The 72,089-nt window shown below is 39.8% G+C and overlaps 3 protein-coding genes across 3 annotated transcripts; all 3 read left to right on the top strand.

The window, feature by feature from the left end:
- The first annotated feature begins 18,820 nt into the window (after positions 1–18,820).
- LOC138609445 (general transcription factor II-I repeat domain-containing protein 2-like) lies at positions 18,821–20,509 on the top strand. The gene has a single exon (XM_069682084.1). The coding sequence runs from the start codon at positions 18,821–18,823 to the stop codon at positions 20,507–20,509; it is 1,689 nt and encodes a 562-aa protein (XP_069538185.1).
- A 6,878-nt stretch (positions 20,510–27,387) lies between these two features.
- LOC138609444 (CMP-N-acetylneuraminate-beta-galactosamide-alpha-2,3-sialyltransferase 1-like) lies at positions 27,388–44,036 on the top strand. The gene is made up of 7 exons (XM_069682083.1): positions 27,388–27,452; positions 30,396–30,687; positions 33,119–33,315; positions 33,507–33,674; positions 40,335–40,371; positions 40,510–40,629; positions 43,869–44,036. Exons 1-7 carry the CDS (start codon positions 27,388–27,390, stop codon positions 44,034–44,036), a joined length of 1,047 nt encoding a protein of 348 aa, XP_069538184.1.
- Positions 44,037–59,648: 15,612 nt separating this feature from the next.
- Positions 59,649–70,234, top strand: LOC138609442 (CMP-N-acetylneuraminate-beta-galactosamide-alpha-2,3-sialyltransferase 1-like). The gene is made up of 7 exons (XM_069682082.1): positions 59,649–59,654; positions 59,686–59,817; positions 61,419–61,615; positions 61,807–61,974; positions 62,873–62,909; positions 63,048–63,167; positions 70,067–70,234. The coding sequence occupies exons 1-7, from the start codon at positions 59,649–59,651 to the stop codon at positions 70,232–70,234; spliced, it is 828 nt and encodes a 275-aa protein (XP_069538183.1).
- Positions 70,235–72,089: the final 1,855 nt, after the last annotated feature.

The raw sequence follows: 72,089 nt of genomic DNA, 5'->3' as shown, positions 1-72,089 counted from the left end.
TGCACATCAATCAGTTGCATCTGGAGCGGGTTGCACCAACTACTCTTTACTAAGCCTAGTCCTAACTGCTAAATCGGTCTTTGTTAAGACCATTCTTTAGAATGGACTTTACCTCAGTTGCACCAATTGGACTTAAGCCTGGTCTTAACTACGCCCAGTCTTAGCGATGCGCATTCATGTGAATGCCCACGTTAGCGTCCGCTGCTAGGATACACTATTAACTTTGTCCACTATTTTGCTAATTTGTTGGTAATAGCTCATCATTTTCTGTGATGGAGGATCAGAGAAAAAAATTTGAATTAATTAATTTTTACTGACATTGAAATTAGAAAATTAGTAGTACAGTAATAGTAATAGTAATTGTACAGCCGCCACAAAAATGTAAACTGCCAAGCAGTCAAATATTGTTACCAACAAGAAGAAACAATTGACATGGAAGGGAATAACTGATGCTATTGTGTTCCCCGCGACCAGCCCTCTCGGCCCAGGAGACTCCGCTGTACACCCGTCGAGTGCAGTTCCGTCGGTCCAGCTCACCAGCCCACTCTTCTTTGTTAGTTCAGGTTTTTAAAAGGTGTATAAAAATAACAGTGTGTGGGTGTCAAAGTCTATTTTCTCAGTCATGGGTTTTTAAGAGATGTTTTGCCTTCGGCGTCTTCCTCGTTCTCCGTCGAAATCATGCCAGCAACTCAGTCATACCAGGTGCGACTGATATCGGCTAATGAGCCAAAGCCACCACCCCCCATCTGTGACGACCGTTCTGACCCTGCCTCCTACCTACCTAAACCACACCTATATAGAAGACCTCATCCATTACAGCTTATCATACCACATCATTGTGGACATTTTTGGAGAGGATTCCCCTGCCTCCACTGGTTTGGTTTGGGTGGAGAGAGTGTCTCTGCAGAGGTGGATGTTTACATCACAAGCGAGGACAGTAACATTTCTGTGAATTGCGAAGGTGTGTATTCCACATTAACTACACATTTAATTTGATGAGATGAGTGCTATCACTCTGCTTCAGCTTTTCCACCTATTCCTGTTCTATTTCATATAGGCTTTGCCCTTTAAGGCTATCGCTAGCGGGTTTATCCCTCGTGCTTGCGCAGCACTGAAAAAACTTTAGTCCGCCTGCGTGATGGGCCTCACTCACGGCCTCATTCTGACTATATTGCCGTGAGACCATACAATCGGTTCCCAGTTTTTCTTTGGTGATATTGACAGCATTGAGAAACTACCTTCTAATATTATCATGGCTACTTCCGGAACCATCAGGATCTGTTCTGAGCGTCAGACCGGTTACATCATGAGCTTCGACCTGCACACCTGCGGTGAGGCTTGTCTCAGCCCAGAGCACGCCGGTCTGGCGCTCACACCTCAGGCTAAGTGCCCTTACTGCAAGCACCTACCTCTGGAAGAGAAGCAGCGTCGAGTTGATGCCTTCACTATCGCTGCTGAGGATGTAAGTAAGTAAGTAAATAAGTAAAGCTTTATTTATAGAGCACTTTTTAAAACACCAGGTTACAAAGTGCTTCACAAACACAGGAACAAAAACAAATAAAAGGCAAAATCACAAAACCAAACAAGGCAAAAAACAAATAAGCCAAACAAGAACAAACTTAAACACAAGAAAGGGATGGGGAGAGACAAGAAATCTTGTCTATACAAATGGGTTTTTAGATGATTCCAGAGAGTCGGGGCTACAACAGCAAATGCATTGTTACCTTTTGTTTTGTTATTATAATAATAATAATACATTTTATTTATAGAGCGCTTTTCAGGGCTCGAAGACGCTTAGAATGTGGGATTGATAGGCCGAGATTCGAAGAGCGGAGAGGACGAGAAGTAGAATATGGGACTAGAAGGTCTGAAATGTAACTGGGGGCGAAGTCATGTAGTGCTTTATATGTAATTAACAGGATCTTGTAATTTATTCTGAACTTTACAGGAAGCCCATTGAGGGCTGCAAGAACAGGGGAGATATCGGACCAACAACTGGTTCTAGTTAATAATCTGGCAGCTGCATTTTGAACTAACTGTAAACGGTTGAGAGATGATTTGCTGAGGCATGTGTAAAAGGAATTACAATAATCCAGGCGGGAGAAAATAAAGGTGTGAATTAATAGCTTGAGATCAGAAGAGGAGAGTATTGATCTGATTTTTGCAATATTTCTTAGCTACAGGAACCAGGACTGGATGAGCTTAGTGATGTGAAGGTCAAAAGACATACACTGATAAAATATGATTCTGAGATTCTTAGCTGTAGGTTTGATATTTGATTGAAGTGGATGGTGAAGTTATCTGGTCCACTAAAAAGTATTTCAGTCTTATCAGGATTTAAACGAAGAAAATTTAGAAACATCCACTCTTGGATAGCGGCCAAACAATTGTGAAAAGAAAGTTGGTTCAGGTTATTTGGATTTGCAGAGAAGAAGATTTGTGTATCATCGGCATAACATGGGTAAGATATATCATGAAATTGGCTAAAGAAATTACTGAGAGGAAGCACGTATCGTGAAAACAGAATTGATCCAAGGACCCAACCCCGTGGAACTCCACACAGGAGAGGAGCAGAGGAGGACACAAGGTTATTGATGCAGACTTTAAAGTATCTGTTACTCAAGTATGACTGAAACCATTTTAAAGCTGTGTAAGCAATGCCGATGCAGTTTTGTAGTCTATTAGTCTATAGTAAAATGGCATGGTCGATGGTGTCGAAGGCAGCGGTCAGGTCCAGAAGGATAGCTATGGAGTGTTCACCTTTGTCTGCATGCATGAGAATGTCATTAGTGATCTTTAGTAATGCTGTCTCAGTGCTGTGTTTGTTGCGAAAGCCAGATTGGAATGTATCAAAGATATTGTTACCCTCAACAAACTTTAGCAGTTGGTCTGCGACAACTTTTTTGAGGAATTTGGACAAAAATGGAAGCTTTGGGATTGGTCTGTAATTTTTTAGCTGATTTGGGTCTAGAGAGGCAAGCGAGTAATTGATAATAGAGAGGAGGCTGGGGCCTACAACAGGCAGAACAGATTTCAGAAATTTTGTGGGAGTTATGTCACAGGAGCTAAAAGAGGGTCACATATGAGCTGCTGTGTTAAATAGGGTCTGCAATGAGATGGGAGCAAAATACGGACAGTGAAATAGGACAGGTAAATGGGGCAGGGGGTAAAATGGACAAGGTGAAATTCGACCTCAGACCATCGATGAAGCAGGAAAGGCAGGAGGAGATGAACTTAGAAGTTGGTTAATTGTATTAAAAAGGAACCTAGGATTGTGTTTATTATCACAGATCAACCCAGAGCAGTAGGCAGCTCGAGCATCTTTTATAATTTTGTTCAAATTAAACAATAGCTCCTTCATCAGGAGGTGGTGAACTTCAAGTTTTGATTTTTTTCCAGTCGCGTTCTGCCTTCCTTTTTTTTTTTTTTTACTATGCTGCGCTGTCGTTGCAGGGGATCCTGTGTTGCGTCATTGCTCGTGTCTCTGTGGCTGGGCATGGTGAGTTATGGATTTGTTAATTGAAATAGCTGTGTTTGTGCTTGTGGTACGGAACGGACCCAGTGAGGCACGGACTACATCCTGCTTCGCCTTTAACCCACTAGTGATAGACTTAAAGGGCGAAGCCTCTACAAAATAGAAAGTTAGTTACGTATCTTAACTCCAGATTCTATGAGTATAGGCGCAGCCCTTTAAGCTATGGGCCTCATTTGTTCCTTTAAATGGCTGAAGAAAAAGCTGTTTTATTTTTGGGAGCCGATTGTATGGTCTCACGGCAATATATAGTCAGGATGAGACCGTGAGTGACGGCCATCACGCAGGCGGGTGTGAACTAAAGGTTGCCAGTGCCGTGCAGTCATGCAAGGGATAAACCCACTAGCGATAGCCTTAAAGGGCTGTGCCTATACTCATAGAAGCTCATAGAATATATTCAGCTCCCAGTTGCTTACTGATGTTAACCTTGTTTGTGCCACAAGCACAGCAGGCCTGTTTGCGTGCTCTCCCTCCTCGACAGCTGCTCCAGACAACGCTGCTGTTTATGGGCGCTTAAACAGACTGATTTGTATGGAATTAGATTTGTGCCAAAATAATCAAACAAAACTTTTTAAATATCAAACAAAAATACGAATTTGAAAGAGAATAAAACTCACCCAAGCAAAAAAAAAGTAATCTCAAAATTAAAACTTATCACTTGCAAACAAATTATCTGGGTAATTGTGTAAAGTATTGGTCTTTTACTCTTTTCATAACATATCATTTTGTTTACAGTTGACTTTATTTCTTTCTCACTGCTGGCTTTACGTTTGCGCTCCCTGATTTTTTGTTTGGAGTTTTGGCACAAACCTCTCGGGTGGGCGGGTTCTTTAAGGGGTGCATCCCCATTGGCTAATGAGTTTTTGAGTGACAGCTCCATAGCTGGATAGCTCACTGAGTGCGCCGGAAGTTGTTCAGCAGCGCACCAAGTTTTGGCCCAACGGAGACACGTAAACGAACCAACGACATATATGTTGTCTGTGTCTTACTAGACGTTTTGTTGTTTTGTTCTGTTGTGGTTAGTAAGTTTTTATTGAATTAACGTTAGCTAACGTTAGCTATTGCTATCAATAACGATTGCTAGCTAGCTAACCACACACACACATACACACTAGTACTAACTTTACAGAAAATCGGGCAGTGAAGGTAGGATTTTAAATGCAGGATTTTATTTGTAATTAAGTATTTTTACATGTGGCATTGATACCTTTGCTTAGGTAATCTGAGTACTTCGGGCCACAGAATCTGCTGGTTAACCAAATACCGAGTAACACCGGCCTGTTTTCTTTTCTGGTTAACTTAGATATGTTAGTGCATGTGATTTTTTTTTTTTTTTAAAAAGCATGTTAATTTGCTATGACAATCACTGGAGGCTGAATGTATCTTGACTGTCATCTTCACTTTGTAGAACAATGTAACATTGTGTAACAGAGCAGGACCTACACAACAATGCAATCCCAGGTAGGTCAATACATGGTGTATTATAACAGATTATGATCCAGCTAATACATCGCAATGTCACTTCAAAGCCCTGCTAGATGGTTCTCTGGACAAGACAAAAGTTATTTGTTTTTACTGTCGATGTGAACTGAGTTACCACCGGCAGTGTTTCTGCTACATACATTTTGCCGGTTGTTCGCCCGCTCTCCTTGTTGAGGAAGAGCACTGAAACAGTGACAGGAGTCCCAGGACATCAGGACGTTCTCTGTCCGCACACAATCATATGCAGTTCTGTAATGCAATGTAAACATTCCTACTGTGTATCTCTGTATGTCCCTATTGTAAATGCATTGTTTGTTGCTGTTTATAAAGCTTATAAAAGGTGCAGATGTCATTCGGTAACGATCGATCGTTTTGATCGCTACGTAATTCATAAAGTCCCTCGTGCACACGCTGCTCACGTGCTGTGAGAACTGAATTGCGAGAGAAAATATTTAACTTTTTTGACTTAATTAAAAAGACTGCCGATGAAGACAGTCAACACAGCAGACAGAGAGACAGACAGAAAGAGGGGGCGGGGCCAGAAGCTATGCAGAGGTGCAGGTGTGTTGGGGGGACTGAAGCGAAACAAAGAGATCAGATTAAAGTAGGTTGTGAATTAAAACGTGAATTAAGGTGAAGAAGAGAGTACAATTAAACTGTGGAAGGAAGAAATAAGCATCTAGAAAGAGGGTAATCCAGACTGAGTAAGTCTACATGTGATGTGCTTCTCACAGAAATCATTGATGCGATGATCGCCATGTTATGCTTTCAGCATATTTTTTGAGCATGCAGTACCTTTGAGGTTATTCTGTAGAATATTCTGGACAGTATTTGTCATTGTTTTGGAATGTTGCAATAATAATAAACATTTGCATAAAGGAAGCATATTTGTCCATTCCCATGTTAAGAGTATTAAAAACTTTAAAAAATATCTCTAAGGTAGATTTACAACAGGTAAAAAATGTGCGATTAATTTGCGATTAATCACGAGTTAACTATGGACAACCATGCGATTAATTGCGATTATATATTTTGATCGATTGACCGCCCTAGTTTAGTTCCATTGCCTTCATTTCCATGAGTGTGTTTATTTGCATTAGTTAATTGTGTGCCTTTAGTTTATTTACATTAGTTTTATGTATTTATTTGCATTACTTTATTTGTTTGCGCATTTTTGACTTATTTTCAGTAGTTTGGTTGTCTTGCATCTTCTTTGGGTTTTGGTTTTGTTGTGTTTATTATTTTGTGATTTTAAAGTAGAAATAGTAAAGTAGTTGTTTTAACGTTGTTTAATAAACATTGGTCTTATAAATGTAACCAGTCTCTTGACCAGTGGTATCACAACCTTGTGTGACCTTCTATCTTAAAACTTGCTGACTCCACTTTTACGCCCTACTCCTGCCACAGTTACATGTTTTGAAATTAATTAGTTATTCATTATTAATCCTTTAAATCGCTACAGGTGAATAGAACTGTCTACAGCCGGTATCTAAACTCAAAAGTTTTAACTTACATGACATTCTCATTAATCCAAAGTAAGTGTGAAATAAATTAAAAAATCTGTCCAGAGTCCAATGCTATACAGGCATTGATTGATTGATTGTGTGCCCTGCCCTGATTGTTTTCACCTGCCCTTGATTGTCTCACCTGTGTCTGATTAGCCTCACCTCCTAAGTTTATTTAGTCTTTGTGCTCCCCTGTCTCTGTGCTGGTACATTGTCTTTGTCTCTGTATGTGATAACCGTATGCAAGTCTTCTTGTGTTTGCTGATGTCTCGTTTTGGATTTTTGGAATTTTGGATTTTGGATTACCCGGCTCCTTGTGGTTTTGCCTGTTTTTGTTGACTCTTCAGTTGGATTTTTGTTTTATTAAATCATTTATATCTGCATCTGGGTCCTCAACTTTTTGGGAACATCGAACCCTGACAGTGTTTCTCTATTGCTCTTTTTGTTCTGTTTGATGCTAATGATTATTTAGCATGGCAAAAAGGGCAAATGTTCAAACGACACAAATTATTTATATTGGTAGGAACTGGAAGTTGAAAATAAATCCAAAACAAATGTGATGACGTAAACATGCAAATGAAAAGCCGTGCAGCGAAAAGCCATTGATGAACATCTTTTGGACTTTCTTATGTGTTTTTGAATTTGCAGCCTGTTTCTCCTATAAAAAATCGCTAAATAGCTTTGACAGACAACATTTAAGTTATGTTTAGTAGGCAGGCTATTTTTTACCCCCTATCTGCGCGATGGGAAGAGTAACAGCTCCATCAATGATGTGGATTATATCATAAAATAACCATTAATTTTAGACAAGCATATCTTTCATATACGTAATGAGTGAAGTCACCGTCTCCTGTATGTCTGCTTAGCGTTAGGCAAGAATACAGAAGTGCAGATTTGGGGTAGTCGCTAGTTAGTCGCTTGTTGCCGAGTCAGGTGATAAGCGACGCAGACAGACGAAGCGCAGCTGTACTTCTCCGAACTTGATCTGTAGAAAGAGTGTGTTTAATACAATAACAGATACACATCTTGCCTCCCAGAATATTGTGATGTGTAGAAGGAAAATCTGGTGGACTTAATAAATGTTTTTTTTCTTTTTCCTTTTCATTGTCGTTTTTACCGTCTGGAGCTGAGGGTTAAAGAGGAACAGGAGCCGCTGCAGCCACTGGATCTTTTTCCTTGTTTCAGATTGATTGTCAACACAGCCTGTCATGTACATGATGTAGGCTACAGTCCTTTATGTCCGTTTAGATTGCACAGATTCTTCTTGTTTTGTGTGTATTTTCTTGAACATAATAAAAGACCAAAATAGAGACAATAAAGTATATGTTATTGGTTATAAACACATTTATGCACACTGGCATGTTGTAAACAGAGTCCAATGAAAGAGATCCAAGCAGCCACGTATGAAACTGTTTCTGTGAATTTAAAGTCCGACTGATGCAGTAAATGAAACTTGAAAATGTAATAGACTTATCGCTCTTAATGACTAAATATATTCTTTAAATATGAATAATGACGGAAGAGGGCTTAAAAACAATATAATAAAAGAGACAGTACTTTATTGATCCCCAGAGGGGAAATTCGGATGTTGCAACAGCACAAAGACAAGTAGCAAGAAGGCAAATACAAATAGAAATAGATCAAATAAAAATAAAATATAATAAGAGGTATACAACTGGTATACATAAGTGACAATCTAAAGTGACATGGTATGGGATAAAATTACATATTTGGGTAATAGCAGAAACATTTAGCAATATGAAATGGTACATTACAAAGTAAGATATAGTGCAACTTTATATCGTGCAAGTCAAATGTGGAAACTTTGTGTAAACCACACCCCTCCTTTATCAAAGGATGTGCCAATCCTACTCTCGGGAAAGTATGCATATGTGGCCATGTAGATGTTTATCGTGACCCTCCGACACTCTTACGAGGACACTTAGCCTGTAGGACTATATGATTGCTTACGAGTTGCGTACGTAACTGGACAAAAACAAATTTACTCTGATCAGGTAAGACAGATTTAAAATGCATCTGCTAATGTACTATGACAACAGGAAACTACAGGAAATGATGATAATAAGCTGTACCAGCAATAGGATGTAGGGGAGTCCGGGGCATCTTGTCACACAGGCAAGTTGTCACATTGTTAATATTTTCACCATAGGAGGTCGCTACTTAAAATTCGAATACTAGTTTTGTGCATCTACATGGTCTGATGTCATATCCTGTCTGTGACAAGCAAAACACACTGAGGTGGGGACTTCTTAACCATTTTTCACATTCTAAACTAAAACTAAAGAAATTAACTTGACATTTTTTGTTATAATCTTCTTCTAGTGAAAAATCTTCACAATTATATATTTTTACTTGGTAGAGGACAGAATAAAGTGTCTTGTTATACTTTTGCTAATGACCTGCTTTAGGCTAGCTTTAAGATATAGCAAACAATAGCCAACATGGTGGTTTGGGGCAACTTGTCTCAGTGATTTTGGGGCAAGTTATCACGTGACAACTTGCCCCAAAAATCACTATGACAAGTTGCCAGTATACATAGACAGAGAGTCTGCTTGTCAACTGTTGTCATATGTAATTTTGATTTTGGGAATGTGTTTTTAAAGAAAGGAAGGAAGGAAGGAAGGAAGAAGGGAAGGAAGAAAGGAAGGGAGAAGAGATGGTCAGGAATTATATATTACACCAGTGAAGGGGGCACTTCTTGCCTGCCTTGCCTGTGCCTGCCTTTTACCTTTTTATTTCACTTTTCGCTATTTATTTGCCTATAACTCTGTACTGAAATAAGATATGAAAATGAAATGAATACATGATATACTGTATGCCTGAGACTTTGTTCTTTCATTTGGTATGCAGTTTCAACACTTTAACACATAACCCAAGATATATGGAAAAGTGCGACAAGATGCCCAGGTCTCCCCTACATGACATGAAGACTGGCAACTGTACGCCTGATACAAGATTTGTTTATAAATTCAAGCTCTTGACTGCGTGTCAGTTTTATTTGCTTTTGATTATTACATCTTTAAACAAACAATATGGCATGTTTTTTATTCTATATGTAAATTTTGCCACTTATGCCACAGGTTTACACACACACGCACACACACACACACACACACACGCACAAGATGAATTCAAAAGTGAAGATGCTCAGTGTCCTGCTGTGTGTGACCATCACTTGTGTGTTTTTTAAGAGGAAACTTGTTGCAGTGCAGCCCTTTTCAGTATCTAAGCACCTGTGCCTGTGAGAAATGTGTTGTGGAAGACAATAAGTGTTTAACGGAGCGTTTCAACAAATCTGTGGAACCATTTTTGTCTGCAAAATACAAACTGTCAGAAAGTAATTTTAACTGGTGGAAGGTAAGTGGTCACTTTGCAAAGCAATATCTTTGAATTTGCATTATCTGCTCATTTGTATTTGCTTGTGTTCATGTAAGTTAACTGGTCTAACAGCTATCTATGGTATGTTTTTCAGCGTTTACAGGGTGAAAAGGGCAGCTTCAGTGTTTACAATAAAACAGTGGAAGGATTGTTTCAGATATTTCCACGCAGTCCAGATCTTATAGAATCCAGCCCTGACCGCTGCAGGACCTGTGCTGTGGTGGGGAATTCTGGTAATTTGAAGGGATCACGATATGGATCTCTGATAAATTTCCATGATGTCACCATAAGCACCTTTTATGCTTAGAATTAAGTAGGCTATAAACAAAACTAAGATGTAATGGTAGGTCAGCTGTGGCTTGTGTTGTGGGGTAATCAAGTCAAAATCATCATGATCCTGTCACGCAATAAGTGACTGCCGACGGGTATGATGGGACAGACAGCCACATGTCAGGTCAGTGAGGATGATTGAGTCAGACGCGCAGTTACACAAGTCAGCTGTTCAGTGAATGTGTTCCTGGTATTAGCGGAACCTTGTCACGGTGCTGTTTAACGCTGTGGCCACATAAACGGAGCAGAGGTGTCACTGTAAGCGACTTCACCTCCTGCGCACACGCATCATGAAGTTGTGTGTGCCGACAGGCGGTAGGATGCATAAGCTTTAGGTTCCTAAAGTTACCCTCACCAGGGATTAAACATACATTTGTGGTAGATGACAGCTTGTCATGTTGCAGCCCACAAGTCTATTTGTAGTCGCTAAACCAAGTGTGGTAAAAGTGGGAGGGGGTTTTTGTTTTGTAAAATAGAAAATAGACTTTAAAGTCCTAAAAAATATTAAGTATAATTGTTTATATGTACATGAAAACAGTGCATTTATCTGGTATATTTTTTTATATTGCAATAAATATCACAGAACAAAGTTAATGCAATATCAGTGTTTTTCCAATATGGTGCATCCCTACTATCAGGGGAGGAATATGTCACATCTCCTCTGTGAAGCCAGTCCTCCATCTGCTAAATTCAGATGTCTTGATGCCATTAGAGGACAAAACATGCCTGAGTGAGGATATTAAAGGGAAAGTCTTAGATTACTTCCCCAAATATTATTTAGACCCAGGTTGCTCAGTTCACTCACAGCTTGAAACAGGGCAGGTGATTCCTCCCAAAACACAAGACGCAGGCCTTTACCTCATCTTCATTCCTATTGTGCACCAATGAACACATTCGTTTCTTTAAAAATTTTTTTTCCTCTGCTAAGATGTAAGATCCTTACATTGACCATGGAGCAAAAAGAGCTACAATCATGTTTTGATTAGAGTACCCCTTTTCATTTTGTAATACCGCGATATAATACTGATACTGCAAAAAAGAAAAAAAAATACTGTGATACAAATTTGACGTCACATGGCCACCCCATGTTGAGTTATGTTTCATGTTCAAGAACTTTGCTTTCAGAATTTAAAATAAGCATTTTTGAGGAAAATGCTGCATCTATTGCGTTAATTGATGTAGAGTAGTGTCACTGTTTACCTTTTATTATCATTTTCTGTAGTTTTTCACAAATCTAGTCTATTTCCCTCTTAAAGTGTGCCAGATTGTTGCATCTCCCTGGATCATCTTAAAGGGTTTGGAATCCCCCCATCGTAGTTTGACAAGAAAGGGGCCCCAAAACAGCATCTTGCATTGGGCTCCCCAAAACCTGGGAACGCCCCTGACATACATTTATACTTCAGACTGAGTGTGCCATGTATAGACTGTATGAAAGTGTTAACACATTAAAACTATCGTTCACAAATATATAAAACATGGCTTCACAGAGGAGGTGACATATTCCTCCCCTGATAGTAGGGATGCACCATATTGGAAAAACACTGACATTGTGATAACTTTTTGTTCTGTGATATTTATTGCATTATAAAAAAGTTTACCAGATAAAGTTTTCATGTACATATAAACAATTCTCAATTATACCTAATATTATTTCAGTGAGATAATATCTTAAACCCTCTATTCAGCAGAGGATGTACTTCCTGCAGCAGCTGAAGAAGTGTAACCTGCCAAAGACAATGATAGTGCACTTCTACACCACCATCGTTGAGTCCATCCTCATCTGCTCCATCGCCGTACGCTGCTGCCACTGCCAGGGACAAGGGCAGGCTGCAGCATATCATCTGCTCAGCAGAGAGGGTGATTGTCTATAATCCGCCATCTCTCGAGGACCTGTACACCTCCAGGACCCTGAAGCGTGCAGGTAAGATTGTGGCCGACCCCTCTCATCCCAGTCACAGTCTCTTTGAGACCCTTCCCTCTGGCAAGAGGTTGCGCTCCATCAGGACCAAAACCTCCCGACACAGCAACAGTTTATTCCCCTCTGCTGCCAGCCTTGTCAACAAGGCCCCAACCACCTCCCACCCCCCCCACGTGACATGGCCTCTCATCCAGCCCCTCAGTCACTCAACATTCCACAAATGTTTAAGACTCTAATTCAGACTCTATGCATTACATTAATGCACACTGAACTTTATACTACATCTGTACAGTTTTTAATTCACAACTGTTATACATAATTTGTATTGTATGTATTGCTTTTTATATTTTAATTCTTATTGCCTGTTTTTTATCTAATTCTATTTAAGTCTTTTACTTATTTTTATTCTAGTTCTGTGTTAACTGTTCTGCATCAAAACCACCAAAACAAATTCCTTGTATTTGTAAACCTGCTGATTCTGATTCGGAGCCTGCAGGTGGATGCTGGGGTGGTGGTGGGGCTGAAAGTAAGAGCGCAGTACTGGTTGCAGCGATGGCAATGACAGAGCAGAAGGAGAGACAGGAATTCTTGCAGCCAAATAGACCGCTAATTGGGAGGAAGTGTTGTCCGGTGATGTGGAAGTGACATATATACATTATTAAATCAGTGCAGCTCAAGTTGTCTCCTCATTTCAGTCAGACAACTCACGTTGTTGTAGTTGTATTGTAGTGAAATATTTATTGCAGCAGCAAAACATAGCTTGTGTTTGGCGCTTAGGCTCCGACCTCATCATTCCTCGCTGATTTATTTTACATGCAGAAATTGAGGAGTGATGAGATAATATCGTAAACCCCCCAAAACTGCACATATGCAGAGCCTGACACTAAGGCTATGAGGGTCTTCTATGTGTAGGCCTAGGCACCTGCCTTGTGGCCATTCCCCATATGCACCGCGGCAACATGGAGGAATATACTTCCTAGTGAACTACTATGTGCTGGCCTAGGCACCCCGCTTTGTGGTCATTCCCCATAAGCACCACGGCTACATGAGGAATATACTGCCTAGTGAACTGCTATGTGCTGGCCTAGGCACCCCGCTTTGTGGCCATTCCCCATAAGCACCACGGCTACATGAGGAATATACTGCCTAGTGAACTGCTATTTGTGGGCCTCGGCACCAGCCGCCTTGTGGCCACTCCCCATGAGTACGGCGCCTACGTATGTATACTACCTAGTGAAACTGCTAAGTGTGGGCCTCGGACCCCACCTAGTGGCAATTCTCATGAGCACCGCGCTGCATGATAAATACATTTCCTAGAGAAAATCGTTGTCCTACCCGCATATTGCACTTGTTAGCTAATATATGACTGCTCTAAATCCAGCAAACCACCTGTTATGCAATGATTGAATGCAGCAAAGCGGTTACATACATTAGTCAAGCATCAAGGACTGTAGGAACTTTGGGCAGCCAAGATCTCCTTCTTGGGGCAGGCCACAGCTCAGGTATAGATCGCACAGCTTTCAGGGGAACCAGGATCTCGTCGTTTGTAACCATCAATGAAGAAGGGGGTAGCCAACAAATGGGTCAGGGAGCGGTGACATGGGAATTTCATCATGGAAGAGAAGGTCAGAAAGAGGGGTTAGTATAAGCAATGATTATTTGAGTGCCTTGTCAAGTTCAAACTTAAGAGTGTTTCAGGAGTATCTAAGTGCGGTGAGATCATGCTGAGGATTGAAAGAAAGATCTGGTAGTATATTCACCACACCTGAGAAACCCATAGAATGCCATGCCAAAGAAGTGCTTCCAACTAGTATTACTAATACTAATATATAATATATAATATGTATAGAGTAATGTATAGAGTAAAAAAATCCTGCCTTAACCTTGAAATAACTGATGCACCAGTGGTAGTGAAAAGTAGTCTTTAACACTGCGTAGAGGATGCACCTTAAGGCAGGATGTTATTTAAAACAGAACAGAGAACCAAGTTAAACACATAAGACTATTCATTAGTGGTATTTTTGAGAGGCCTTTAATGATTATCTCTGTAGAGTTGTCGTAGGACAACAGACTTTGTTTCCTGGTCCATCTTGCGCCCTAAAGCAGGTAAGCAACAACATTTGGTTGGGAACATAGACCACTGTGGAATTTTAACAAAAACCTAATCTCAGAAGGCGTTTTATCTGCAAGCCACTTATTATTGTAAAACCCCCAAAAAACCAACAGAAAGGCTACATCAGTAAAAACTAGAGTGAATCTGAAGATTCCATAAGTCATCAGAGTAGAAAGGAATGACATCCTATTTATCAAATAGCATTAACCAGGGGTCTGTTTCAGAAAGCAGGTTTAGTGAAAACCCCGGGTTTGTTAACTCGAAATGTGGGAAACCTCGGGTTTGCCGTTTCAGAAAGAGAGGTAACTTTAACTCTGAGTTGGTTACTATGGTAACTGTGTCTTTGAACCTAACCTGGTCGGGAGCAGGTTTTCTTCAGGAAACTCAGAGTTTCGCTCTGTCTCCTCCCTCTAGAATAGAAAACCCTGGCTGCTTCCCAAGTCTCTTAAATTGCATCCATGTTTCCTTCACTTGCGTCTTTCACTTGCATCTTAGTCCCTCCCACCAGAGATGCATGGAGAGACGCGAGGAAACCAAGAGAGGAGAGAGAAAACGAGGGAATGTTTTTTAAGAGACATGAGATGTCCTTTCCGATGAAGCGTCATGTGCTGCGACGTCTGTTTGTGACGACAGCGTCAGCTGATCACCGCTGGATCAGCTGTCAGTCTGCTTTAACAGCTGTTTGTGTCTGTACACATGTGAACTGTATTAATTCTAATAAAACACACAGTGACAGTGATTTCTCTCTGTATCATGTTACCTGTGTAACAAACACCTGCACATGAAGAACAGGCTGCAGTCTGTGTTCCTGCTGCTTAGAGCCATACGGACATTTCTTACCAGCACTGTGTGTTTATATTATTTGTTCATTATTTACATTTTTGATCACAGATAATCTGATCAGAATTAATTATGTAATAAGCCCAAATACTGTCTGTTCATGAACTATGGAAATGATTTATTAGGCTAAAAGTTTCAGGATAAATAGAAATCACGTCACGCTGATCAAACCCGACCTCATTGATGATCATTCTCACACGTAAAAAGTGTTACCTGCTGACAGACAGACTCTCCTGATCCCTCTGAATTCATTCATTCATCCGTAATAAAAGTTAGCAGGGGAATAACTGATCATGACAAGAGGTATATTTTTTAGATTAAATTTAATAGAAATTAATCTGTTTTTGCTACTTTTGATTTTTAGACAATTAACTTATTTTTACTCAGATGTTGACTCAGAAAACAAACCGAATCTGCAGTTAGTCACTGCATTTTATATATTTTACGACAAGTTATGATCAATATTTCGTTCTAAACGATCACAGCTTGTCAAATACCAACTCATTATATCGACGTTGTTTATAATCAGTTTCAAGGCGCTCTGTAAAGTGTGTTTTAAGGTACGCTTCTTCCTCTCTGCGATATGAAACTCCGGTGATGTTTCACATCAGTCCAATCTGCTGCAGCGTCCAATCACGAACTGATATCTAATAAGGGGGCGTGTCGGCCAGTAAAACACTTCCGTGGAGGCTGTTCTCGTGTATCCTCGCTTATCCCTCCTCGGAACTCCCTCCTCTCTCCTCTCTCCTCGCTCCTCCGAGCAGCGATAAGAGCTTTGAGACGGTCCTCAATATGGCGGCTCCGGAACTACTTCCGGTTCGGACGAGGAGCGAGGAGCTATCAAATAAGAGACTTGGGAAGCAGCCCCTCATTCGACTTCCTCTTTCATTCAGCCAGTCTCACGCGTGTGTCTGAGCGTTGTGTCTCTGTGGTGCTCTGACCCCTTTGCAAAAGTCTTTTATGATTATGATAAAAAAAATCAAAAGACAAATCTGTGTCAAAGTCATCATTTTTAGATTTTCCACCACCACTGACGATAGCACTCAAATAAGACGGCGTAAGTTATTGGATTTTTTTTTTTTTTTACTAACACAATTTAGTTGAATCAACATAAATTATAATGTATGTGAAGTCAGCATCATGTTAGGGATAAAGCACATTAAAACAGCCACTGAATGATATTTCATTAGTTTAATATTTAAAATTTGATTGAAGTGAGGTTCAGCCATGAGCCTGTTCTGCCTGAGCCGCACCTTTGAATGATGTTCTGGTATTTTATTTTTAACTGCTTCCATGTACGTATGTTTTTCTCCCGCTGGATTGCTCCTAAATTAATATAATTTTTAGCTTTCGGTCGTGATTAAGTATTAAATAAATAGGCCAGTTCAAACTTGCGAATTTACTCGAGCAGCAGTTTCTTCCCACGCCGCTTCTCTCTCTTTTGCAGCTGCAGCCGTGATACTTTATTTTTCTAAAAACATGCTCGTATTCGCTGAATTTGGAGCTCCACTGGTGTGACGTAGGAGGACCTCTTTTTGTGTATCCATTGCCATGGCGAATCGTGGTATCGGGGCTCCATTAATGCTGGCTTTTTATAGTCAGTGTGCACGCACTTAACTCCGGCTGAACCTACTCAGAGTTGATTGAACTAACTCTGATCAGCTGTTCTGAAACCAATAAGTCAGCAAATTTTAACTCAAACCACAGTCCGGGGTTAGACTGAGGGTTTGTTGAACCTCCTTTCTGAAATGGACCCCAGATCCGTACATCTGAGCGACAGCTCTCATTGAAGACAACAATCTTAACATTTTTTGCAGTTAGCCAAACAGCAAGCGTGATTCAAACGAAAGACAGAGGGATAATATGCATAGCAAATTATTTATTTATGCAATTTATTTGTTTATATACAATTATTTTATTGTAATTTTAATGTATTAATATTTAAATGATGATGATTATTATAATTTGTAAAGTGGATTTATTTTATTTAATGGCAGCTACAGAGCAAGATTTGATAACTTCTGAAGCGAGACAGCTTGTCTTTAGGCAGGGATGTTGTTGCGCAAAGAAATGCTAAACGTGCATAATTCTAATTGTTATGGCTGACTAGTGAACCCAGGTGCAGAAGCAGAGGCTGGAGGCAGAGATTAGGGCAAGGATGTTACTTTATTCAGTAAGCCTGAGTATGAGCTGCAGGGGTCCAGTGCTTAGGACGAGGGCAGCAGGAGGTCTGGAGATAGATGCAGGTGTCGGCTGGAGAAAACTGCAGAGACAGGAAACAGGAGTTAGGGTATGGAATATACTGGCAGAAGAGTATATTATCAAGTGGCTTGAAGGTGACTAACTGCATAAACAGAGTGTACAATCTGGCAGGTTGGAGGAGTCAGGACTGGATCTTTATAGCAGGCTGATTGTGATGGTTTGCAGCTGACAGCCTGGCTCCCGCACACCTGCTTCCACTCCTGCAATTACCCACACAGGAGGGGGAGGGAAAGAGAGCCTGCAGGCTAGGTAGGAGACCATGATAGGCTTTAAGTAAGAAGAAGCTAAGAGCTGGTAAACTGAAGTTAAGTCAACTACTAAAATCACTCACAAAGAATTCAGCAAAGGCTTCTGACAAGGTGTCAAAGGATTACTTCTTCATCCAAATATCCATTTAACAGAAAAGTATAACAGTACAGGCCATTTACACTGAAAAGATTCCATTGCAATGAGTAAGTGGCATGACTCTGAAGGCATCTGTAAAATCTCCCTTTCCCCAACCATAGCTGTTGCCTTAATCATCTGCACAGCATAAACGACAAAGCACGGAATAAGGAATAGGAGCTCCTGAGGAATTAAGCCGTTTACACTTACCCTTTTAGAACCTCTTGCTAGGAACTCATTTACGACTTCTAGGTCTTTAGACTGCAGGTTTGACAGCATAGACCTGCTAAAAAATCCTTACTCTAAACTAGTGATGATGAATTGATAAAGCATCTATTAGAGTGATTTGACAATGCTTTGAGAGCTGGCACATTCACTGAATTTGAAAGATGTTTCATGTGTTGAAAAAAATCTTTGCCTGGAGGATGCATTTGTCATGAGTGATACTAATCGTCTTGATGATCACTTAAAATTGTTGGTATGGGACTTTTCAGTCGCACAGGAGGGAAATGTTTGAAAAAAAAATTGAAACTTAATAATCAAATGTTTTAAAATTTAAAGTTCTTATAATCAAATGTCTTAAAGTTAAAGCTTTATAGTCAAATGTCTTAAAAGTTTAAGTTTTTATGGTCAAAATCTCTTAAAGTTAAAGCTTTATAGTCAAATGTCTTAAAAGTTTAAGTTTTTATGGTCAAAATCTCTTAAAGTTAACGTTTCTATAGCCTAATGCCTTAAAGCAGGGGTCCTCAAACTACAGCCCCCGGGCCACTTCCGGCCCGCCTAAACAATTTGAGTGGCCCACTTCACGATCCCAAACAATCCCTTTAAACATGGTATATTTTTTAAAATTGCATTTTCCTATTATCAAATATCTGCATTTAATGATTAAGGTTGGCATTCTAGTTAAAATGTACCTTAGTTATGAACTATTTACAGTAGTAGCTAATTTTCACCCCTCACACAATGGTATATTCCGACGTGACTTTGCTCGTGATCAAGCGTCAAGTGTGCGCGGGCGAGGCGGCGAGGCGAGCTAACGGAAGAAAGCTAACAAAATGTCGAAACTGTTGGGGAAACGGAAAATAGATTCAGAGTGCAGAGTTTTTAAACAGCGGTGGACAGATGACTATTTTTTTGTCCAGTGCAAGGAAAAGGCAGTTTGTTTAATCTGCAAAGAAACAGTGGCGGTGTTCAAAGAATTTAACATTCGCCGACACTATGAAACCCGCCATGGAGGGCAATATGCCAGCTTCCTGGGCCAAGTGAGGAGAGACAAGGTGAACAGGCTAAAAAGTGGATTTGCTGCCCAGCAGAGTACAATGTTACGCCAAACACAGATGAACCTGTCATCCGTTCGGGCCAGCTTCAAGGTAGCTAAACTGATAGCAAGCTGGGGAAAGTCGTTCAGTGATGGGGAGTTTGTTAAGAAGTGTTTGAACGCTGTTGCGGAGGAAGTGTGTCCTGACAAAAAAGATGCCCTGAACTCGGTGAATCTGTCCGCATCTACAGTCACCAGGCAAATTGAAGAAATGGGGAATAATGTACATGTCCATCTGAAAGAGAAAGCTAAAGATTTTGAGTGTTTTGCATTGGCAATGGATGAGAGTAATGACGTGCAGGACACAGCACAACTGCTGATTTTTATTCGTGGAGTTAATTCAATTTTTGAAGTGTCCGAGGAGCTGGCAGCTCTACAAAGTCTCACGAATACTACGACAGGAGAGGATATTTTTTGTAAAGTACGCCAAATGATGGAAGAGTTGGATTTAGACTGGTCTAAGCTGGCTAGCATCACAACGGACGGTGCTCCGAGTATGATTGGTGCGTCGAGGGGCCTAGCGGGGCGCATAAAAAGCGAAATGGAGGGACGAAGTCTCACCCCCCCGATACAAGTCCACTGCCTGATTCATCAGCAAGCACTGTGCTGCAAAATTCTGAAATGGGAATCTGTCATGAAGGTGGTTGTGTCCTGCATAAACTTCATCAGAGCAAACAGACTTAAACACAGGCAGTTCCAAGCTTTTCTATCCGAGCTGGAGTCTGCCCATGGAGACGTGCTTTACCACACTGAAGTCCAATGGTTAAGCTGGGGCAGAGTTTTGAAGCGTTTTTACGAGCTGCTACCCGAAATCAATGTCTTTCTCCTGACAAAGGGAAAAACTGTCCCAGAGCTGATCGACACAGAATGGAAATGGGACCTCGCCTTTTTAACAGATGTGACAGAAATTTTAAACGGCCTCAATTTACAGCTCCAAGGCAAGGAAAAAGTAATCTGTGACGTGTATTCCCACGTCAAAGCATTTGAGGTTAAACTGGCGCTGCTTGTTGGACAAGTGCAAAAACAAGATTTCACCCATCTCCCTGCTACACGAAGCCTCTCAGCTGAGAAACCAGCGGTCACGTTCCCAACCAGTGTGCGGTTCCGTGAGCTTCATGTCCACGCTAAAGACATTCGCATATTTCAGAACCCTTTTGCTGCTGACATAAATGACACCCTGCCTTCTCTTCAATTTGAACTGGCTGAGTTGCAGACCTGTGATGTGCTGAAAGACACATTCAACTCCAACTGTCTCATAGAGTTCTATGCTTCCCTCCCAAACCAGACCTACCCCAACATAAGAAAGCACGCAATAAAGATGTCCACAGTTTTTGGGAGCACATATATCTGTGAGCAAACTTTTTCACGCGTGAAGCTGATAAAAAATCAGATGAGATCAAGACTCTCAGATCAACACCTGCATTAGTCTTTGAGACTGGCTGTAACTGGAATGGAACCTGACATCAATCTCCTCACCAGTCAGAACCAAGCCCACAGCTCACACTGATATGGTAAGCCTGCTGATTTCAATAACTATGAATTTATATTGTGAATTTATACAGTAATGCTCTTTTTATAGACAACATGTTTCTTGAACAGTGATGTCACAGACAAAATGAGACTGCAGCATGTCATCTGCTGATTGGCTGTTTGTGTTTTTTATCTGCCATTCCTGAAGGGCCTGCATGCTTCCAGGACCACAGTGAAGTGAGGAGGAGAGATTGTGGTTGACCGCTCCCACCCTGGAGCCAGGATCCTCATCATCACAGCACAAAAACCTCATCTAACAGTCATGTAAATACAAAATCAGATCACCTTATATACCCGTTTATTACACTTGTTCTGTATTTATGTTATTTCACTGTAGCCTTAGTAAACAAATATACCTGTGTAGACAACATACTTTTTAACTCACCTTTATCTGAAAATACAAAATCAGCTCACCAAGATAAGACTACCTGATTGTTACCATTATTCTGTATTAATATTATTTCACTACCTGTAAAGACAAAATACCTACCAATTGTTAACTCACCTGTACCTGTTACAAAATCACATCACCTCATTGTTACCTGGCATCAGCTTGTGTTTTTATTTTCTATAAAATAAAAGGAGTATCTGTGGTACTTCAAATAAACACGTGAAGACTTTGTATTACTTTTTTTGCAAACCAACAGGTGGTGCCAAGGCCAAGCAAAGGGCAGCTGCAACAAATGATCATTATATTTCCACAATAATCAGGTTGTCACTTTGGTCCATATTATTTCCTGTTATAGACTGACTCCGGCCCCCATCACAGAAAGGAAAGTTGATGTGGCCCCCACCGAAAAAAGTTTGGTGACCCCTGCCTTAAAGTTTTACAGTCAAATGTTTTATAGTTAAGGTTCTACAGTCAAAGGTTTTATAGTTAAGGTTTTACAGTCAAATGTTTTAAAGTAAGGTCTTATAATCCAATGCTTTAAAGCTCTAAAATAGAATCCTAAGCTGAGAAAGTCGCTGGGCTCATTATAAAAGCTAGGTGCAAATCAAAGGCCACCTTATCGGATTTAGAAAAAAAACAGGTGTCCCCTGCCAACGAGCCCCTCCCTTATCTGTTGTACAGTGCATGGGCGTGCCTAATTGGCCGGAGTGAGGAAGAGTCCTGCGGAAAAGTTGGAAATGGGTCAGACGAAACTGAAGGGACACAAGCTGAGGGCAGAGAGCCAGAGTTGGGGGAAGGGGGGCTCCTGAACTTTTTTGCCACAATACATGTTCATTTCCCCAATTTTTATTGTTATTATATTTTATATTTATTGTAGGACAGAGACTCCTAGGACACTCAGAGTGATGGTGGCTGTCTGCACACCAACTACACACGTGCATAAATTACATTTAGCAAAAGTAGAAACAGTCTCTTTGAAAACAACGCAGATAGAAGACTAACACACTGAGGGGAATTGTACCTGTCGCTTGAAGGTTGGCTTGAGAACAAAGGACAGGTACACTACAAATCGTACCAACCACTGATTTCATTTTCATTTCCTCATTATCATCATATCATTGTTATTTAAATTCAGTCTAACTATTGGTATGTATTTATTTTAAATACATTGCAGCTTTGTCAGATAAGGATCTATTGAATAAAAGAAGGCCATCATCGGGCATGGTCTGAGATAATTGCCAATAATTTGAAAAGCTCCTGCATTATGGAAACAAAAATTCACAGTCTTTCATCGGCAGAGTCAGAACAGAATCTTTGCCAGATATACTGTATGTCATGGCCAGTCAAAATGAGAGCACATTATTTGTCTTTATTTAATTATATAATTTTTAATCATTTTATTCATTACAAATCACATATTTTCATTGATACTTCATTTGTTTATCTTAATACATTAGATAATATAGTTCCTTGAATTTGTCAAATTTGCAGACAATTTAAATATTTCACTTTTAAAATGTATTTATATTAAGACTTGTATGAAGAGAACACTTCACTTTGGAGGAGAGATAATGATGGGCACTGACACCTCAGCTGTATGCAGTCTAGGATGACTGTAGTGTCTGCATAGTCCTTGAAATCCGCTGGCGAGTATTCCCTTGTTTTCTCCTCTGGTATCCAGATCCTCACTGAACCAAGCAAAGTGTACAGAGTTGCTCCATGTTGTAATAATCCGACTGACTGCAGGCTGCAGGGAGCGAGTCTGTTAAAAACAAATGAAGAATTTAATTATAATTCTCTAGTTGGATAGTATGGTCCGAGAAAATTATTATAATACATTATTAAAGTAATAGTATAGTAATAGAGTACTTACTGCATTCAAACTTGACTCAGTGAAGGTTCCTTTCTGAGCTTGCCTCTGACTGACCATAGATGGAACCGAGGGCTCATTTAAGGCCCAGAAGCCCATGAGGAGGTCATAGGATGCAAACCTGAAGAAATAATGTTCAGATGTCAGATTTAAAACTTGCATCAGTTTTTTTAATGAACTTACTTGGAAGCAGCGGTGGAAGTAACTAAATACACCTCACTCAAATTGATGTCATTAAGTCAATTTTTGGGTACCTATACTTTTATGAGTTTTTATCTTCTGTAATTCTGCAATTCTGTAATTTCAGTCATACTTAAGTATGCATTACACTTTGTAATTTACTTAGTTACTTTTCACATCATAATTAGGAACAAAGAATGATGAATGAATTGATGTCTAAATCTTTCATATGAATTTTTGCAGTCACTAACGCTGTCTCATCACAAATGTGCCAGTGAAAGCCCTGACATACACTATAAACAATGCAGCAGGTTTGCAGAGATGACCATGACCACTGAGCAGAACAGAAAATGTATTTGGAATAATTTAGACTGAAGTTTTGGAGAAACAGAAACCTCTTTTATTGAATGTCTGCTATTGATGATGCATTAAACATCAACTGTAAAAAGTTACTAATTCTCTAAGTAGTGTTTATGAAGAATACTTTGTACTTTGACTTAAAACTATTACTTTAATACCATTGATTGATATTTCAATAATCTAACTTTACTCATACTTCAATACAGATTTTCAGTATCTTTTCAGTATTAGTATCTCTAATTAATCTTAAACACTCCGTCTCTCTCTCTCCCTCACACACACAGACACACACACACACACACACACACACACACACACACATACACACACACACACACACACACACACACACACACACACACAATAGTATATCTGCTGATCTACCAAAGTACTACAATCAGGATTAACATCTTTAGAAAGAACAACAAAGAAATAGACTGAGGGCTAATATCATCAAATAGTCTTTAAACTGTAATCAGGACAGGTGAGCATGTCTGTTAGTTTGATGCATTTTAATGCATCTTATAATTCTTTTAAACTGAGCCTGCTAGCAGACATCTTACCTTGTGAAGAACCGGATGTCTCTGTCTGAGGCAGCAAAACAATGAATGCCGAATCTCTGCTTCATTGTAAGGCTCTGCTTCATCTGTTGCCTCAGCTGGTAGGCCTCTTCGGAGAGGCATATTTTCATCAAGAGCTAAGTCCATAACTGTGAGATCAGGACCCACAGCGTGGTTGTGGTCCATGGGGATAGTTTCATCCTCCTGACCTGTCGCGTCATCGTCCATGACATCCTCCAGCGGCGGTCGCTCTCTCTTCTCCCAACCCCCGGTCTTGGAGGTGTACGTGAGAAATTGTTCCGCTCAAACAATGCTGGAACAGCTCCCTTCTTTAACAGTCGCCGTCCTGTCTCTGAAACTGGCTCACGGACATCTTCTTGTTTAAAATGCCGGCTACAAATTGGGTATGAGGAGTAATATTGAACTTGTCCCTGCAGATGGCGACAATCCATTTTTCGCCTGGTTTCCACATCAGTGGGAAATGTATGAAAACTCTACTTTGTTGTACTTACTGGAGGCTTGGCATAAAGTCACACAGCAATGTTCAGCTGTTATGCTACAGGTTCGCTGATATTTAAAGTTATTTTTCTGAGACATAGTCGCCGTTTGACAGAAATCATTGCGGCAAAGTACCTAGCTGAAGTGCTCCCTCAAAATAGCAGAAGTGATCAAGCTGGCGGCGCTGTAACCAGAACAACACCAGAGTGTGCATATCCCCTATTGCAAGGAATTTAGAGATTTCAGGAGAATCTGGAGAAATCTCTGCACATAAGGGGCAAGGCCGAAACCCAACATTGAATGTGGAAATGAGATAAAGTGAGTCTCAAGTTGTTCGTCAAAACTTTTTTCATTAGAATCAAGAAAAAAGTAGCCTGTTTGTCCGACAGCCGGCGCTTACGGAAATCCCTGATTATTACTTGCCCATTAGGGCTCAATTTACCCTCTGGCTATATAGTTAAGCCAGATCACTTTGATCCCTTTTAACCATACTCCTTGCAATTGGAAGCAAACATCCTGAAATGTGGGTAGATGTATTAGATTCTTTTTTTTCCCCAAGCCGAGACATGCGAGAAGGGGGGGCAGCAATTTTATCTGGGGGAGAATTCACAGAATTCTAACTATGTGGTTTGGATGGTTTGGAGCCTTCTACTAATGTAAACCCCAAGAACCATCCTGAAGGGCATCTTGTGCCTGACACCAGGGACACAAGGGAGGCGGACGTGCAGCGAAGTGCTGCCCGACCCTTTCTGGTGCCATTGTTAACCAATTGGTCTGTTCGTTGAGAGAGCGCCTGGGCTCAGGTTATTTATCAGAATGTTTGTAGGGTTGATTTACCCATAATGGCTGTTAGAATTAGTCTTCAGGCAGATACTTGAAAGTAACTAGAAATTAGCATGTAATCAGAATCAGAAATACTTCGGAGGGGAATTCAGGAATAATGCAAAATATTTTTTCTCTTGTTGTCAGGTTTTCTCTGTTCTCAACTTTTTTACCCCTTACCTGTTTGCATCCCTGACAACAACATCTTCAGGCCTCAATTATTTAGAGGCCTTAACGCCCAACCACTTGGTGCTATTCAAGGTCAAACCAGCAAGAAAATCTGTATAAATATATATTTCTTACTAATGTTTGTATTTGTTATTTCTAACCTGGCATATAGTTACACAATGTAGTGTTTTAATGTGTTGAAAGCTCAGATTTAAAATGGAAAAACTGTTTCCTCAAACTCACCAGTTAATGTAAATTACTTTGTTAATTCTATGCTTTTTGTCTGGAGTGACACTTTTGACATTACGTTCATCTACTGTTAGCAGTTACATGACAAGGACACAATTAAAATGGGAAATGCTATTACTTTGTAACCTAATATTATTCGTATAATATTAATAACATCATAATATTTGGAGGTTCTTTGCTTAGATGAGTAAGCTAAATATTTTGTCTTTAAAGCTTAAAACACCTCTGAATATCCTCCCTGTTGTCTCACACTGTACTTTACATAACATTCAACTTGTAGACTGTTAATGTTCCGTTTAACCAAACAGAAGTCTCTCATTTCGTATGTATACTCTGTAAAATCATTTGTATGAGCATAATATGACACCTGAGACTCAGTCTTGAAAGCCAACAGAAACACGATGTTCTTTAAGAAAACTAAAAGAGGTATTCATGCAGCTATGTAGATAACATCCCTGACTGGAAAAGTAAATATTGTTCAGTATTCAGTGCACAGTTAAAAATAAATGTCTGAATATCAGACAGTCAGAGGGAGGAGTTGTAAAGTTTGATGACTACAGGCAGGAATGATTCCTGTAGTGTTCTGTGGTGCAACTCGGGGGAATGTGTCTTTCGCTGAATGGGCTCCTGTGCTCAACTGCTCTCATGATTATGAAACAGACTGAAATTAATACTGACGCATCTACAATATATGACCTACAGACGCAAGCAAGACCATTAGTGACACAAAGACACAAAATGAAAGTTCCCCATAGTAGTAATCAATCAATCAAATCAAATTTTATTTGGATAGCACCAAATCATAACAAAAGTTATCTCAAGATGCTTTACAAAAAGAGCAGGTCACGACCAACTTTTTTTTATGTTATTTAGAGAGAGACTCAACATGAATCCACCATAAGTAGCACTACAACATTTGGCACAGTGGCACGGAAAAACCTTTTAACAGGCAGAAACCTCGAGCAGAACCAGACTCGTGTTGAACAGCCATCTGCCTCGACTGGATGGGCCGAAAATGGGATAGAAGGAGATGCAGGATAGAGACAGGCAACATATGTTGTTGTTGTTCCATCATCATCATCATCATCATCATCATCATCATCATCATCATCATCAACAACAACAACAAAAACAACAACAACAACAACAACAACAGATAATACATTACAATGCCAATAATACAGTACAAATGTGTAAAAATAATCAAGAACAGCATAGTAATGATGAAAGGCTGATAATAATAATTGTAACAGTTGAAGTCAACAGGTCTAATATTAGCAGTAGAAACTTTAATAATGATTCTATTAGGAAGACTGATATAGTTGTTGCAGTCTGTGTCGAGCAGGTCCACAGCAGCAGGTGGTCTGCAGCAACAATCCCCAGGAACCTACAAGACAAGGGAGCTCAAAAACTCCCGGGAAGATATATGGTTAGTAATGTCAAGATACATAGTTAATATGACGCATTAACATAAATGCATACAGAGAAAGTGGGAGAGAGGGAGAGAGAGACAGGAGATCATTGTGTCAGATCCCCCGGCAGTCTAAGCCTATAGCAGCATAACTGGGGGCTGGTCCAAGCCAGAGCCAGCTTATATAAGCTTTATCAAAGAGGAAAGTTTTAAGTCTACTCTTAAAAGTAGAGAGGGTGTCTGCCTCCCAGACCCTGACTGGTAGATGATACCAGAGGAGGGGGGCCTGATAATTGGAGGCTCTACCTCACGTACTCTTAAAGACTTTAGGTACCACAAGCAGGCCTGCATTCTGAGAGCAGGATGTTCTAGAGGGGTAATATGGCACTATGAGCACTTTAAGATATGATGGTGCATGACCATTAAAAGCTTTGTAAGTAAGAAGAAGGATTTTAAATTCAATTCTAGATTTTACAGGAAGCCAGTGCAGAGAGGCTAATACAGGAGAGATGTGATCTCTTTTCCTAGTTCTTGTCAGTACGTGTTTCCACATGAAATTACCCAGAGGAAGCCCAAGTGAAAAGAATCGGTTCCAAGCACAGAACCTTGTGGATCTCCATGGTGTGCATAGAGGACATTCATTGTCATTAACATTAACAAACTGAGATCAATCTGATCAATTTAAACCGAGTTAATGCGTATCCTGTAAAGCCAATTAACTGTTCTAGTCTCTGTAACAGGATGTGATGGTCTATCGTGTCGAAAGAAGCACTAAGATCTAACAGGATGAGTACAGAGAGAAGTCCTCTGTCCGAAGCAGTAAGTAGATCATTTTAAAGTCTCACTGTGTCTCAGTGTGCTGTCTCAGTGCTATGGTGGACTCTTAATCCTGAAATCATCAAATAAACTCAAAATCATCAAATAAACTGAAAATAAATCATCACGTAATTGATTAGTGACAATTTTTTTGAGGATCTTTGCAATAAAAGGAAGGTTAGATATAGGTCTACAGTTAGCTAAGGTGCTGGAATCAAGAGTAGGCTTTTTAAGAAGAGGCTTAATTAGAGCTAGTTTTAAAAAATGTGGTACATAGCCTGTTGATAAAGACATATTGATCATATCTAGTAAAGACGTGCTATTTCAGGGAAAGACTTCCTTTAGCAGCTTGGTTGGAATCGGGTCTAAAAGACAGGTTGATGGTTCAGAAGAAGAGATCAGAGAATTTTCGCTCAGGTGTGGGAATTTTCCAGGGATCATAAAGGAGGGAAACTTGGTTAAAGTTAAACTTATATGGGGGTTATATTGGTTTACGAGGGCCAATCATTTGGGGGGGTGTTCTAGAAGTCATGGGGCAAGGGATTTTGAAACTATAAGCTTGAACATTTTGACTGCATGCTGCATGTAAAATGTAAGTAAAGCGACTTGATTCATGACATTGGGTTTGTCAGTTCTTCAAGAAATGATCTTCAAGAGGAGACTTTACTTCACAAAGATCAATTGGAGAAAAACAGTTGAGGTAAACATCAGGTTTTTGAGCAGTTTCCAAAGATAAATGTGCACTAGTTAAGGGCAGGAGGTTACACATTTTGTCTCTAATCTTAAGGATTTTGTCATTAAAGAATCCCATGAAATCATCACTGCTGAGGACTATAGGAATGCATGGTTTCAATGGATCCATGACTCTCTGTCAGCCTGGCTACAGTGCTGAAAAGGTACCTGGGATTGTTTTTATTTTCTTCCATTAGGGAGGGGCATGCCATAGGGCCTTCATGTACTTATTAAAACTATTTATTTATATAAGAGTGAACGAGACTTTACATTTGCTTCAGGTTACAAGTTTCTGAGTCATACCATGGAGCTAGCCTCTGTCGTTTATTAATTTTTTTTTATGGGGGCAATAGAATCTAGAGTACTTCTCAGTGAACCTGCAGTACTATCAACAAATTGATCAAGCTGAGAAGGACTAGCATTAGCATAAGAGCTTTCTGTAGTAAAGAGATATGGTATAGAATTTAAAGCAGCTGGAATTGCTTCCTTGAATTTAGCTACAGCCCTATCAGACAAACATCTTGTGAGTACATTTTTCTTAACTCGACTGTATTCAGTTAATAGGACATCAAATGTTACTAAATAGTGATCCGATAAAAGAGGATTTTGTGGAAAAACACTTAAGTTTTTGGTTTCAAGGCCTTAAGCTAGAACAAGGTCGAGGTCACATGAATATTAAAGTCACCTACAGTAATTATTTTATCTGTACTCAGGACTAAATCTGATAAAAACTGAGAATTCATTTAGAAAATCAGAGTATGGGCCAGGAGGGCGGTATACTATAACAAATAAAAGAACTGTAAAGTTTTCCAAGCTGGATGTGAAAAACAAGGCTTTCAAAAGAGCTCAAACTAAGTTTTGGTCTAGGGTTGATTGGAAGACTAGAACTGAAAATAGCTGCCACTCCAACACCTTGACAAATGTCTCGAGGAATATGAGTGACTGAGTGGGAGGAGTGGATTCATTTAAGCTAACATATTCTTCCTGACACAGCCAAGTTTCAGTTAAAGAGAGTAAAGCAATATGATTATCTGATATCAGATTGTTTACTAATAGAGCTTTAGATGACTGAGATCTGATATTTAACAGACCACATTTCATTTTAATTTTTTTTGGCACAACTTGTTTTAATTTTAATTAGATTTGAATGATTTAGTCATTTAATAATTCAATTTTAAATTAACTGTAATAAAAGGCCTGGGTTGGGGGGCAGACAGCCTCTATCACATTAACATTGTGGCTGGTAAACAGCTCAAAGGGAAGCACAGAGGAGCGTGTAGGACTGCAGCTCTGCCTCCTGGTCTCAACTCTGGCTTGTCAGGTTTTACGACTAACAAACTTAGACATATTACGAGACAAAAGAGCTGCACCATCCAAAGTGGGATGCATGCCGTCTCTCCTAATCAGACCAGGCTTTCCCCAGAATGTCTGCCAGTTATCTATGAAGCCCACATCGTTTGCTGGACACCACCTCGACAGCCAGCGGTTGAATGACGACATGCGGCTATACATGTCATCACTGGTCAGAGTAGGCAGGGGTCCAGAGAAAACTACGGAGTCCCACATAATATAGATCACCAGCCTAATGTTTTTGTTGCAGTGTTACTGTAGTACTCTAGGTTGGTTGTTTTTTTGTATGTTTTTGTTTTGCTGTAGGCTTATTCATGACAGGGTTTCTGTGACAATAAACTGACTAATGTGTTTTATTACATATTGTATCCACAGATTGCCTCTGTTCTTCACTGAAGAGCTTCAAGCTGCCAAGATGCTCTCCATATTGAAAGAAAGCAAACTCAGATGTCTTTTTTACCTTCTGTGTATCCCTGCTGTAATTGGTGTGCTGTTAACATGGGAGCACACTTTGCATTCCCTCGGATCTCAGCAGTCAAGCCTTTGTGCATGTCACAAATGCTTAAACGATGATGATCCAGGCTTTAGGAAGGTTGTAAATGCATCTCATAAGCCCTTTTTGTCAAGAAACGACAAAACCTCAAAGGGCGCTTTCAACTGGTGGAAGGTAAATGTCAATTTATCCTTAAAGACATAGCACCAGTATTCTCTTTTTTGTTCACTGTGAATTGTGAGATATACTCACCGGTCCTGCAGCAAAACTGGCAACTATAACTATGGTTACATCAGCACCTTTTGAACTGGAAGCCAAAATAGGTTGCAAACTGCAGCCTCGGTCTCACTCCCAACTCGTCAAATAGTGCAGCTGGGTCAGTGGGCAAACATTTAAAAAATGCAGCTGTACCCCTATAGCATCATTAGCATGTCCACCAGCTTATTGTTCTGATGTGGTGTCAGAGTCTGGTGACGTAGTATAATAAGTGTCATAGTCTTCTTATAGTGGAGGTTTATTTACATAATTATGTATTTGAACCCAAACCAGGATTTATTTTCTAAACCATACTGGGTTCTGATGGTGCATAAACCTGACCAAATTCAGCCCTCAACACACAAACTCATGGTAATGCTTATTGTGCAACCAAATGTCATAAAATGTGAAATGTTTGTCTGCAAACTTTACTTTTGAAAATGCTCCTGGCTATTGCTTATTTATAAGAGCTAACTTCGTGAACTTATGACTGCTGTATTTAGAAAGTCTAACAGCGGGTTCAGACTGCACACATGCGCTCTGGCTCCGTCAAAGTGTTCACACTGGGTGAATGTCGGCTGCGGCTTCAGCTGGGCTGACAGCCCTGTCTTTCCACATGAGCTTAATAAAGGCCACAATTTGTATAGTTCGCTTTATCAATACCATTTAGATTTGTTATATAGGCCGACAGGAAATAATGAAGAGGCATCTGCTCAACTGTAAATTATAATTAATAATGGTAAATAAAATATATACATTAATCACTCTTCACTTTACCTGGCTGTTTGCCTTATCCAGGGTCAGTTTCGGGTCTTTGTTTATACAGGTTTCGGGGGTTGGTCTTAATAGAAAACGCTCTTCTTTACATTAGAAACAAGACCTTATTAACATATGGTGAAATCAACCGTATGAGCTGAGAGAGAGAGAGCTAGGGAGAGAGAGAGATATCCCACCAGAAGGAATAACGTCCTTAACCTAATGTTATTTATTTATTTTTTACAAACATATTGTATTTATGACCTACGTGAGGCTGATGACTACCTTTTTATTTCAAGGAAAATTAATCAGTAACTGCAAAAAGGAGCCTTGTGAGTGACTTTATCTCACAAACAACTTCATGGAAATGTTACAAATAAAGTTTATTTAAAAAACAAAAACAAAACCAGCCCTGGAAACGCATCACAAAAAAAGTATGGTAAAAGCAAAAACACAACCTCTGAATAAATAACCTTCTTTAAGGTTACAAGAAATTTATACTGTTTGTGTTTACGTCATTAAATGTGGCATTCACCACTTATTTCTGCTTGACCTTACTTACCCTTAGTCAAAATAGCTTTGTGACACTTTATGATTCACACCAACCCTGGAGGCATGTGAAATTTTGAATTAAAGCTGTAACTTGTTTTTGTTGTGGAAATGAGGCAGTACTACAGGTAGATGGTGGGTGGGATTAAATGAAAATACAGTTTATACAATTTGTCTTTATGATATGTTTGTCAGAAAATACAGTGGGAAAGACGCGACTTCAGTTTCTTCCAGATGACAGTGGACAAGCTGTTTCATGTGTTCCCACCCATTCCATTCCATTTATCTCACAAACAACTTCATGGAAATGTTACAATTAAAGTTTATTTAAAAAACAAAAAAAAATCCTGCCCTGGAAACGCATCAAAATAAAAGCATTGTGTACAGAGAGCGAAGTTAGAATGCCAGATCGGGCTTTTACTTTGAAAAATCATACCGGAAGTGTTGACGTGCTTTACTTTCCATGCCTGTGACATTTTCTACAGGAAGAGATGTTCATATTGCTGTCACAGATCATTACCACATTTCATTTTCACAGTGTATTTTGGCTGAGAATCACGAGTGGTTTGCGTTAAAAATAGGCGAGCCTCTTATTCTCTAGATTTTCAGCGAGTGAACAGCGAGTGAAAGGTGTGACTCACGCCGGCAGTCTGAAGGTGATAACGCATGCAGTGTGAACTGGCTGTTAGGGCCAAAGACCAAGCAGCCATATTTGACGAGTTGGGACTGAGAAGGTGTTGGCAACTGATGAAACACAACCTCTGAATAAATAACCTTCTTTAAGGTTACAAGAAATGTATACTGTTTGTGTTTACGTCATTAAATGTGGCGTTCACCACTTATTTCTGCTTGACCTTACTTACCCTTAGTCAAAATAGCTTTGTGACACTTTATGATTCACACCAACCCTGGAGGCAGGTGAAATTGTGAATTAAAGCTGTAACTTGTTTTTGTTGTGGAGATGAGGCAGTACTACAGGTAGATGGTGGGTGGGATTAAATGAAAATACAGTTTATATAATTTGTCTTTATGTTATGTTTGTCAGAAACTACAGTGGGAAAGACGCGACTTCAGTTTCTTCCAGATGACAGTGGACAAGCTGTTTCATGTGTTCCCACCCGTTCCAGATGTTGTAGAATCCAGCCCTGACCGCTGCAGGACTTGTGCAGTGGTGGGGAATTCTGGTAATTTGAAGGGATCATATTACGGACCTCTAATAGACTTTCATGATATTGTAATAAGGTAAATCATCAGACAATAAAGTTCATACACTCAATCCAAAGTTACTGTCATCTTAAAAGTTCTTCAAGTCTTTCTGATAGTTTCACAACATTCTAGTTTCATCGAGTAAAAATGTATCTGCCAAATTCAATCACCATTTAGTTTTCTTTTGGCTGCATGATATTTAATCTGTATTCCCCTGTTTCATTTAGAATGAACCGAGGCCGTACCAAAGGCTATGAGAAAGATGTTGGGACCAAAACAACTCATCATGTAATGTATCCAGAGAGTGCTATTTATCTGGACAACACCACTCATCTTGTGCTGTTTTCATTCAAGATAAGGGATTTGGAATGGCTCCTCAATGCTTTCGAACCAGCGTACGTATCAAACAAAAGTTGTTGTTGCCATTTTTCTGTATTCTTCTTCTTTGACTATATTACAGCTTGCTGTACAGCAAACATAATTGACCACTGTAACTTACCCCTGTAGCGGTAAGTTTTTGGATTAGAAATGTACTCTCGTTGAAAGGGGCACCACCTCCGATTATGAGGAAATTAAACAGATAGAATTACAGGAAAATGTATCAGTTTCGTTATCTTTTTAGTAAGATCTGAACACATTGACCATAGTTCTGTTTTGACAAATATAGGCAGACAACGACTTTGATCAGTAAATGAAGACCTTTTATTTATAATAAAATGATGATTAATAAGTGAATAAGTGAGCATACAATGAATATAAAACACAAAGAAAATTGTTACCTGGTTATGAACTAAAGTACTAACTTGGCGATAGTGATAAAGAATATGATTTGATTTGGTTTATGGCGGATAAACGGACGGGTCGGATATCACTTAGATCTCTAAATTTGGAATGGTGAAATTTCAAAATATTATACACTACATCAACTTTTGATAACAGCAGTGTCGGGTGTTTTATGCCTACTTGTTGCAGCGTTGTTAGAGGGTTTCTCCAGTGGGGTCCAGCTGTAGTTCGCTCCAGTTGGCGGCTGCAAGGGCTCCGCAACGGGTCTCCACCCGGTGAAAGGCCAACACTGCCGGTCGACGAATGCAAGGATCGATGTTATTTTAGCTGGCCCGAGCATCCACCACGGTGGATCGGTAGAAGTCTCTGGTTAACTGCCTGGGCAAAACACGTTGGTCCCGTGTTCAGTGCTGGTAGTCAAAAGCCGAAGGTGGACAAAAACTTCTTAATTAACTCGTTTAAATAACTTCAAAGTAATCTCGCCGGCCGGATGATAATACCTTCAAACTATAAAACCGGGCTTTACTGATGTAGAAAAAGAAAGAAAATCAAGCTTGCTGAGCTGGATACAATTACGCGTTACTTTGACAGTCGAGAAGTTAAGGAAAGTACGAAACAAAAGAAAGTCTGGAGAAAATAATTAAGGTTAAGAGGAGTATATATGGCTCTTTGGTGGACTGTGAAAACCAAAGGGAAAAAGAAAAAGCAACGCGGACAAAAGAAAGTTTGTGGTTTTATCAGTGTTGTGACTCGTCACTTTGTGGGCGGTCTCGGGCTCTCATCTTACCGCTGCAAACTTTCTTTGTTTAAAATAAAGGAAATTTCCTATATAATCACGTAGTTACTCGTTTACTTAATTTTCGCACAAAGTAACAAATTCTTTATCACTTGTTTATCACTCAGTTGTTTTTAAAACACACATTAAATGAAAATAGAAACATAATCATAAACCCAAGATAACTATGGCAAACATACTTTATAAGCATTATAGATTATTAAACGGTGCATGCAATTCCTAATCAATTGGTTGCCAGATCTAACTTTAGCGTTACTACACTAAAAGAAATAGGGGTTAAATGACTCGTTTTAATAAAGATCGCCGGATTATTAATAATTCAGACGTATTTCAACATGTCCACTGGATGGCAGTATGACCACACGGTAGAAGTTACAGTATAATTGTAATTTTATATCTTAGTAAAAATATAACGTACAGAAGCGGGAATTTAACCATTTTGCAGGGAAACACAAATTGAGTAACATGAACTTGTTTCCTGAATGATTGGATCACAAGTTTACCTTAATTCAGAACTGATCAAAAAGTACTTCAGAACACACACAAGAATGCTCTTACATTTATGACTGGTGTCTGTTTTCACAGTGGCCCTCATTTATCAATCTTGCGTGAAAACGGGTGCAGATCTGAGAGCAGAATTGGTCTTACGACAGGACACACGTGTGATTTATGAAACGTTCGTATCTGACTAATCCCAGCGTACGAACGATCGGGTCTTGATAAATGCAGCGGCTGAATTCGATCGTCATTAACATGTTACGCCCTTAAATATTCGTGGTTCGGAGGCCTCGCCCACTGAGGTCAAACATGGAGAGAAGAAGCACTGGTAAGAAGAGAAACTTTTCCGAGATGGAAATCGGCATCCTCACATCTGAAGTTGATAAAAACAAAGATGTGCTTTTTGGCAGTCTGAAGACTGGAGTGAAAGGAGTTTATAAAAACGCTGTGTGGAAGACGGTAACGGAGGCAGTCAACAGCGTTGCTGTACAGGAACGGACTCCGGCTGAGGTTTGAATAAAATTCTCTGTGACTAATTTAACCTATGCTTAATGATGTTTTAAATGTTTTTTTTATTCATCCACAGCCTAAAAGCTTGTGCCTGCTAATTGATCAAGACAATTCTTTCCATTTAGGTCAAGAAAAAGTGGTCAGATTTAAAGCTAGCCACCAAAAAGCGTGTTGCTGCACATAGGCGCAAGCATCAGGCAGACTGGAGGAGGCCAACCAGACTCCAGCCTGATCCTGACGGGGACAGAGGAAAGAATTGCATCCTTAATTGGATCTGAGTCGATCTCTGGCATAAGTGGTGGAGGAGACACGGACGCACTCGTGTCAGAGCCAGAGCAGAATGGTAACTAGCAACCCCTCTTTTGCTTGCATTGTAAAATCTATCAATTTAACTCTTGACTGTACACCATTTCTTACAAATAATTAGGCTTACACATGTTACATGGGTATACATTTTTATTGTGTTTAAATGTTTCAGAGCCAGGCACCAGCAGCATGTCGGCCAGGTCTCCTCCCCAGAGCGGTCCCACTGAGCCAGACCCATCGAGTCAGGCTGCCGAGAGTGAGCGCGTGCCCTCTGCCCCACGTGCCGCGCTGCCAAGACCAAACATAATCACGGCAGAGGTCCTGGAGAGACAGACAGAAATATGCCGTTTATTGGCCTCAGTTGTCGGCACACTTGAGGCGATAAATGACACGTTAAAAGAAATTAACGAAACTCTAAAAAAGACTTAAAATGTTTAAATGACCAAATGTTGTGCATTGTCTATGTTTAGTATGCCAATTTCACCTAGGACACTTCATCACATTACTGATTAAATACTGCAGCGCATTTGCTAAAGTTTAAGGTATACTTTACATTTCAAAAGCGATTGATGAGGTCCTGTCTCCTCCGTATAGCCCCCAGTGGAGGCTGTGCAGGCCACGGTTCCCTGGGCATTGGCTCCTCTCGCTGCGCCGGCACATCAAAAGGCACTCCATTTACTAAAGCAATGTTGTGCAACACTGAACAGGCCAAAATAATTTCGCACACTTTCTCTGGGGTATACAGCAGCGTTCCCCCCGCTGGTCCAAGACAGAGCCACCTGCCCTTGAGCAACCCGAAGCAGCGCTCCACTGTGACCCGTGTGCGTGTGTGCGCACTGTTGAACCTGCGCTCCTGCTCGGTAGCAGGGTTTGCCAGCGGGGTTATCAGGTATTCCATTAGAGGATAACCATTGTCACCTAGAAGAACCATACCAAAATGTTAATCATCTGATAGCCTGAGTTTAATTTAACGCAATTTATAGGGTACTTACCGAGGAGATGACTCTGGCTCTGCAGTGTGCCCTCCTGCACCCGCGCGCCCACACAACTGTTCTGAAATATAAAAGAATCGTGCGTCCCCCCCGGCCACTTGGCCACCACGTTTAAAAGTGATAGCTTGGCATCACAAATCACCTGTACATTTATGGAGTGGTAGTTTTTGCGATTGATGAATGCGTAATCATTCATGGATGGTGCCTTCAGACGGACATGAGTGCAATCAATCGCTCCAACTACATTTGGAAACCCAACAATCTCATGAAATTGCCTTTTAATCACAGATTGCTGGGCATCATTGTATGGGAACCGAATGTACGTTCGGGAGAGGGACTTTATTGCAGCCAACACTGCTGGCATCGTCATGCTAATGGTTGGCTGGGAGATCCCAGCCCTGTCCCCGATCTCCCGCTGAAAGGTCCCGGTGGCCAGAAACCCCAACGTGGCTAGCACCTGTACTGGTACAGGTAAAGCATTTGACCGCCTTGTTTCCCTCTTCAAACTTGCCTCTAAATGGTTGCATAAATCAAGAAGAACATGCCTTGGGAGCCGAAAGCGACTAATCAGCCAAGCATCATCCTCCATGAGGAGATCCCTGCGATCTCTGAAAACGCGCTCACGTCTGACACGCGCGTATTGTTCCTCCAAAACCAGTAAATCTGCCATCGTCGTGATTTGATATCTGTCAAAGCATCTGTTTAAATAGGGGAGTGAGTAAACATCTGACCAACCACAGTGCAAAAATTATTATCTTACCAGATGCTTTTAATTGTTGTTCTAATTGTGTCAAACCCATCGGAAAAAACAAAAACAATTACACAATTTTGCCATAGGCTATTTTGAGTTCATTTGCAAACACAGATTTCTGCTTGTATTTATTATTATTTAAAATTTTAATGTGCAATAATTAGTTGTTTAGGCTATTTAGCCTATCATATATTTAGTTTTATTTTGCTAAAAAAGTGGTATCCGTAAAAATGTGGGCTTTTTTTAAAATTCATTTTATTTTGATTTATTCGTTGTAAGAATCCGTTTTGATCTGTTCTGAATATGTGGCTGCTGATGCTTAGATGACAGCTGAGGTTTGTTTAATAATTACTTTCAGACTCAGCCAGATTTTGCTGTGCTGCACCGCAAATCCACAGACTCAGATTTGCGTACACGAGCTCAGACCTGACGTGAGATCTGATCGTAGCTTCCGCTCACGTCCAAATTGATAAATGCCGAAGCTTGCGTGGAAATGGTCGTACGCACGGTTTTCTGCCGTACGTTCGTTTGATAAATGAGGGCCAGTGAGAGTAGGAGAGAGGATGAGGTGTTGGGTGTGTTTATGTTGAGATGAGAGACAGAGGAGAGACAGATAAAACATAGGAAAGGCAACCATTGTTATTCAGTGTCCTTATCAACCAATTCTTGTTGATTCGCCTTTTGGTCTTGTCAGAGGGTACAGTCTTCTCATTAGAATGTTTATGTGTTAATCCATTTGATTGTGAACAAAGACAATTCTACCCAGGCTCGACCAAAGAGGTCTGAGGGTCGTTGTTGATTCACCCCTTCATCTCCTAAAGGGCGGTTTCTTGAAGTGTCCAAGGACTTGATAGTCCACTGGGAAATGTTACTTATGTCACCTTTATGACTTTGAGTGTAAAACCACTGAGAAGGTTCCAGGATGTCTGGTAAACATCCTCCCCGGTGTTAATCCAAAGGTCCATTAGTTGGAAGGGAATGCATTTAGAGTTAACACTCACCGATAAATGGTTATCAGTATTGCCACACTAGTGAGGTCCACCTCTGTCCTCGCTACACCCCATTGGTTTCCTAAATGTCTATATAAAGCCTCAGCATTACGGCCGCTGCCATGTTGTTTTTCTGGAGCCAGAAGTGACCATATTTGGACGAAAGGGTAGTGCTAGAGAGGAGAGAAGGGCTAGTAAACGCCAAGCTATGCAAGTTACAGTCTACATCCATGGTTTATTCATTAGCTGAAGAATAAGCTTTTCCATCATGGTCCATCATCATCCTATCTGTTGTGGTTACTGACTGAAGTTGTGTATTTATCAGAATAAAGTAGTTAAGAGAGCTTGTGAGCTTGTTGCTCGCTCGCTTGTATCTCCATTGAGAGAGTGTTGGGTGAACGACATGTACTTGCTAACTTAAACTAAACGGTCTTCTCATCATAATGGCCCCTGCTGTCCCTTTGCATAGGAGTCATGACTGTTGCTGTTTTCCCTGCAATGGCTGACTGATGTATAATGTTTGAAATAATACTGAAATAAAGTCCCCAGAAGTCACCAACAATATAAATAGGCCGTGGGGTTAAGTTCAGTGACTGGAATAAACTGAGGTGACAACGAACAGACAGACAGTTGTGGCACTTCTGCACTGGCTTTATTTCTCTGCCCAGCAGGATTACATTGAACTTTTAAACAGAGAGAAAAGAGTACACCAGAAGCAAAACGATGAAGTGCTCCTTAGAACTGAAAGGAATTGCAGAGTTGTGTGATTATTTTTTGTTGGTTCATCACTTTTAGCGCCTTTTCACATTGATTGTGCATCTTAATTTGATCCATTAACTGATGTTATGTTTAAGGGATGGGGAGGTGAGCCATTTTATTTTCAACTAGGTAATTTTCATATATCAGTATCTCCATGTGTCTATATCCACAATCAAATACAACATCATACAATCCAAGAAGCTCATTTATATTCTTAATGGTTATTTTGTACAATTATTATGACTCACTGTTGCCATTGTTAAAGGGACCGATATAAGAAATTCAAAAATCTAATGATGGTAACATAAAGGAAACCATTCAGTATTTGAAGGGAACCTTACTTACAAATAGTATAGCTAGACAGTAATTTGAGAACACACTGATTCAACTTGTGACACAACCAGAGACCACCAAACAATGTACAGGCTTTCCTCTCTCATAAGGTCAGCCTTTTTTCTGATTGACTGTGAGAGGAGGCATTTGAGGTGTATAGAAATGTAAGAAAGCTAAAAGATGTCATGATAGATATTATACGTGAATAACCTGATGGTTGCATTTTTAAATTTAGAACAACGTGTAGATTTCCTTTCTAAGCAATACTTTGTAAAGACAGGAAATATTGAAGCAGGTCATTTCCTGCTGAATTTAACAACTAATGTTACCTCCAACAGGAACGCGAATTCAAAGAGTAGAGCGAACAAGGATTTGGTGAGTATTTAGAATGATTTTGCATCAAACTTGCATATACATTTTCATCTAGTAAAAACATGTATAGTAATGTGCATTAACTGCAGAAAAACAGCTATTTTTAAGTGTCGGTTTAAGGCCAAGTCTGATTTATAACAGGTGATGATCCTAAATCCAGCTTTCATGAAATATGTTCATGAAACGTGGCTACAAAAGAAGGGCAGGTACCCGTCTACCGGCTTTATGACTTTGATTCTCAGCCTGCAAATTTGTGATGAGGTAGGTTCACATCACACTACAATTATTAATTATGCTATTCCACTTACAGTTTGTGGCAATAAGAAATCTTAATGCTTCAGCAAATACAAGAAAAAAAGAGATCGAGAGAAAAATAAAAATGTAGAATTCAAAAATAGGCAAAAAATATCTTTATGTGGCGAGATGGTGGCAGTGTAGGTTTAAGTAGAATGGAAACTTATAACAGCGATAACTCAAGAAGGAGCAGGCAACGCCACCTTGGGAATTTCACCCAAGGAAATAACAGCCAATATCACTACTGACACTCAAAAGGACTATCAGGTTCGCTTACTCAGAGGCAGGAGACAAAAATATCAAAGCTTTATCACTCAAGGGAAGCAGCAGAGCCGAGGCCTATAGGTGAGAGAAAAGGGTCAACAACTAAATGGGCTCTCAAAATAAAATAAATAAAGGGTCACCCGAGTCAAACGTGCACACACACCTCTACTCACTCACTCGTGAAGGACCAAAACCCGTAGTGAACACAGCACAAAGCAGGGAGATACCACCAACAGAAGACACCAATCCCAATACCTCAGGCTCTCAGTATCTGCAGGAAACAAGAAAAAAGGAATACAATTAGTGGGGCTTCACACAAACAAAAATAGCAAAATAGCAAAATGTTATCTGTAACTAGAAATAAACCACAGGTAAAGCAAAACAGGAAATAAATCAAAAGTAACACAATATCAATAGACACCTTATGTTGTTTGTAAATTAAACAAAACAAAGTAAACTCACTGAATAACACACTAGGTTACTGTTAGCTTTCCTGTTTACCGCATCCCAACCATGGTCAGGACGCACAGGGGAGACTTAATATCTGCTCCAGGGCCGAAGTTGTTTCCTACCTCGGAGCTAACCCCCGTCACTTTCTTGGGGGAAGCAAGATGTCACACACGGAGAGTCCGACTTGTGGGCTTGGAAACGGGCTGTTTATTCCACTCATACAGCTTGCAATACACTTTACTGATCTTAACTCTGCTGCTCCGATCCCCTCTCATCACACCGTGTCGCCCTCACACCCCCGCGCACACACACATGCGCACACGTCCTCTCTCTCTCCTCACTCGCTCTCGCACCCACACACAGGCGCACTGAAACATTCACAGACAGACAATAATGATCACACAACATTACCCTTAGAAAGTAATCAACAGATGTTTACAAAGGAGAAAAAAGTAAATAAACTACATGACCCAGACTTCACGTGTAGTGAGGGACACGTTGGTTCAAAATAACAGGAACAACAACCGAACCAAACCAAACAATATTAAACAAATAAACAAACACGGAATTAAGGCAAACCCCACTCACAGAAAGGAGCTTGCATTCACGCTGAATTGGCCAACGGTTAAAAAAAAAAACAGGTTAAGAACACTACTACATTAAACAGAACCCAACTATCCATAAGGCATGAAATTCAGGCAAAGCAGCAGCATCCTTGCAGCATGAGCAATACAGCAGTTCCCCAGTATGGTCGCTAATCAGTCTCTGAAATACAGAGGAATTAAAACTATGCATATTAACTATAAATTAATATAAATAGCATCGAAGGGGGCTACATACCGATCAGGCAGCAGTTAAGTCAGAGGACGAGAAGCAGACAGAGATGAAGCGGTGATCCGTGCAGTATGCTAACTAAATGAAAACATCTTAGCTGCTGTGTACCGTACGATAATATAACAGCGTGAGAAAATAGGACCTACCAGCAACAATCTGCACAACTACGCTTCTCAAGAGGAGAGGTTGGGACATAAAAACCTACAAAATCATAAACCACTATGTTACACAGGATAGCTACGATAAACTAGATCATGAGCAGTAAAGCAGCGATCTCGTACCTGCAGCAACAGCGGAAGTCAGGCGGACAGGAAGCAGGGCCGTTCATTCAACATCAGAGGGAGAGCCAGACGACAACTACCAGCCTTTATAATGTGCTCACACACAGTGATTGGCCAATGGTCTGCGTGGGTGAAAACGTCCCGAACAAAATAAACAAGCAGACCTTCTCCTGCTACAGTCAAAAGCTTTTTTTTTAATAAAACCATTACATTTGTGTTCATTTCATACATGTGTCCGCACAATGTGTAAAGCAATACTTCATAATTTGGGAGATCTGCTTTTACGTTTTTCTTGACGATTGCTAGATAAAAACATAAATAGGATGTTTAATATGTAGCTGGAGACAGAAGCTGGGTAGTTTAAATTAGCATGAGGACTGGAAAAGGGAAACAGTTCTGCTGGCTCTGTCCAAAGGTAAAAAAAAAATCACCTAGCAGCCATAACACTTCAGTTAACTGATTAACACAACACATCTCGGTAATGTAGAATGTAAAACAGAAGTTAGAAAAGGACAGTTTGTTATGTAGCTATTTCCTCATCTCCAGTCTTACTAATCTAGGCTTACCAGCCTCTGGCTCCAGGAGGAAGTGCAAAAGTGGCTGAAGATGGTCATGTTTCAAGTAAAAGAAAAAGAGTTCTATGAGAGACTCTAAAGCCTCTTTCACACATGCACTCCTGACATTTTCCTGACAATTTCAGGACCGTCTGACCCTGACATTACCCAGAGTTGCCCATTCATACATGTCCCTCACAGCGGGAGATGTTTCCCTGTCAGATGTGGAGGCGGGGGGCAGGGAGGGGGGTAGTTTATTTGGTGATTTATTCTGTCATGTGTCTTTTTATATCTGTCAAAAAGATCGTCATCCACTTTCGATTAACTTGCTGGACACTCGCCCCTCATGTTCTGTCCCTCCCATACCTGCAGCAGCATCTCCCACATGCTCATCAGAAAACACACACGCACACGCACACGCAAAAATACAAAACACAAGTCGTATTTTTTGGGCGAAACGTGCAGCTCATGATGAATGTAAACAGAGCAGACAGATAGGGAGAGAGATACAGAGAGAGCTGCTGAAGATTAAAGTGGTTTTGTGAACAAACACTAACATATGGTGGAGAAGAATGAAGCACAGTTATATTGGAATTGCGATATAACTTTCTTTAAATAGGGTGACGTATTGTTCGCTGAAGTACCTTTACAGACATATGAAACAGCTACTTTTCTCTGACAAATGTTTGTGAATACTGCTTTTTTTCATAGGCATACTAGGTTTTCTTTAAAGACTTAAAAAGTGTATCTGTAGATATGCACATTATAAAAATACAACAATAAAATCAATTATTATTCACAACATATTTTTTGGTGTTACCAGGTCAGTGTGTTTGGGTTCGGAGCAGACAGAGATGGAGCCTGGAACCATTACTATGAAGTGCTTCAAAACAAAAACTTCAGAACTGGACCTCATCCTGGAAGTTATGAATCTGAAGTTATTGAACAACTAGTACACTCTGGGAAAATCCTTCTTTTCAAAGGAGAGTGAATTTTGTTTCTCTCTTTCTGTCTGGTGTCTTTCTGTATTTTTCTACCTGATTTACACAAGCAGCATCAATACTGAATTTTAGAAGAGCGCTGAAGATGTGAATGTGCATTTTGCAGTGGTATTTATTTAGCATAATGAGTGTGTTCATGTTTAGGGGAGTTCTTTGAACTTTATTTTTGGTTGTGTAGAGTCAAGTCTAATCGAACTTATTGTTTTTATAATTCTAATTCAATGAAATGTGTTTTCTACACATCCAAAAGGTCCCACAGTCAGACGAGGTTACAGTGAAATAGTTTGGAGTGAAATAGTTGGTGTTACTGCGGTCCTCCTTATAAATCCTGAGCTCCATCAGAGCTGTCTTCAGATTGTTATTTAAGATGCTAAAAGTTTGCAGTTCTCGCTGGAGTTTCCTCTGTCCTGTCAATTTATGACAAATTAAATCAGTTTTTAGTTTTGCTGCTTAAATGTCCCACGATATTTGCTGCAGTGACATTGCTGCACACATGGAAACAATTATAACTGCTGTAAACAGCTTCTCTAATCTTTTTAAGTAAATAGTTGAAGAGGACATTCATACATCAATACAACACAATAAAGAAATCACCTGAAAACTGCTCAACATGATTTATAATAATTTATTGATCATTTGGCTCCATATTTTAACTACATGACACCCTCTAAGACCTGTGTACAGTATAAACATGGACTCACAGATGAGTTAAAGCTCAGCTTAGTTTTATCATAATTAAACCTTTAAGACTCGGAAAATAGGGACTCAACTTGGACTCGGACTCAGATAATGAGGACTCGACTCGGATTCTTCTTTGGTGACTTGGACTCGACTTGGACTTAAACACTGGGGACTACAAATATGATAACTGTATCTGTAGCATATAGTTAACAAAGAAACACAAAAAGTATACACAGGTGTGGCTGATACTAATGGCAGCAAGCCATTTGGGAGTGGCAAACATATGACTATGCTATTGGAACATGTCCTTGCTGTCTTTTTATTGTCATGTCTTAAATATGTCACGTTGCTGGCATAATGAAGATGTTAAAATGATGCTTTGAGTTATTTGGACCTTAAATGTGTTGTTTTCATTTATCCACTTTTTAGAACATTCTGATGCCTACTTTACGATGTCTGTACACAAGCAAAGTATGATAAGATATAAGGGTGGAAATATAACATTAATATGTTTTTAAAGGGCCTATATGAAGATTTTACATGTATTCAGTCAAATATAATTTATTTATTGCCAATGCGTGAAGGGATAGTAGAGGAACTGAAAAATTAAGACCTTTTCCAACTTCCTTCATTGCCCCTAACAGCCTGTTGGCTGTTTGTATGTAAAGCACTCGGGACATTTTTTCTGCGAAACAAGAGGATGTGACGTATCTGCACGCTCGCGAGTACCTCTGCCAAGAGCTCATTCAACACCACTACAGTCAACAGTGTGCAACACGAAACGACGCAAGCTGTGAAATGGAGACGGATAATGCAAACAAAAGTCCAGCACCCACAACAACACCAACACAAAGTACACACAAGAATAAAAACAAAAAAAGTTTGGCAACACTATATATTAAGGTACACATATTAAATATTAATTAGTTGCTTATTAGCATGCATATTACTAGCATATTGACTCTTAATTAGTCAGTATAAAGCACTTATCAACACCTGTTTCTGCATGACCATATTTTACAACAACTGGGCCACTAACTAAGGGTTTTCCCTCAATAACCCCCGAATTACTGCTTATTAATAGCAAGTAAGGAAGTTGTTGTACATTAATTACCATCTTAATATGCTTTGCTCAGTAAGGGCCTTATAAGGTGGTAGTACCGCAAGAATAGTCATTCTCTCCTAATAACACTTAACACATAAATATGGTCTATTCTTGTGTACAAAACACACAATTACAACTGTTAATAGAGTCCAAATAACTTTAAATTAAGTCAATCTACATTAGAATATGTTACCCATTCTAAAGTGAGGTCTTGCTCATAACTAATTCACTAGTAGTTTGACACCTCACCCACACAGGTTCCCTATTCTTAAACTGCATCCTCTTCAAAATTTGTTATAGCACACAGCTACTGTAACCAACAGACATGATGGGTTACACCTTGAAAAATCAGAGGTCTATCAAGATACACAGGTTCCAATCCCATTCAGTGGAAGAAGAACAAAGAACATTATAATTAAAATATTTGTTCAAGCTTGTTCAAGGAAGAACAAATACTGCCTAAACTATACTTTACAGCTTACAGACATTTTTGGTGTGTAAAGGATCACACAGATTATTAACCATACATCTATGTATTTATGTAGGAGATATTTCTACTTGTGCTGACTTTGTTTCTTCTTCCTTTATTGCTGTTTAATAAGCAGTAATTAGGAGGTTACTACTAGGTTGGCCTAGTAGTTGTAGAATTTGGTCATGCAGAATAAGGTGTTAATAAGTTCTTTATAATGACTAATTAATATGCTAATAACATGCATGCTAATAAGCAACTTATTCATAGTAAAAATGTGTACCTTAAATATAAAGTGTTGCGAATCATGGAGAGACCTTCAATTGCTTTTGGGGATCAAAACAGACCCAAAACATATTGTTGTCATAGAAACAAAACCCGCTTGCAGCATTTTTTCTCTCACCGGGTGCAGTGTTTTTTCTTTCACAGCACAAGTGCTTCATCCCAGCTCTCTCCAGCTGCTCTGCCCTGCCTGGCTAATGTTACCTAATGCTTGTGATGATTTGCTGGTTCGCCGGCGTAATTTGCCGTTTGGTTACGAAGCACAATGCCGGAGTCATGCAGTGTATTTATGTTCGAGCTTGTTGGCTAACCTTAGCATGCGTGCCAACGTTATGACTACCAAAATACTATCTGAGTGTGTATGTCAGTTATTTAGCTTGACAAATAACTTCACCAGCTAACATGACAAATGGTGTCGATTTTGGCCTACAGTAAATTATGTAGCAGAACAAAGCAAATGTTTATAACTACCGATTCTTTTCCATTAGCCAATATTGTTGCATTATCTGCCTAGGCTAAGGTTAGCCAGCCAGCTGTAAGCAGGCAACAAGCTACTGTTAGCTTCTCTGCTATCGCAGACAATTTGCCAGTTAGGCAACTTAGCAAAACTTAGCAAAACACCGTCGAGTGGATAACATCAACCAAATCACACAGACACAGGCTGAATCGGCTGGTAATTGAGTAATTTGGCGCTTGGTTACGACGCACAATGACATATCCATGCAATGAAGTTATGTTAGAGCTAGTTGGCTAACCTTAGCATGCTCGAGTGTGTATAACTTTGCCAGCTAACATGATATTAACTTAGGTATTATGACAGCGTTGATTTTGGCCACAACATGATGCCAATCCTAACCTCCAACCTATAGGTTGAAGGTTCCGTAAACCATTCCTGAACCATGTTTAGCAGTTTGGCATTATCCTGCTTTATTATTTCGATAAAGGGGAAACAAAAACAATAACGAAATATACTGTTAAAAAGGATTACCATTTCTCTCTGTCCCTGTCTCTCCTCCTTTGTCCCTGTTTTCTCCTGCTCTTCTTCTTTGTCCCTGTTTTCTCTTTCTCTCTCTTGAATGTTTTTATTCTCATTTTATTTACATTGCTTGTATTTGTCTTGCTTTCTCTTGTCATATGCCATGAGTCTATATTGTGTGTGGCTGGGGGGCATAGTTTAGATCACAGTCATATTAAAGTCTGATCTTGCGAGCTTTGGCCTCAGCAAATCTTGCTACTGATTCCATATCCAGTGATTTCATGACTTCATGTTCGATGGAGAGAACAGCAAGTGCAGACAGCCTGTCCTGTGCCATAGTTGACCTGAGGTCCGATTTAATTTATTTAAGTGATGAGAAACTTCTCTCACCTGAAGCTACTGTCACAGGGAGAGTGAGTACAAGTCTGAAAGCTATACTCAAATTTGGATAGATATCAGGGATATTCTCCTTATATATATGTAGCGGCTCAAAGGACTAATAATTAATAACTATAACTAAATTATGTAACAATAATCCATAACTCAAAGTTTTGCATCGTTATTACAGACATCGGTGTAAAAGCTGTGAGGGCACTCATCTTCGGCTCCTAGAAACAATTAGTTCATTACTAAATAACAGAATTTAGGTTTACCTAAAATTAAATGTTTGGACGCCACCCAATTTTGACAAAACAGGGAAAACTTATAATTAGTTATTAATCAATTTAGGCTTGTGATCTCAGGGTTGCTACGAGGTTCTTGGCCATGGTGTACAGTGACTACCATTTTATACACACACAAATCACAGAATCAAGGTCTTTGTAAATGAGATATTTATTAAACTACTAACTACATGATTAAACTACTAAATAGAAAATACATGAATGAATGAGGAATAAATGAGTGAGCACAATGAATAGGTTGCACAATGAACAATCTCTAAATAGGATTGACATTAAGTCAAGTCAAATCAGTGACCGTATCTTTGGAGGTTTATCAACTGATTGAATGTATAAAACACCATTCGGCAGTGGAGAGTTTGAGGAGCATCATGGAAGACTGTGAAGCAATTTAATATTAGGTTTAACTATAATTTTGATTAAAGATCCTAGTTTAGGTCTAATGCTAATTAAATCTCTTGATTAATTTCTCAAATGGTAATTTAGCATCAGTTGTCTGACATCAACTCTTAACACTTGAAATAGTATTATTCACCTGACGAACGGCAGAGTGGCAGCAGCAGAAGTTCTTCCTGGCAGCCTCAGCATTTTGGGTCCCACGTTGCAGACTGCAGGCTTTGAGTCTGTGTCTCTCCATCTCTCTCAGCAGCAGCTGGAGCCTCTCTTCATGTCCTTTGGCTGAGGGGGTCATAATGGCAGCTTTGCCATATTCAAAGTCTCTTCCGCTCAAAGTCTTGGTCTCTAACGTCATCTTCATTCAAAAGCTTTTACTCAATAGTCGCAAGATTTGGCTCTCAGGCAAGTTCAGTGCAACTTAGGGTTCAGGATTCAGGAGTCGCAGCAGGCGGCGTTTTCTGGCCCAGCATTCCGCAGGGCAGCATCAAGGTGAGAACCAGAGGCAAAGAGCACAAGCAGCAATAAGGGATCCTGGCTGGCAGGACTCAAAGTTCTAATTGTTTGCAAAATCAGAAGTTTCCTTCACGGGTTGGTTGGATGTCCCTTCCAACATGCTCGGTGTGGCTAGAACTCTGCAGCGGGCCTTGGGCGGCCAGACGGCAGGCTTTACCCCCCTCTCTCCGGCCTTCGGCCATTAGGCCAGAGAGAGGGAGAATCACATCAGGACCTCAGTCCTGGGGTCTCAGCAGAAGAGCCACAGCAGAAGACTTTTCTTATCCATTCTCCTTGGGTATTATCCTTTGTGATAGGGGTGTTTTGCATTGGCGGGAGCTGCTGACCACTCCCCATCATAAACCATCTGTTGATTCTTTCAGTTAAACTTTAACAAACTTAATATTAATTCGCTTCACCTTTTTAATTCTACCATATTTGAAAGTTTTGCTCTCTCTGCTTTGAAATAAGACCAAATACTTAATATCACTCACCGAATAAAACTTCATCAATTGAAATAAAAGTATTAAACGATTTCAACAACCACATAGATGACGACCTTAGTTGTTATGACAAATATGCATACCTGTACACATACATTTCATATATATGCATCTGTATACCCTTTTGTACACCAAGTGAGTGAAATAACTTTAATAGTCTCATCAATGCGCCCTCTACCACAGGAATGTGTCTGTGTCCTGTGTTTTGCAGAGGTGCTCAGAGAGATCTTACAGGCAGACAAATTCACACAATATAAAAAACAAAGGAAAGGCAACCATTGTCAATTAGTGTCCTTATCAACCAGTTCTTGTTGATTCCCTTTGTTTTGTCTGAGCGTTGCTCAGTCCATAAGAAAGTGTTTATTTGTTAATCCCTTGTTAGGGGGTCCATGGTATAAGAGGTAGAAGGGTTGTTGCTGTTTAACCCCTTTATCTTCTGAAAGGTCATTTCCTGAGGTGTCTGGACCTGGGATATCACTGGGAAGCATCACTTTTGTCATCTTTATGACTTTGAGTGCAAAGCCCATGAGGAGGTGTCAGGACGTCTGCTCAAACATCCTCCCTAGGTTTATGCACTAATGTGCACATGCATTCCTATCAGAGACTTTAGGAAACATGTTACAGAAATATAAGTCTAACACGATAATGTAAAATAATTGAGATAATAGAATACGTATTAATTAAGGGTTCGGCCTATAGGTTTAGGAATTGTCTGTTTCTTGAACAACTGAAATTCAGAGAGTCACAGAACTGTAGTATCTGTAGGCAGAGGGGGGATGAGAGGGAGAGTGGGCAGATAGCCACTTATCCTCTCTGTACATTTAGATTCAACAATCAACATTAAGCATCAGTCCAGTAACTTCAGTTGGTTATTACACATAACATATTAGTAAATGTACATTTTAATCATAAAGTTCTTTATTTTCATACAGTTTTTGGATATCTCCATTTTGTTGTTCGAGTGAGTCTATTGATGTTAGCCAGAAATCAAGGAAAGTCGTCCTCCTACAAGAGCCATAAATTAACTGGCTTCACTTGTCATTATTGACCCAGAGGTCATGTGAACAGGAAGAAAAAGATTCCGTTTTTTGTTAAGGAGTTAATGATTTTAATTCTTCATCATCGGATCATCCGCTACATATATGATCAAGCATCTCAGATGGTGATGAGATATGTGTGGGGAAGGAACTAACTGCACCCTTTATCTCCAGCTTTAGGTCCCCTGCATCAACATCATCCATTGTTTGCTCCTGTGGCAACATTTATCCAGCCTCCCTCCATGCACTGTGCTACTCATTATGTCAGTGGAGTAGAGAAATCCATACAACTCATAGAAGGTCTCCATGTGTGAAAATCTGTCCCTTAATGTGCACCAGGTATCCATGTTTGTGACGTGCTCAGCAGACCTCTCATGCTGTTTGAAGTGGGCTGCAAGATTTTTCCAGCTATTGAACACATCCTTCATCCTTTCTCTGTTTCCAAACAGGCAGCAACAAAAGCACATAACACAGTCATTTTTTTCACTGTACACTAGCCAGGAGCTGGTTATCTTTTCTCCATTCCTCATTTGCATGAAATAGTTCTAGCTTGTAAATCTGCTAATTTTTAGGGAAACATTCTGTCCTTTATCTGAACGGGTCCTCTCTGCACTATTGAACAGTGCTCCTTGTCTGTCAGCTCTTTGGGCTGCTGGGTCATCTTCAACAAAACATTGGTTAGTAGGGGGACGGATTTTTAGAATGACAAAAACTCTAGGGACAACATTCCCCTCAGTAACCTTGGATAATATATCAAGATTTCAGACCACAATCTATACAGAGAGGGACAGTACCAGAACATATGTGTAAAATTTGCTGTAGCTTGTCGGCATAGAGGAGACACTGTTTCAAATATTTTTGCAAGCCTAGCTTTGGTATAGTGAGCTCGATGTAGAATCCTGCACTGGGTTGTTTAGCATAGATTGATGACCGGTGCACCCTCTTGAAAATATCTCCTCCCAAACTTGGAATCGTCTCTCCCAGATCTGTCTCCCAGATAGTTTTGAGGGCACTAGAAGAGCCTGAACCAAGGTTGTAAATATTTAAGTGAATGGTAGAAATCGCCCCCTTCAGAGACGGAAGAGGCTCCAAAAAGATATCCAACAATATTAGGGAGAGCAGGAAAATCTGGGAAGGAGCTGCGGACAAAATTGCGAACCTGAAGACACCGGGAAAAATGTTCTTTAGGAAGTGAAAACTTTTCAACTAATTGATGAAAAGATGCAAAAACAGAATCTACATATAAGTCCCTCAAAGTTTTCATGCCCAACCTAGCCCAAACAGAAAAAGCACCTTCCAGTAAAGATGGAGGAAAAATATCATTGGCTGCTAGCAGGGGCGTTTTTAGGACTTGACAAAAATCTGGGGCTTCGCCAAATACATCTGGGGCTAACTTCACACCTTGTAGGGGGGTCCGGGGTCAGCCGGGGGTTGTTGATTTTGTGGCCATAATTCAATTGTTCATCTCATCAGACATAACAAATCTGTCTCACTCAATCTCATACTCACATATACATCTCTCTCTCTGTCTCTCTCTCTCTCACACACACACACACAGGCTGTTACACTCTGGACACCTTTAAATAAACTAAAACATCAAGACAACATCCTCTGCCTCATGAACATTTTTTTGACATTGCTTGCCTTTAAATGATATAATAGTAGTTTTAATAGTTTTCCTGAATTCATTTTTAGAATGGTGAGCATGCTGCCCTGGAGAAAGAAATTGGCTGTAAAAGCCAAATTTGTTGGCTTCTGATACATTTTAATGCCACTCTTCTATCATATACACTGATAATTTTATTACATATTTTTGTGATTTGGCTTATCCATTTCTAAACAGTAAGGGAATTATTGCAAGGGAGAATTCGGCCTCTTATGTGTTTTAGCACACTCTGTGTCCACCCAGTCCGTAAACAGCTATTAAGTTTGATACAAAATAATTCCTTTTCAAATGCTGTTTAATTAATTAACTTATAATGATCAACAGCCTGCTTACAGTGTTCATGTTTAGATCTTTTAATAAATGACAACATATATTTAAAAAAATAACTGTTGTAGCCTGTTACTACAAGCTGTCATATGCTTAGACTCTCTTCTTACTTACTTCTAAGAGGTTTTTGAGCTGCCACTGTAACAACCACCCCTGCCATCTCTCCCAGTATAAGTTTACTGTACATGTTTGTGAGCACTCACTTCCTGTACTCGGGCTGCAGCTTTAAAGGAACGACATGCTTTGGAGGAACAGGAGAAACAGCTGAGGAGGAAAAGAGAGCAGCTTGATTTGGAAACTGAACTAGCTGCATCTGCTGCTAAGCTAGCAGTCCTTCAGGCCTCTGACAGAAAAGTATTTCACAAGGACCATCAAATGCAATAATATCATATTCTGAACAGGAAAAAAAGGAAACCGGAATCTGACAATGATGTAAACCCAGCAGCAAAGGAATACATGCCTTTATCATGGAAAGCAGCACAACAAAGCAATTTCCCATTACCACTAGAAACCTCACCTGGAAATATACACACCATCATGCAAAGTCTAAATGAAATAACAGATCTTATACAGCAGCAGCACCAGTCATTGCTACCACCAAGCAGGGTTGCAAAGTCTTTGTGACAAAACCAGCCCAATGGCCAATCAAAACCAGCTCAATGGCCAATAAAACCAGCCCAAAAAACAGCCCAATACTAGAACTCAAAATGTACCCCTGTCAAACCATATACACTGCTTTTTAAGTCTAACAGCATTGCTATCATTGCCAAATGCCTTATAAAGTACACAGATTGATTTAACTCAGACGGTCATAGAGGTGGGTGAGAGGAGGATGCTATCAAAACTGGCATCCATCCTTGACAACTCCTCTCGCCCCCTGTGATCTCGGTTTTACAGCACCGACAAAAAGCTTTCGTATTATCTCCAGCCACACGTCCTATCCATTCTTTGATTCCGTTTTCACTGTACAAGTCCCTTGTGTATTTCTTCCTGTATTTTCCCACTTACCGGGTATCATGTTTCTCCCCAGCCGGGGTTGCTAGCTTGAATTGTCCGGCGTGTAAACGGATTCCGCTTCAGGTGTCACTGCTGACAATAGCTGGCTTGCTGACTGCACACAGTGCACCGAACGGATACGGACTGTGTGCAGTTTACATTCGCTAACTGTGTCGGGCAAAGTAGTATGTGTGGGTTTGTTATGAGGGCATGCATGTCCCATGTCCATTGTGTGTAGTGCTGACTGATCTGGAGTCCGTTTGGTAGGATTTGGGTATAAATACATTATTAAAACTAAAATAATACTAAAAATGAAGGATTTCTATTTATAGATAGCCTATTATTCATGTAATTTGCATGGAAAACAGGTCTTCCCAATCAGCGAACAAAAATTTCCACCCACGGCAACACTTAAAAAGTAGCCCCACATTTGGGGATCCTCTCCAATACAGAGCCTTCATTAAAGCTTTTGAACAAGGAGTGGAGAGAAAGGCAGGAAAGGAAGACTGCTTGTTGGAGCAGTTTACCCGAGGAAACCCTCAGGAACTGGTGCGTAGCTGCCAGCACATGGATCCTGAGCGTGGCTATGCAGTAGCAAGGGAACTTCTCCAGGAACATTTGGAAATCGTTACAAAATTGCAATTGCTTACATGGAAAGGGCTCTGGCATGGCAAACAATAAAATCAGAGGACGTGAAAGCACTACAATCAAAGTCCTTATTCTTACATGGCTGTTCATTGTAATGGAGGATCTGCAAACATTTCAAAGGAAAGAAGCTTAGGAAAAAATAAACTTTCTGAAGGAAAGTGGAGTTTGTTTTGTTTGTTGTGTTTTCATTTGTATTTTTATTGTCTTTTTTATTCTTTTATTTATTTATCTCTTAATTTGCATTGCTTATTGCCCAAACTGCCCTTGTCCCTGTTTTGTCACTTTTATTCTTTTACTTGCATGTATTCTTGTTGACCTTTGGTGTTCTCTGTTTCTGTTCTGTATTCCGTAATCTTCCTGATTTCCTGCCTTTGCTTTGTCTGTCAAAGCACTTTGTAAACATTCTGTTTTTAAAGGTGCTATATAAATAAAGTTATTATGACTATTATTGTTGTTTTGCCTGCTTATGTGTTGGTCAAGAATTGCAAGAGATGCTTAACATGCAAAGTTTGTGGAAAAAATTTAGTCATGCATTTAGTCTATTCTCCCTGTAAAGGTTAAATCTGGTCAAGGAAACATCATAACGTATGCCTTTTTGGATCCTGACAGTTCACCTACGTTTTGCTAAGAACACTTTATGCAAAAGCTCAATATTACTGGCAAAAAACACAACTTCCTGTTGCACACAATGGGGCAACAAGCAGTTACTCCAGCCTACTCCTTCACTGGTTTAGAGAAAAACAATGACTTTGAAACTCTTCCAGGTGCTCACACAGTGAAAGTACACATCCCACACATCAAGGCAAACATTGACTTGTTCATTAGAACCAACACACCCAAGATATTAGAACCTTGGGAGGTCATTAACAGCCGCTGGAATGGTCCGTATGCCGTAAGAACTGTGCTGGGATGGGTTGTCAATGGTCCACTGAATGTAAGTAGTGGTGCTTTGAATGCAGAGCTTCCCTCTGCTATGGCAACCATCAGCTCAAGGAAAGGACTGTAGAGGAAAATGTCAGTTACAGGAAAGACTTCAATTGTGTGGAAACTATGTTGAAAAGCTCAATGGACACTAATGACCCAGAGGGGTTGAAAGGGGAGGCAAGGCAACTGGTTTGTCAGTTTGATTGTCTTTAATGAACGTCACATATTAGTGTTTTGTGACACTTTGGCTCTTTAGTTTTGTTGTTTAAGTTGTTATGCCTGCCTGCCATAAAGAATTAGGGGATGGTGTGTAGGAGCCAAAAATGTGATTCTTGATATCATTTCAGTGCAATTTTGTGTTTGAACTATTGGTGTTGCTGCGCTAACACAGCACAGGTATAAGTAAGTTCACTGCTTAGGTCAGGTGTGTGATCCTGGAGGGCAAATGGTTTTTGACCGCGGAAGTGTGAAGTTTGTTGTTGGCGTAAGTTTTGTGTTTTGTTGCTGTGCACTTCAAATGGCCTGTATTAACCTGAATTCATGGAGATATGAAATAAAAGAAGTGTTCTGACTACAAGCCGGTCTGGCTGCCGATCATCATTTCACGTTGATAGCAAACTAGGACGAAGCGATTCAGCCAGATCACTCCTGAGTTAGCCACCTCAGTAGCTCAGTACAAGACTGAACTCCTTTAACACTCGTATTGATTTAAAGCAGAGGTGGGTGCTTCTAAAATGTAGAGTAAAAGTGAGTCTCAACATGTTAGTCAAAATTATTTTTATCAGAATCAAGAAAAAAGTATCCTGTAATTAACTGGCTAATCGGCTGTTTGGCCGACAGCCGCTGCTCATGGAAATCCCTGATTATTACTTGCCCATTAGGGCTCAATTTACCCTCTGGCTATATAGTAAAGCCAGATCACTTTGATCACTTTTAACCATACTCCTTCTGTGCAGAATGCAGATGCAATTGGAGGCAAATATCCTGAAATGTGGGAAGATGTATTAGATTTACTTTCTTTTTTACCCAAGCCCAGAGACTGGCGAGGAGGGGAGGGGCAGCAATTTTAGCAGGGGGGGGAATTCACAGAGTTCTAACTATGTGGTTTGGAGCTTTCTACGAATGTTAACCCCGAGAACCATCCTGAAGGGCGTCTTGTGCCTGACGGCAGGGACACAAAGGAGGCAGATGCGAAGCGCTGCCCGCTCCTTTTTGGTGCCATTGTTAACCAATTGTTCTGCAGAGAGAGCGCCCGGGCTCAGGTTATTTTAGCAGTCAAATTTTTCTCCCTGGGGAACCTGCCCCCGGACCCCCTAGTTGTGGCAGGTTTTCTCTGTTCACACCTTCTTTACCCCTTACCTGTTTGCATCCCTGACAAAGGCATCTTCAGTCCTCAGTGATTTAGAGGCCTTAACGCCCAACCACCTACAGATGTCAAACCAGAGTTACCACAAGCAGTGTTAAACAAGGACAACCAGTATGCTAAACACAGAGAGACAAGTCCAGGACCTCACAGACGTTTCCAGGAAATGCTAAGAATACCTTGTCAAGCAGTTCTACCAGTGGATTCTAGTTGGTAGACAGTTGATGTTTGACAGGATCATCAACAGTCGTGTTAAGTCCAGCCTCACACGTCTGTTTTTTGTTTAATCTCTTCTCAGGTAAGCAAAAAATCTTTATGAATATATAATTCTTACTAATGTTTGTATTTGTTATTTCTAACCTGGCATATATTTACACAATGTAGTGTTTTAATGTGTTGAAAGCTCAAATTTAAAATGGAAAAACAAACCAGTTAATGTAAATTACTTTGTTAATTCTATGCTTTTTGTCTGGAGTGACACTTTTGACATTACGTTCATCTACTGTTAGCAGTTACATGACAAAGACACCATTAAAGTGGGAAATGCTATTACTTTGTAACCTAATATTATTCGTATAATATTAATAACATCATAATATTTGGAGGCTTGCTTAGATGAGTAAGCTAAATATTTTGTCTTTAAAGCTTAAAACACCTCTGAATATCCTCCCTGTTGTCTCACACTGTACTTTACACAACATTAAACTTGTAGACTGTTAATGTTCCGTTTAACCAAACAGAAGTCACTCATTTCCTAAACTCTGTTAAATAATTTGTATGAGCATAGTATGACACCTGAGACTCTGTCTTGAAAGCCAACAGCAACACAATGTAATTTAAGAAATCAAAAATTGCACAATGTTCTAGAGGGGTAATATGGCACTATGAGCTCTTTAAGATATGATGGTGCCAGACCATTCAGAGCTTTGTGGGTGAGAAGAAGGATTTTAAATTATATTCTAGATCTTACAGGAAGCCAGTGCAGAGAGGCTGATACAGGAGATGTGATCTCTTTTACTAGTTCAAGTCAGAACATGTGCTGCAGCATTCTGTACCAGCTGAAGAGTCTTTAGAGACTTATTAGATCAGCCTGATAGTAACGAATTAGAATCCAACTGAGAAGTAACAAATGCATGTACTGGCTGTGGGACGAATAAAGGATTATCTTATCCTAATACAAAGCTCAATGGATCCATGACTCTCTGTCAGCCTGGCTACAGTGCTGAAAAGGTACCTGGGATTGTTTTTATTTTCTTCCATTAGGGAGGGGCATGCCATAGGGCCTTCCTGTATTTATTAAGACTATTTTTAAAGTAAACGAGACTCTTCTGTTTTGGTAGATCGCCACATTATTTCAAATTTACGCAAAATTGACTTCAGGTTACGAGTTTCTGAGTCATACCATGGAGCTAGCCTCTGTCGTTTATTAATCTTTTTTTTATGGGGGCAATAGAATCTAGAGTACTTCTCAGTGAACCTGCAGTACTATCAACAAACTGATCAAGCTGAGAAGGACTAGCATTAGCATAAGAGCTTTCTGGAGTAAAGAGATATGGTATAGAATTAAAAGCAGCTGGAATTGCTTCCTTAAATTTAGCTACATCCCTATCAGACAAACATCTTATGAGTACATTTTTCTTAACTGGAGTGTAGTCAGTTAATAGGACATCAAATGTTACAAAATAATGATCCTATAAAAGAGGATTTTGTGGAAAGACACTTAAGTTTTTGGTTTCAAGGCCTTAAGCTAGAACAAGGTCGAGGGTGTGGTTAAGGTGGTGAGGCTGGTTTACACTTTCATTGAAACCAATAGAGTCCAATAGAGACATAAACACCATGCTAAGGCTATCATTATCAACATCCACATGAATATTAAAGTCACCTACAGTAATTATTTTATCTGTACTCAGGACTAAATCAAATAAAAACTGAGAATTAATTTAGAAAATCAGAGTATGCGCCAGGAGGGCGGTATACTATAACAAATAAAATATGCTGTAAAGTTTTCCAAGCTGGATGTGAAAAACTCAGAACAAGGCTTTCAAAAGAGCTCAAAATAAGTTTTGGTCTAGGGTTGATTAGAACACTAGAATTGAAAATAGCTGCCACTCCAACACCTCAACAAGTGTCTGGAGGAGTATGAGTATTAAGATGACTGGGAGGAGTGGATTCATTTAAGCTAACATATTCTTCCTGACACAGCCAAGTTTCAGTTAAAGAGAGTAAATCAATATGATTATCTGATATCAGATCGTTCACTAATAGAGCTTTAGATGACTGAGATTTGATATTTAACAGACCACATTTCATTTTCATTTTTTTTGGCACAACTTGTTTTAATTTTAATTAGATTTTAATGATTTAGTCGTTTAATAATTCAATTTTAAATTAACTGTAATAAAAGGCCTGGGTTGGGGGGCAGACAGTCTCTATCACATTAACATTGTGGCTGGTAAACAGCTCAAAGGGAAGCGCAGAGGAGCGTGTAGGACTGCAGCTCTGCCTCCTGGTCTCAACTCTGGCTTGTCAGGTTTTACGACTAACAAACTTAGACATATTACGAGACAAAAGAGCTGCACCATCCAAAGTGGGATGCATGCCGTCTCTCCTAATCAGACCAGGCTTTCCCCAGAATGTCTGCCAGTTATCTATGAAGCCCACATCGTTTGCTGGACACCACCTCGACAGCCAGCGGTTGAATGACGACATGCGGCTATACATGTCATCACTGGTCAGAGTAGGCAGGGGTCCAGAGAAAACTACGGAGTCCGACAGAATATAGATCACCAGCTTAATGTTTTTGTTGCAGTGTTACTGTAGTACTCTAGGTTGGTTGTTTTTTTGTATGTTTTTGTTTTGCTGTAGGCTTATTCATGACAGGGTTTCTGTGATAATAAACTGACTAATGTGTTTTATTACATATTGCATCCACAGATTGCCTCTGTTCTTCACTGAAGAGCTTCAAGCAGCCAAGATGCTCTCCATATTGAAACAAAGCAAACTCAGATGTCTTTTTTACCTTCTGTGTATCCCTGCTGTAATTGGTGTGCTGTTAACATGGGAGCACACTTCGCATTCCCTCGGATCTCAGCAGTCAAGCCTTTGTGCATGTCACAAATGCTTAAACGATGATGATCCAGGCTTTAGGAAGGTTGTAAATGCATCTCATAAGCCCTTTTTGTCAAGAAACGACAAAACCTCAAAGGGCGCTTTCAACTGGTGGAAGGTAAATGTCAATTTATCCTTAAAGACATAGCACCAGTATTCTCTTTTTTGTTCACTGTGAATTGTGAGATATACTCACCGGTCCTGCAGCAAAACTGGCAACTATAACTATGGTTACATCAGCACCTTTTGAACTGGAAGCCAAAATAGGTTGCAAACTGCAGCCTCGGTCTCACTCCCAACTCGTCAAATAGTGCAGCTGGGTCAGTGGCCAAACATTTAAAAAATGCAGCTGTACCCCTATAGCATCATTAGCATGTCCACCAGCTTATTGTTCTGATGTGGTGTCAGAGTCTGGTGACGTAGTATAATAAGTGTCATAGTCTGCTTATAGTGGAGGTTTATTTACATAATTATGTATTTGAACCCAAACCAGGATTTATTTTCTCAACCATACTGGGTTCTGATGGTGCATACACCTGACCAAATTCAGCCCTCAACACACAAACTCGTGTTAATGATTGTTGTGCAACCAAATGTCATAAAATGTGAAATGTTTGTCTGCAAACTTTACTTTTGAAAATGCTCCTGGCTATTGCTTATTTATAAGAGCTAACTTCGTGAACTTATGACTGCTGTATTTAGAAAGTCTAACAGCGGGTTCAGACTGCACACATGCGCTCCGGCTCGCGCCGTCAAAGTGTTCACACTGGGTGAATGTCGGCTGCGGCTTCAGCTGGGCTGACAGCCCTGTCTTTCCACATGAACTTAATAAAGGCCACAAACATTTTGTATAGTTCGCTTTATCAATGCCATTTAGATTTGTTATATAGGCCGACAGGAAATAATGAAGAAGCATCTGCTCAACTGTAAATTATAATTAATAAAGGTAAATAAAATATATACATTAATCACTCTTCACTTTACCTGGCTGTTTGCCTTATCCAGGATCAGTTTTGGGTCTTTGTTTATACAGGTTTCGGGGGTTGGTCTTAATAGAAAACGCTCTTCTTTACATTAGAAACAAGACCTTATTAACATATGGTGAAATCAACCGTATGAGCTGAGAGAGAGAGCTAGGGAGAGAGAGAGAAAGAGAGAGAGCGATATCCCACCAGATGGAATAATGTCCGTAACCTGATGTTATTTATTTATTTTTTACAAACATATTGTATTTATGACCTACGTGAGGCTGATGACTACCTTTTTATTTCAAGGAAAATTAAGCAGTAACCGCAAAAAGGAGCCTTGTGAGTGACTTTATCTCACAAACAACTTCATGGAAATGTTACAAATAAAGTTTATTTAAAAAACAAAAACAAAACCAGCCCTGGAAACACATCAAAAAAAAAGTATGGTAAAAGCAAAAACACAACCTCTGAATAAATAACCTTCTTTAAGGTTACAAGAAATTTATACTGTTTGTGTTTACGTCATTAAATGTGGCGTTCACCTCTTATTTCTGCTTGACCTTAGTTACCCTTAGTCAAAATAGCTTTGTGACACTTTATGATTCACACCAACCCTGGAGGCATGTGAAATTGGGAATTAAAGCTGTAACTTGTTTTTGTTGTGGAAATGAGGCAGTACTACAGGTAGATGGTGGGTGGGATTAAATGAAAATACAGTTTATATCATTTGTCTTTATGATGTGTTTGTCAGAAAATACAGTGGGAAAGACGCGACTTCAGTTTCTTCCAGATGACAGTGGACAAGCTGTTTCATGTGTTCCCACCCATTCCAGATGTTGTAGAATCCAGCCCTGACCGCTGCAGGACTTGTGCAGTGGTGGGGAATTCTGGTAATTTGAAGGGATCATATTACGGACCTCTAATAGACTTTCATGATGTTGTAATAAGGTAAATCATCAGACAATAAAGTTCATACACTCAATACAAAATTACTGCCACCTTTAAAGTTCTTCGAGTCTTTCTGATAGTTTCACAACATTCTAGTTTCATAGACTAAAAATGTATCTGCCAAATTCAATCACCATTTAGTTTTCTTTTGGCTACATGATATTTAATATGTATTCCCCTGTTTCATTTAGAATGAACAGAGGCCGTACCAAAGGCTATGAGAAAGATGTTGGGACCAAAACAACTCATCATGTAATGTATCCAGAGAGTGCTATTTATCTGGACAACACCACTCATCTTGTGCTGTTTCCATTCAAGATAAGGGATTTGGAATGGCTCCTCAATGCTTTCAAACCAGCGTACGTATCAAACAAAAGTTGTTGTTCTGAAATGTGACGGCTTCAGTAGCTTGGAAAATAACAATATGGGGAATTTAATTTGTTGAATCTAATGTTTATCAGATCAAAACTAAAACAAGGATTACATTGAACTTTAAAACAGAGAGAAAAGAGTACACCAGAAGCAAAACGATAAAGTGCTCCTTAGAACTGAAAGGAATTGCAGAGTTGTGTGATTATTTTTTGTTGGTTCATCACTTTGAGCGCCTTTTCACATTGATTGTGCATTGTAATTTGATCCATAACTAATGTTATGTTTAAGGGATGGGGAGGTGAGCCATTGTATTTTCAACTCAGTAATTTTCATATGTCAGTATCTCCATGTGTCTATATCCACAATCAAACACAATATCATACAATCCAAGAAGCTCATTTATATTCTTAATGGTTATTTTGTACAATTATTATGACTCACTGTTGCCATTGTTAAAGGGACCGATATAAGAAATTCAAAAATCTAATGATGGTAACATAAAGGAAACCATTCAGTATTTGAAGGGAACCTTACTTACAAATAGTATAGCTAGACAGTAATTTGAGAACATACCGATTCAACTTGTGACACAACCAGAGACCACCAAACAATGTACAGGCTTTCCTCTCTCATAAGGTCAGCCTTTTTTCTGATTGACTGTGAGAGGAGGCATTTGAGGTGTATAGAAATGTAAGAAAGCTAAAAGATGTCATGATAGATATTATACGTGAATAACCTGATGGTTGCATTTATAAATTTAGAATAATGTGTAGATTTCCTTTTACATGCAACATTTATTTTTTCTAAGCAATACTTTGTAAAGACAGGAAATATTGAACCAGGTCATTTCCTGCTGAATTTAACCTCTAATGTTACCTCCAACAGGAACGTGAATTCACAGAGTAGAGCGAACAAGGATTTGGTGAGTATTTTGAATGATTTTGCATCAAACTTGCATATACATTTTCATCTAGTAAAAACATGTATAGTAATGTGCATTAACTGCAGAAAAACAGCTATATTTAAGTGTCGGTTTAAGGGCAAGTCTGATTTATAACAGGTGATCATCCTAAATCCAGCTTTCATGAAATATGTTCATGAAACGTGGCTGCAAAAGAAGGGCAGCTACCCGTCTACCGGCTTTATGACTTTGATTCTCAGCCTGCAAATTTGTGATGAGGTAGGTTCACATCACACTACAATTATTATTTACGCTATTCCACTTCAATTTGCGGCAATAAGAAATCGTAATGCTTTAGCAAATACAAGGGAACATTATTTTTTTAATTTAGAGTTTAAAAAAAGTGTTCTATGAGACACCCCGATTCACACGTCCCTCACAGCGGGAGATTTCACCCTGTCGGATTCGGAGGGGGGGGGCAGGGAAGGGGGGGAAGTATATTTGGCGATTTATTCTGTCATGTGTCTTTTTTAATCTGTCAAAAAGATCGTCATCCACTTTCGATTAACTTGCTGGACACTCGCCCCTCGCGTTCTGTCTCTCCCATACCTGGAGCAGCATCTCCCACATGCTCATCAGAAAACACACACACGTGCGCGTTCGCTATTACGTCCCTCCGGTAAATGCATTGATTGAGGTGCGACGTTTTCTGTTAAATACTGACAATCATATTCTGTTTGAAAGATTGTAAGTGCAGCTGTGTAGTGTCTGTCTCATTTGTAGGGTTTGATCGTTTCGACAGGTAACCACGAGCCTCCTTCACGCGCAGCTCACCTGCTGCTGTGAAAACAAGATTGCGGGTGAAAAATAAAAAACACAAGTCGTATTTTGTGAAGCACAGTTTTGGAATTACGATATAGCTTTCTTGAAATAGGGTGACGTATTGTGCGCTGCAACAAATATATGCCTCTGTAGGTTATTAGTAAGCTAATAGATGTGTAATCAAGTAAGAACTGTTAACTCGGGCTGTTTTCCCAAAGAGATGTTAACACCCTCTGGTGTTAATGAATCACTGGTTCACATGAAAGTGTTAGTGTGGTTTTATCTTTTTGGGCAGAGAAATCAAAACTGCATTGTATGTGCGTGATAGGTGGTGGCCTGAGACACCATCCCTCACTGTTAAACGAGGTGGTTTCTAGCAGCACGGAGCTAGAAACCACCTCCCTTAACAGTGAAACAGTGAGACCCACTTAATTGATTACACATCTATTTCAATCAATCAATAAATCAATCAAATTTTATTTGTATAGCGCCAAATCATAAGTTATCTCGAGACACTTTACAAAAGAGCAGGTCTAGACCGACTCTTTGTCATGTTATTTAAAGAGAGGCCCAACATGAATCACCATGAGTAGCACTTAGCAATATTTGGCACATTGGCAAGGAAAAACTTCCTTTTAGCAGGCAGAAACCTCGAGCAGAACCAGACTCATGTTGAACAGCCATCTGCCTCGACTGGATGGGCTGAAAATGGGATAGAAGGAGATGCAGGATAGAGACAGGCAAAGACAGCAACAACAACATATGTTCTTGTTACAACAACAACATATGTCCTTGTTATATGAACAACAGCAGGTAATACATACTTATGGTTACAATACCAATAATAGTGGTACACTAGTGTGAATATTAGCGCGAGAAGCAGAGTAATGATAAGGCTGTAGTAATCGTAATTGTAACAGTTGAAGTCAACAGGTCTACTGCTAGCATTAGCAGCAACAATAATGATACTATGGGGAAGACTGATTCATAGTTGTTGCAGTCGAGCAGGTCCACAGCAGCAGGTGGTCTGCAGCAACGATCCCCAGGAACCTTCAAGACAAGGGAGCACAAGAACTCCTGGGAAGATATATGTTTAGTAATGTTAATGGGACCAGAAGATACAGAGTTAATGAGCTGCATTAATATGACAGAGAGAGAGAGAGAGAGAGAGTGGAAGAGAGACAGAGGGAGAGAGACAGATAAACACACACACAGAGACAGAGAGAGAGAGAGAGCAGCTTGGTGTGTCAGATCCCCCCGGCAGTCTAAACCTATCGCAACATAACTATGAGGTCCAAGCCTGAGCCAGCCCTAACTATAAGCTTTATCAAAGAGGAAAGTTTTAAGTCTACTCTTAAAAGAAGAGAGGGTGTCTGCCTCCCGGACCTTGACTGGTAGATTGTTCCAGAGGAGGGGGGCCTGGTAATTGAAGGCTCTACCTCCCACACTACTCTTAGAGACGTTAGGTACCACAAGCAGGCCTGCATCCTGGGAGCGCAATGTTCTAGAGGGGTAATATGGCACTATGAGCTCTTTAAGATATGATGGTGCCTGACCATTAAGAGCTTTGTAAGTAAGAACAAGGATTTTAAATTCTATTCTAGATTTTACAGGAAGCCAGTGCAGAGAGGCTAATACAGGAGAGATGTCATCTCTCTTCCTAGTTCTTGTCAGCACACGTGCTGCAGCATTTTGTACCAGCTGCAGAGTTTTTAGTGACTTATTAGAGCAGCCTGATAGTAACGAGTTACAATAATCCAACCTGGAAGTAACCAATGCATGGACTAGTTTTTCTGCATCGTTTTGAGACTAGATGTGTCTGATTTTTGCTATGTTGCGAAGGTGAAAGAAGGCTGTCCTTGATATTTGTTTTATGTGGGAGATGAAGGACATATCCTGATCAAATAGAACTCCCAGATTCCTAACAGTAGTGCTGGATGCCAGGCTGGTGCCATCTAGGGCAGTTATATCATTAGAGAAAGAATCTCTAAGGTGTTTTGGGCCGAGCACAATAACTTCAGTTTTGTCTGAATTAAGCAGCAGAAAGTTTCTAGTCATCCAGATCTTTATGTCCTTAAGGCATGCTTCTACTTTAGATAGCTGATGTGTTTCATCTGGCTTCATTGATAAGTATAATTGAGTATCATCTGCGTAACAATGAAAATTAATTGAGTGTTTCCTCATGATATTACCAAGAGGAAGCATATGTAAGATAAAAATAATCAGTCCGAGCACAGAACCTTGTGGAACTCCATGACTGACTTTGGTGTGCATAGAGGACACATCATGAACATTAACAAACTGAGATCGATCTGATAAATAAGATTTAAACCAACTTAATGCAGATCCTGTAATGCCAATTAAATGTTCTAGTCACTGTAACAGGATGTGATGGTCTATCTATCTAGCGGCACTAAGATCTAACAGGACGAGTACAGAGAGAAGTCCTCTGTCTGAAGCAGTAAGTAGATAATTTGAAACTCGCACAAGGGCTGTCTCAGTGCAATGGTGGACTCTAAATCCTGACTGAAAGTCCTCAAATAAACTGTTGTTATGAAGAAAGTCACATAATGGATTAGTGACTGCTTTCTCAAGGATCTTTGAGATAAAAGGAAGGTTAGATATAGGTCTATAGTTAGCTAAGGTGCCTGAATCAAGGGTAGGCTTTTTAAGAAGTGGCTTAATTACAGCTAGTTTAAAAGACTGGGGTAAATAGCCAGTTGATAAAGACATATTGATCATATCTAGTAAAGAAGTGCTAATTGAGGGAAAGACTTCCTTAAGCAGCTTGGTTGTAATCGGGTCTAAAAGACAGGTTGATGGTTTAGACCAGGGGTGTCAAAGATACGGCCCGCGGGCCAGATGCGGCCCACCAGGAGGTCTCATCAGGTCCGCGAGACATTTTGAGGGACAGGAAGGGAAAAAAAACAAACAAACAAAACAAACAAACAAAAAATATAGACCTATGTATATGAGATTTTTATAGATATATATATATATATAGAGATAGAGAGAGAGAGCAGCAATTTCATGCTCTTTTATCTGATCACGATATTACCCACTGGCTGCCCTCACACTGATGTCCGCTGGTCAAGTCGAGGAGCGGCTCTCAAACAGTTCTTTCCATTACGCACAGAGATCACTCAATTCATGGCACAGAGAGGAAAACAAGTGGCACAGTAAGATAAGCCAGACAGGGTTACAGGTCTTGCTTTTTCAGTGGACATAACAGAACATTTGAATGTGATGAATGTTAACATGCAGAGCCGCAACAAACTCATCACAGAGTACTATGACAGCATTAGTGCTTTCCAAATAAAATGTGCTCTGTGGCAGACACAGCTGTCCCAGCACAACCCAGTCCACTTTCCGTGTCTGAAATCTCTACCTGTGGATTACGAAAGTAGGACACGTACAAGAACAAGTTTAAAAGTCGATTTACTGTCCTCACTCAGCTGGAGAGGGATTACGCACGTGAGAGAGGAACTCCGAATGGAGCTGATCAAACTGCAGTGTAGCGCAACGTTCAAGTACGAATCTACATCTGATCGTTTGACATTATTTTATCAAAGACAGCATTTGCATCAAAGATAGTCTGCATGTTCGGGACAACATATTCATGCAAGCAGGTATTAACGTGAGAGATTAAATCCAAACTTCACAGTCGGCTGACGCACGGACATCTGAGGGACATAATGAAAATCGCCACCGCTCAGAAACTAGTTCCTGTTGTCGACAGGCTGGTAGAAGTCAAAATGTGTCAGGTGCTGACCAGCAAGTGCAAATGTGAGTGTTCCTTTTCCTCAGTTTCAGTTTCACATTTACTGCCAGCCACAAACCTGACCTAAAAAACCTAAAAATCCCTCCCTCTCTCTTGTCACTACACACTGGATTCCACATGCCCTGATCCCAGAGCAGCTGGTTTAACCCCGACATCAGGTCAGACTTTCTGGACAATGGGTGGCTGTTTTATAGCCTTAACCAGCAATATTTAAAATGAATAATTAATTAATCACAATGAGATTCAACACTAAATGTATTGTTGTTTAGAGTAGTGGACATAGGAAAAAGCACTTCCCTTCTGCTGTACTGTTGTACAGTATTATGTGCTATTATTATTAACCTACATTCTTTCAAATGTATCTTTAGTAAATGACAAAGACATTCAAATTTGAAATGAATCTTTGTTAATATGTTGCAAGGACTGCAAGATGCTTTCTTACATTTTTTGTTGTTTATGCAACAACATGAAATGCTCACTGATTTCTACAACTATCTGTTGGCTCTTATTGCATGATTTCAAATAATAAAACTGTAGTAGCCGACATATATATATGTGTTAAGACATCATGATGTTGGCAAAAAATAGTCCAGCCCCTTTGAGGTCTCATCTGAACAAATCCGGCCCCCTACCTAATATGAGTTTGACACCCCTGGTTTAGACGAAGAGATCAGAGAATTTAGCTCAGGAAGGTCAATTGGAGAAAAACAGTCAAATATCAGGTTTTTGAGCAGTTTCCAAAGATACATCTGCAACAGTTAAGGGCAGGAGGTTACACATCTTTTCTCTAATCTTTAGGATTTTGTCATTAAAGAAGCTCATGAAATCGTCACTGCTGAGGCCTATAGGAATACATGGCTCAATGGAGCTCTGACTCTCTGTCAGCCTGGCTACAGTGCTGAAAAGGTACCTGGGATTGTTTTTATTTTCTTCTTTGAGGGAGGATTAGTAGAAACCTTGAGCATGCCGTAGGGCCTTCCTGTATTTATTAAGACTATTTTGCCAGATTACACGAGACTCTTCTGTTTTGGTGGATCGCCACATTCTTTCCAATTTACGCATTTACGACATTTGCTTAAGGTTACGAGTTTCTGTGTCATAACATGGAGCTAGCCTGTCGTTTGATAATCTTCTTTTTTATGAGGACAATCGAATCTAGAGTACTTCTCAGCAAACCTGCAGTACTATCAACAAACTGATCAAGCTGAGAGGGACTAACATTAGCATAAGCAAAAGCAAAAGCAGCTGGTATTGCTTCCTTAAATTTAGCTACAGACCTATCAGACAAACATCTTGAGAGTACATTTTTGTTAACTGGAGAGTAGTCGGTTAATAGGACATCGAATGTTACTGTATAGTGATCAGATAAAAGAGGATTTTGTGGGAAGACAATTAAGTTTTCGGTTTCCGTTAGGCCAAAAGCTAGAACAAGGTCGAGGGTGGGGTTAAAGCGGTGAGTAGGCTGGTTTACACTTTAAGTGAAACCAATAGAGTCCAAAAGGGACATAAACACCATGCTAAGACCATCATAATCAACATCTACATGAATATTGAAGTCCCCTACAATAATTATTTTATCTGAACTCAGGACTAAATCTGATAAAATATGCTGTAAAGTTTTCCAGGCTGGGTGTGAAAAACTCAGAACAAGGCTTTCAAAAGAGCTGAAACTAAGTTTTGGTCTAGGATTGATTAGAAGACTAGAGTTGAAAATAGCTGCCACTCCACCACCTCGACCAGTGTCTCGAGGAATATAAGTATTAAGATGACTGGGAGGAGTGGATTCATTTAAGCTGACAAATTCTTCCCGACACATCCAAGTTTCAGTTAAAGAGAGTAAATCAATATGATTATCTCACTAATAGAGCTTTAGATGACAGTAATCTGATATTTACAGACCACATTTAATTCTCGTATTTTTTGAGCTAACTTTGGTTGTTGTTTACACTATTATAAAATAGTTTTGATTTACTCCTTTTTCATTTAAGTTTGAATTAACTGTAATAAAAGGCCTGGGTTGGGGGGCAGACACAGTCTCTATAACATTAACATTAACAACTGCTCACAGGGAAGCACAGAGGAGTGTGTAGGACTGCAGCTCTGCCTCCTGGTCTAAACTCTGGTTTGTCAGGTTTTACGACTAACAAACTTAGCCATATTACGAGACAAAAGAGCTGCACCATCCAAAGTGGGATGAATGCCGTCAGACCAGGTTTTCCCCAAAATGTCTGCCAGTTATCTATGAAGCCCACAACTATTTGCATAATGACCTACAGAGGCTTATTTTTCTTGCTCCGTCCACCTGTCAGTTTAGAACTGAAGAAGTGTTTCTGATAAGATGTGAAAGGTCTTCAAAAACTTCTTTGGCTTAAGCTTCGACCTGGACTGACTGAGAACCTTTACAGACATATGAAACAGCGACTTTTCCCTGACAAATGCTTGTGAATACTTTTGTCATGGATATAATAGTTTTTCTTCAAAGCTTCTTCAAAAAGTTTATCTGTAGATATGCACACACATAAAATTATAACAAAAAATAAATTATTTGTAACAGCATATTTTTTGGTGTTCCCAGGTCAGTGTGTTTGGGTTCGGAGCAGACAGAGATGGAGCCTGGAACCATTACTATGAAGTGCTCCAAGATAAAAAGTTCAAAACTGGACCTCATCCTGGAATGTATGAATATGAAGTTGTTGAACAACTAGCACACTTTGGGAAAATCCTATTTTTTAAAGGATGGTGAATTTTGTTTCTCTCTCTCTGTCTGGTGTCTTTCTCTTTGTGTCAAGCTCATTAACCCAATAATGTCCACAGTGGAATTTTAGGATTTCCTTCACACTCACACACACTCAAAGTACCAGCTGAGCTTAGAACAAATCCATTGAAATTTTTCATATCGGTCAAAGTATGAGGCCTCAGCACCCATTTTTCTTAAACGACTATTTTTAGTTGTTAGTCACAAGGGGTAGCAGGTTTTTTGATTTTTCACAAAAAACCCTCTAAACCAACAGGTTAGGAATATCACATCTTCATGATTCTTCATACACGCATAGTCTCTTAAAATTTCTATTCAACAGTAATTTTGATAATCCACTGCTTTTTCTTTGTCCAGTAGTCATGTTTTCCAGAAATTAGGGACCTTTTCTTTAGTATTCTATGGTGTTTCTATGTTGTCCTATTATATTATATAGAGGTTCACTCTATGAACAAAATGACAGTTTTAATCTTAAATTCAACCAAACTAAATATCCATGTCACTTATACACGCACACATACACTTGCACACAAACTTGCACACGCGCATGCACAAACACACACACGCACACACGCACGCACGCACACACACACACACACACACACACACACACAGTCTTCTACTACTACTACAACACCATTATTACACAATCCTCTGAAATCTGTACAAAGAGTAGTTTTGATTTTACTTCTAAAGTATAAAAATAGTTGGACTGGCAGTGACCAACTGAGCAACAAACAAGATAACTAAAAAAAACAACCTTCTGCACTTGCATTTCAAAGATGTTTGCAAACAAGTGTCTGGTTATGGCCTTTGTTCTCTCCCCCCGAATGTGTGTGTGTGTGTGTGTGTGTGTGTGTGTGTGTGCATTTGTCTGAGATTTTGCGTGTGTATGTGTGCATGTGTTTTTGTATGTGTATGTTTGTGTGTAGATGTGTTTACTAGTGGTTGAGGCACCTCAAAGGGCTTAGGCTAATCAGACTACATTCATTCCTATGGGCCCATTTTTAAAAAAACAAACAAAAGCGGACTACCCTTGTGTCTATCAACTAAAAATGTTATGTTACAGAAATGGCTGTATCTCAAAAACTATTAAAATCAAATCACTAGTTAAATCAAATGCTGTGCATCATTGGATTCAGAACAACTTAACTTTCAATAATATATGCATTGATTCAGTGTAAGTTGGATATTAAGCATGACAAATGATTGTTGAACTTGTGAGATTTTTTTGCGTTTTTTCCAAAAACACAATTTGTCAACCAATTAAGGCATGATAAATATTCAAAATCAAAAATTTTAAATTTGTTTTGTGTAGCCACATGTCTTTATAGTTTCCACAGCAAATTTTGTATTTCCACCTTCAACAGAAAAAATTATGTGGGACTTTTCCTTGACATACTAAATTTAGTTGATTGTCATTAATGGGTTAAGACAAGAAGCATCAATACTGAATTTAAGAAGAGCACTGAAAATGTGAATGTGCATTTTGCAGTGGTATTTATTTAGCATGATGAGTGTGTTAATGTTTAGGGAGTTCTTTGATTTTGGTTGTGTAGATGGTCAAGAAGTCTTATTGAACTTATCATTTTCCTGCCCACCACATATTTCTCTGTTTTACATATGGATAGGGCTGTAGCACACCATTGATCGTGTTCATTGTTTTAATCAGGGGCAATATCCATGCCATCTTTACATTCTGGCTCCTTTCCTACTCCCTGACACGTGAAGGAGCACTGAATCTTAAGGTGCAAAAACACTCCAGGATGCGGTCTCAGTTACATTTAAATGTTAATTGTTGCTAGAACATTTTCAAGCCAATTTTATGTTAAGTAGGTAAAAA

Source organism: Semicossyphus pulcher, unplaced genomic scaffold, assembly GCF_022749685.1.
Source record: "Semicossyphus pulcher isolate SPU_LCO1_2020_fin unplaced genomic scaffold, fSemPul1.0.p SCAF_5, whole genome shotgun sequence".
NCBI classification, from domain to species: Eukaryota; Metazoa; Chordata; class Actinopteri; order Labriformes; family Labridae; genus Semicossyphus; species Semicossyphus pulcher.
Note: the sequence above shows the minus strand (reverse complement) of the source record. Positions and strands in the feature narration are given on the sequence as shown.

Bases quoted from the DNA above. Each gene is read 5' to 3' on its own strand.
- LOC138609445 (XM_069682084.1), top strand. From the start codon at position 18,821: ATGTCGAAACTGTTGGGGAAACGGAAAATAGATTCAGAGTGCAGAGTT.
- LOC138609444 (XM_069682083.1), top strand. From the start codon at position 27,388: ATGATACCAGAGGAGGGGGGCCTGATAATTGGAGGCTCTACCTCACGT. The intron at 27,453-30,395 runs GTACCACAAGCA...TTGTATCCACAG, and splicing joins CGTACTCTTAAAGACTTTAG to ATTGCCTCTGTTCTTCACTG. The intron at 40,372-40,509 runs GTGAGTATTTAG...GATTTATAACAG, and splicing joins GTAGAGCGAACAAGGATTTG to GTGATGATCCTAAATCCAGC.
- LOC138609442 (XM_069682082.1), top strand. The intron at 61,975-62,872 runs GTACGTATCAAA...TACCTCCAACAG, and splicing joins CTCAATGCTTTCAAACCAGC to GAACGTGAATTCACAGAGTA. The intron at 63,168-70,066 runs GTAGGTTCACAT...TGGTGTTCCCAG, and splicing joins GCCTGCAAATTTGTGATGAG to GTCAGTGTGTTTGGGTTCGG.